The following is a 72,089-nucleotide window of genomic DNA, read 5'->3' as shown; positions in this document are numbered from 1 at the left end:
CTAAACCAATCTATATACATATATGATGTGCACCATAGTCAATAAATCATATCAAGGGTACACAGATCAGATAAGGTATCACACCTAGGTCCTGAACATGGTGAAGTATGGTTATATCACTACCCCTATAAGCATGTATAATCAGGGAAGCAATAACATGAGATACAAAACAAGTAATCAACCAAGCATGTAACAGGTATCGGGTAGTGACTAACCGAAACAAACAAGAAACATAATTATTGCTATTTGTTAAATTCACTACTATGCATATCAAAGACATAAAGTCAAAAGTACCCACCTCCAAATCGAAAAGGTCCAATCCGATAATCGAGATACTCGTCGAGATACCGTCTCAAATCAAAGTCCTGTAATAGCCACATTTAATTTAGCTACATATATATCACATAGCTAAAGAAATTCCTTATTTACCAAAACCCTAATTCGTTTCACTATACAATTTGATTTAGGTCTAAACCTAAATCAACTTATACTCTTCCAAATACGAACCTAACACCAAAACAAATTTATACACCTTACATCTACTCGCAACTGATGGTGATCCACAACTAGGGATAGTGCTGCCGGAATGAATGACTGCTGCTGGAGACCAAAGAGTTGCTGCCCAAACAAACACATATTAGGCTAATACACTTCCTTAATATCTCAAGATTGCCAGATAAATCAAATTGAAGCCTAACATTTCATACCCAAAACCCAAACTTCTGTTGACGCTCAACTGACCAGAAAACTCCAAAATCAGTCGGCGGTGGAACAACACCTCGAGTAGGTGGCTGAAGCTTCGTCGACAATGGCAGCAGGCTTCTTGATGGTCGGGCTAGGTCAAGCGACGGCGGCACTGTGCAGTGGTGCTCGACGTCTTTGGCAGCAGTGGGGATGGGGCTCAGGCCTCACAACGACGGCTAGGGCACAGGCGACTCGTACCGGACATAGTGGTCGGCGCTCGGCTACGCCGTCGGCTTCAAGCTAGGGCACAGCGCACAGAAGAGGGGCCGGCGTTCGGCTGGCGTCGCTGGGTTAGCCTCGTGCGGAAAGAAGGCTCGGTCGGCGGTGTGCGGCTCGAGAGAGAAGAGGAAGAAGAGAAATCGACGTCGAGGCTCGCTAGGGCACAAAAGAGGTCGCTCGGCTGCGGAGAGGGAGAAGAGAAACACCGGCTTCTCTTGGTCCCGGCCTTATGCACGCGAGGGAGAGGAGGAAAACCACCGTGGGCGGTTAGGGCTCGAGAGGGCTTCGGCGGGGAAAGGAAGAGAGACGCGCGGGGGGTTTCGGCGAGGAAAGGAAAGAAGGAAATTAAAGAAAAGAAAATAAAATAAAAGATAAAGAACTTTAAGAAAATAAACATTTCCTCGCTTAAATGGGTAGCCTAATCAGGCTTTTCCGGGCCCCATTTTTATCCCCGTTAACTCATCCATACGAGCTCCGAAAAATTCCCGAAAAATTTCCAAAAATTCCGGAAAATTCCCTTATCATTATCCGTTATTTTTCCGATATTTTACATTCTCCCCCACTAATAAAAATTTGGTCCCCAAATTGTGTTATCTACCATCAGCAAATACTAACAACAGGTAAAGCGTATAAATGCTGAACGGTAAATTAAATCACATATCTCAAGTGAAAAGATGGGGGTATCGAGCTCGGATCAAAAAAATAGATTACAACATTGTCAACAAGGACAATGAAAACTGATCCGAACAACCTAGGAATATCAAAATCATCGAGTCCATGAAAACATCTAGGGTTTTGTAAGCCTAAATGGTAAGACCTATAACTCATAATGCCCGTACAACAGGCATAGTCAACTATAAGATCCCCGACAACAAGTCTGAAATCTAATCACCAACAATATAAATCACCAAAGAATAAATCCTCCAGTGTGATGGATGGAAATACCACATATGTGGGAGCAACGCTCTACCACAAGAAATCCTCAATATGTGGGAGCAACGCTCCACCACAACCATCCATAACATGTGGGAGCAATGCTCCACCACAACAATCCATAAATACCGCTAGAGCATTGGTAAGCCCAAATGACATTACCAAAAACACATAATGGCCGGAATGTGACCACCCTCGTCTGGCAATCAACAGTGGCATGATATGCTGACAAACAGTCCATGCCAAGAATAATATCAAAATCGATCATTTCCAATATTAAAAGATCTACCGTAAGTATCAGGTTACCAAAATCTAACGGCCAACCTTTGACCTCTTGGGTGACTTCCATAGTATCACCAGATGGTAAAGAGATGGTCAGTCGTTGCGGTCTGAAAGTAGGTAATCTACCAATCTCCCGCATAAAAGTACGGGATATAAAAGAATGCGAGCTACCAGTATCTATGAGCATGTGACTATGGCTCTTTAATATTTAACCAACTTTAGATAAAGATCAATCTTAGGCCTAGAGATGTAGATCTTTAGGATGTGAGTTCAGTCAGCGTGAGGATGATATAAGACAATATGTGGATCTCTACATACTAGGCACATACTATTCTAGTCTAAAGCATCTAGAATCAAAACACATCCAGAATCAATCTATTCTCAAGTAGCATATCCTTAATAAATAGATCTACTAACTCACCATCAATTCAATAAATCTAAACTTGGATCTAGAATCACCTAAATGTGTATATCGCTCCATATCTGTTAAGTTATATCACAGATATTACTACCAGTATAACAATCATAAACTAAACATCATACCTATTTGCTGTCTGGAGATGTTCCGTTGTTGTCTAGTCCCTAATTTGACTTCAAAATTCCGAACGAGAAAATCGCCGGAAATCCATATAAATCCGAAACGGAAGTCCGAAACATAACCATAACGGAAATCCGTACAAACCGAAATAGATATCCAAATATCTAGAACACCAAAAGCAGGTATCATAACCCGCTCTAATACCAATAAATTGGTATCAGATAAATCTCGAAATCCGTAACATGAAAATCAAACAAGTATCGCCAACCTGGCGCTCTGATACCAAATAAATTGGTATCAGGTTATCTCAAATATCCAAAATAGGAAAACAAAGGTCGTATAACTGTGCTCTGATACCAAATAAATTGGTATCAGATAAATCTCGAAAATCCAGAACACATAGCAAGTATCGTATACCTGCTCTAATACCACTAAATTGTCACGCCCCGGAGGAGTCCCTGTCCGAAGAACCGACAGCATCTCCCCTATACGGCGGACAATCTGAAACTTACTACATCACCATATACCTCAGCCACATGTGGCTGGAATAATAACAATAATAAACAAACCACAACACATAGACATTCACGCAGTTTAATAAGCAATCAAACTGAACAGTAGTACGATGACTCGAAAACAACCCTACTCCACTACACCCATAAAACACAAATCCGACGATAAGATCCACTTACCTCTTCTGCGGTCTAGGCAAGTATGTAGTAAAACATATCGAATAAAAATCCATCGACAAGTACAATCCATACAGGATCCAAAGTATTCAAAACATAACAAGTTCAAAACATAGTCTAGTACATAAAGCCAAAAGACAAATAACAGCCTCGTGGGCTGCAGGGGACTAGCAATTGGAACTCTCTCCTGATAGCATCAACCTGAAATAGCAACGGAGGAGGGTGTGAGTCCAACACTCAGCAGGTACAACTGATATACATAGTAAGGAAATAACAACTAACACTAATCATGCGTACAGTTTTCTGACGTAATGAAGGTAAATGGAAACTGAAATAACCAAGAGAATACTGTACTAACCAGGACCTGGTACAAGGATAAACAGTCCGAGAGGTATAGAAATCCTGTATACATGTCAAGCATGGGCATCTAACCAATATGCAGCAAATAAATGCAGCAAACACAATCACAAGAAATAAATGCATCAATGCGTATGATACCAATGCAGTCATGGTCACCCCTGACGCCAGTCAGCCATCTCACACACAATGGTGGGACCGAGTGGGTAGGGCTGTGACAACCGTGCACTCTAACGTCACTACTCCTGATGAGTGACCGAGTGGACGGGATGCTGTCGGAGTACACACATACTCCTACCCCAAATCATAAATGGGGGAGCGCAATGCTCTCATCTCCCGGTACACCATGACGGGGTGGGATCCCTGACGTGCTTCTACGATGCGTGACACTACCCATGAGCGGACCAACGGAGCACCGAACAGAGCAAACTGACGTGCTACCACGCTGCGTCACGCTACCCATGAGCGTCACAACGGAGCACCGAACAGTGATGAAACTGGCGATGTGCTCGACAATAATGGAGCAATCTATCACACAGCATGCAATCATGCGAATGGTGCATGACACTAAGCATGGTAATATACTGAACCAATCTACATACATATATGATGTGCACCATAGTCAATAAATCATATCAAGGGTACACAGATCATATAAGGTATCACACCTAGGTCCTGAACATGGTGAAGTATGGTTATATCACTACCCCTATAAGCATGTATAATTAGGTAAGCAATAACATGAGATACAAAACAAGCAATCAACCAAGCATGTAACAGGTATCGGGTAGTGACTAACCGAAACAAACAAGAAACATAATTATTGATATTTGTTAAATTCACTACTATGCATATCAAAGACATAAAGTCAAAAGTACCCGCCTCCAAATCGAAAAGGTTCAATCCGATAATCAAGATACTCATCGAGATACCGTCTCAAATCAAAGTCCTGTAATAGCCACATTTAATTTAGCTACATATATATCACATAGCTAAAGAAATTCCTTATTTACCAAAACCCTAATTCGTTTCACTATACAATTTGATTTAGGTCTAAACCTAAATCAACTTGAACTCTTCCAAATACGAACCTAATACCAAAACAAATTTATACTCCTTACCTCTACTCGCAACCGATGTTGATCCACAACTAGGGATAGTGCTGCCGGAATGAATGACTGCTGTTGGAGACCAAAGAGTTGCTGCCCAAACAAACACATATTAGGCTAATACACTTCCTCAATATCTCAAGATTGCCAGATAAATCAAATTGAAGCCTAACATTTCATACCCAAAACCCAAACTTCTGTTGACGCTCAACTGACCAGAAAACTCCAAAATCAGTCGGCGGTGGAACAACACTCGAGTAGGTGGCTGAAGCTTCGTCGACAATGGCAGCAGGCTTCTTGATGGTCGGGCTAGGTCAAGCGACGGCGGCACTGTGCAGTGGTGCTCGACGTCTTTGGCGGCAGTGGGGATGGGGCTCAGACCTCACAACGACGGCTAGGGCACAGGCGACTGGTACCGGACTGAGTGGTCGGTGCTCGGCTACACCGTCGGCTTCAAGCTAGGGCACAGCGCACAGAAGAGGGGCCGGCGATCGACTGGCGTCGCTGGGCTAGCCTCGTGCGAAAAGAAGGCTCGGTCGGCGGTGTGCGGCTCAGGAGAGAAGAGGAAGAAGAGAAATCGACGTCGGGGCTCGCTAGGGCACAAAGGAGGTCGCTCAGCTGCGAAGAGGGAGAAGAGAAACACCGGCTTCTCTTGGTCCCGGCCTTATGCACGCGAGGGAGAGGAGGAAAACCGTCGTGGGCGGTTAAGGCTCGAGAGGGCTTCGACGGGGAAAGGAAGATAGACGCGCAGGGGGTTTCGGCGAGGAAAGGAAAGAAGGAAATTAAAGAAAAGAAAATAAAATAAAAGATAAAGAACTTTAAGAAAATAAACATTTCCTCGCTTAAATGGGTAGCCTAATCAGGCTTTTCCGGACCCCATTTTTATCCCCGTTAACTCGTCCATATGAGCTCCGAAAAATTCCCGAAAAATTTCTAAAAATTTCGAAAATTTCCCTTATTATTATCCGTCATTTTTCCGGTATTTTACATATAAAATGAAGACATCTACACATTTCCTTATACTAGTAAAGAACAAGCTACACAGAACCAGAACCGTCATAGCACTCTTAAAAGTCCTAGGACAATGTGTCGAGGCACCATCCCACCTCCTCAACTACACCGTGTGTAAGCCCTCCATATAACCCTGAGAGGTGTCTCCCTCACCTGCATAGTTAATAATGAGTCTATAGACCCAGTGAGAACATCCCAATATGAAAGTATGATATCCATAAGAAGAAAGGTTAATAACTAGGACAGGGAACATAAATTTAAATAGCATATAAAAGAAAGCACTGCAGACAAAAAGATTCTACACCACTAATTAAAATGAGTATGTCACACATATGGTAACTGTTGTTTGAACCAACCATACAGTCCATAATTATGACCCTAGAGGTAGTTCCTAGAGCACATGCAGTCATATAGCTGAAGCTAACATAAATTAAATTATAAGTCAAGTTTGGAAGGGTCCTCCTCGGAGCTCATCCTGAGGCACCCATCCCTACTGTCACCTCATGTGTGCATACACATTTCATTATATTTACATCATTAGCACATTTCATTCATTCTATATTCATATCTTCTTTAAAATAAATAACCGAAACATTGGTAGCAAAAGGCGAATACGCTTTCCCCTAGTGCCCCCGTCAACCCGTCCCAGGGCCAACACGGAGGAGGTAAATCACGGGCGACTACTAGCCTTTGGAATAGTGACTAGCACATAAGGGAGATATTTACCTCGGCTTTACCGAGATTGTAACCCCAGACCTCATTGATGGCAACAGCTCATATGCTAGCCACTAGACCCATCCAAGATGGCAATAAATAACCAAAACATGCTGCAAAAAGGTTGGAACCGCCAACCTAGCGGCCCCCTCAACCCGGCCCCACAAGTATGAGAGGGAGTAAATCACGGTGAATACGGGCCCAGCTATGACATGGTGGTCTCAGGTGTTTAGCACGGACAGATATTGATGTTATCGCATTTGCTGCCGCAGACCCTCGACCTCTCGACTCATGCTGCAAGAATCCATGTCATAACCAGTTGATCCCGTCCGTGGGGGCAATAAATGCATACACAAAAGGAGGATAATCCATATTCACTACCTAACCTACTTGCAAACAATTTCCAAACTGGCATCTAAGTATCCACAGAGGGAATAGAAACACCACCAAAATAAAATCACCACCATACTGCCTATCCAACAGCAAGCTCCGAAGCCAACCCCAAGAAGCAAAACTGTATTGAACTCTATTACAACCTACTTGATCATTCCACGAAATCACAATTAGCTCGAAGAAATTCAAGAGCACCACAATCTAACTTATCGTCTCGATAACTATTTATCAGAAAACCAGAGAATCCAAAACTAACACAAGGAGTAAGATCAGATGCATCCACGAGACGTGACTATCTCGAATGAAAACCAAGGTCACCAACTAAATTCCCCAAGTTCCACGACTAAGAAAAAAAGCCAAACATCTTCAAATTAAATCCATGAAGAATCCAGAGCTTCTCAGGAAACAAAACACCATCGAATTAAATCTACACCTTCCTAATCTGTTCAATATTTCAGTAGTAATAGAAATATCCTCGATCAAGGCTTAAACTCCCACAACACATCGTCCCCGGATTTGAAAGAGAAATGATAACATCCCCATTCAAACCCGGAGCTGAGCACAACTATCCCCAAAATCTCCGAAGGCATGAGGAAGATCCGAACATCAAAGCCCAACCGACTTCACAAAGAATTGGGTCTAAGAACTCGATTCAACCAAAAAGAAAACCTGAACCCTACCAAATCCAATTGTGAAACCCAGACAACATCGCAAGATAAAGCAAGAACCTCACGGAGACTTCAAATCTAAGCCCATTCAAACAATCAAGTTTCACAGAAGAGCATATCAACCCTTTCTAGGTACCAGTCGTGAAAACCAGAAAACAACTCAAGATAAAGCAAGAACCTCATGGAGACTTCGAATCCAAACCCATTCAAATAATCGAGTTTCACAGGCGAGCATATCAAGGGCTTAGGTGAAGGTAAAGGGAAGAGGATAGGGAGAAGAATTAGGGAAAATGCAACTTAGGTTTAATTTATATACATAGGGTTATTTTAATTAAACATTATGTTGATTAAATCAATCAACTCTCATTTAAGGGATATTCCAAATAAGCTTTCCCCAAGCTCAATAAATCTATCCTCTTAAAACATATCATTCGACCTCCGTTAAATCTCGAAAAATTTCTAAACATTTTTAGAAAATTCTACATTTCCAATAACACATATTATTTATTTACCATATCTTGCATCATCAATCTTGTGAGACTAGCACGGGTTATATTCCTTGGTCAAACTAAATAGCTGTTACTCATTAGCTGGAGACATTGAGATGTCGAGAATTAAATGTGGATGTTAGTTATGGTAACTAGTTCATTAGAGTGACCTCTGTAAGACTTCATATGGTTCTCTACATATATGGATATATATGTAAAGTTCTTACTGCACTTAAGTACAAGTTTCCTTAGACTTAAGGTATTCAAGTCACATTGGCCATAGAAACTTATACTTTGATATCTTAAGCAAAGCATCTCAGAGATGTGGACCAGATATGATTAGGTATAAGTCCAAGTGAGTATTTAGATAGTCCATAGAGGATTCATCGCTCCCTACAGGGAGATGTATACCCTTTAGCCACTTGTCAGAATTATTACTCAAAGTCTTTACAAATCATCACATGTTAAGAGTATAAGACTCTTAGACACATGTAGGAGTAATTTAAATTCGTAGGACGAGGAAGTATTACTTGGGCTAGATGTGACGTAATCAGTCTAGTGGGGATAGACATATAGATTATATCTTGAACTAAGTGAGTATAAGATGAGTAAAAGGAACGAGGCACTACTCACTATAGCTGTTGAAGGTTCCGAACTTGTTTTGAAATCAACTGTAATTTTTTGGTTAATTAAAGATTATCATGTACGTCTAGGTTCCACTTATGATTGAGTCATAATTAAATAGTTAATTATAGACAACTAAGATAAACTGGAAACATATTGGGTGACAATACTATGAGTATATAAAAGATGTAAAATAAATTTGAAATTTTGATTCTTAGATTAAAAGATAAGATGCTTGGTTGTACCAAAAAAAAACAAATATAGAAAGATATTTGTTGAAATGGAAGTGCGGATAAGCCATGACTATTGTAGAAGATATGATTTCATAATGGTTTGATAATAAACCAAAAGAAGTTTGGTTTAGTTATGAAACAACTTAGTTTAATAATAAACCAAATAGATGTCGTTTAATTCTAAACTAAGATGGGTTGGTTTTGAACCAAACTTATTCTTAATGGTAATAGATCAGTTTGGTTTTGTTTATTGGATTAAGGAGATGACTTGCTCTCTAAGTCACATGGAGGCTTATAAATACTCCTCATAAGGAGAGAAATATAGAGATAGATTCATTGATTTAGGTTTTTGGAAAACCCTAGCCACCCTCTCTCTCCTCTCCCTCTCCTTGTCGTCAGCCACTAAGAAGCCAAGGGAGATTTTTTCTTTCAAAGCTTCTCCGCTTCTTCTCCTCCTCTTGGATTGCATCGCCTCAACACTTGGCTAGTACTAATCAGAGGTAAACCTTGTTTCTCACCAGAGTTGTCATGAAGATCTCAGTGTGGATACGAATAGAGGCAAGGTTTATGAATGTCGCTAAAGTTGATGCCCTTTTTCCTTCGCATCATCTGTAAGTTACGCCTAGAATAATTGTTATTCTTTTATTTCGTAAAATTTTATTTTATACTTCTGGCTTCACATGTTGTATCTTGTATACATGGGTGTGTGCTGTAATAAATTAGAAATTTATTATATTTTTATTTTTCCACTGCGCACGTTTTATGAAAATATCTAAAGCACGCATTCGCATCGGACTCATAACCAGTTTTTCCAACGATAGACACTTACCTGCCACACGCTTGGTTCATCCATCCCAATCTACCCTAGGTCTCAAAGGCGTGCTTGATATCAAGAGAAACTTAGCATTTATTTCTCCAGTAACCTAACTCGGTCCCAAAAGGGTAAATTGATAGGTTCCACTTGCGAAACTATTTTTTATATCCCTTATTCAATTCAACTCTTTATTTTTGTGCTTCAAATGTAGCACTTACAAATGCAAATGGGTGTAAAATATAGGGCTATTTCAATTTTTCTAAGCAAGCTTACATGATTCGAACCTCATCTAGTAATCTAGATATAGTTTAGGAGATCACCATGGTATAAAGTACTTACAAATTCTATGAATCATAATTATTTTCAAACTTTTCAACTATCTAAACTTAGACAATGTGAGATGAGATCCATAAGTTAGACCATTCCTTAAATCTGTATCAATATAAAGTAATGTTCATTTCATGCTACTAGAGATAGAAAAAAATAGCTGACTAAACATTCTTGCACTTACAAAACACAACATCATAGTCTAGAAAATGAATATGCTAGAAATTTTTGTTATAGAATAAGTTAACAGTAAAGCAAGATTGATGTACGTGTGTACACTATATGATGTATACATAACAAATCATAAGCATCTTCCAATGGTACACACTATACACGTGCATACACTACATGATATGCATCACATAGCATAAGTATCTTCCTATTGTACACACCATACACGTGTGCACACTACATGATATGCATCACATAACATAAACATCTTCCTATGGTACACACCATATATATGCATACACTACATGATATGCATCACATAACATAAGCATCTTACTATTGTACACATCACACATGTGTGCACACTATAATATGCATCACATAACATAAGCATCTTCCTATTGTACATGTTATACACGTATGCACACTACATGATATGAATAGCTACATGTCAAGCATCCTACGTACACACCACATGTGTGTACAACTATAAGATATAAAAATAAAATGAGACTACATGGATACAAACTGATCAACTCAAAGATCAAGCAAACAAATATCAAAGTCATGAAAAAATATGAATAGAGTCAAGGTAAATACAGCTACCAATCAAATGAATAAGTCATGCACTCAGATCAATAAACTATAGAAGTCAAGGAAAAATATTCATCTCAAATGTAGCTCGTGCTAAATGTCTTCACATCCAAGAGTTCGCTTCAAATCAAAATTAAAATCCTACAAAATAGAATACATATTATAGGAACATTCTACCATAAATCAAGTAACGAAACTAAATCCTAAACTACATATTTAATTCATAGACACTCAATCCACTAATCATCATTTCATAAATCTCATTAATCACTCAACTTAATTCCAGGATTCATCAACTAGCTAATCAAGTTTTAATTGTCCAAATTAATCCAATTTTATTGATTTGTATATACCTGTTAATTTATCCATACATCAGATCATTAACTTGATTAATAAATCCCTTAATTAGAATTTAGAATTCGATTAATCCAATCTAAATTAACAATCAAACTTACTGTTACCACCTCCCTTCTTCTTCTCCTACTTCTATGAAGGCAACAATGACCGACGATCGATGGTGGTGACGCAGCAGCAACCACGATAACAATTTGTGCTCGCGGTAGCTGTTCGATGGCCAACCTCGACGACTTGCGTGGATGGTGGCTTGTGAAAAGGATAGTCGCCAGTGAGAGAAATCGTGGCTAACCGAGCGGCGAGCAGCAGCTTACGTGTTCACTAATAGAGGAGGGAACAATGGTGCCGCCAGATCCTAACGGTTGGGCAGTGTCGATCCCTCTCACGACGGATCAATTTCATCGTGCATGTGAGTGGAAGAAGAGACGTAGAGGGATGAGTGACGACATGGATCAGGATTAGGGTAGTCATGACTTCTTGCTTGTGGTTGGAGAGGGCCAACAATAGGGGAGATCATCGTCGCCTTGCTCGTGGTGATCAGGAGAAAGGGAGTGGCAAGAAGGTGATGGCGACGCCGAAGAGAAGGGCATAAGTGGAGGAAAGAATTGGGAGAATAGGGTTCAGACGGTTAGGTATTTATAAGGTTAATAAATTTAAAATCTTATATTAATTAAATCAATCAACTTCCACTTAATTGATATTCTAAACGAGCTTCCTCAAAGCCTAATTGATATCCCCTTAAACATCTCATACAAATTCAATTTAAATCCCAATTGAAAAAAATAAAATAAAAAATTCTATAAAGTTCTTTCTTAAATAACACTTATTATTTAATTGGCGTATGTTGGGATTTTCGGGCCGCAAAAACTGCTTTTTCACGTCGCGGAAACCCCGAAACTCCCTAGCCAACGGATCCGTGCAAAGAAAAATTTTCGGAAAAACTACGAGTACGAGTTTACCTAGATCTACACTTAGATCTATATGGAGAAAATCTTATACCTTCGATGTGTGCCCTTCGCGAGTCCCGCTTGTCCAAGGAGATGTCGGATCTCTAGTTGTCAAAGTAGACAACTCTCTAGAAGTATCCACACGAACAAGATGTGTTCTCTAACACATAAGGATGGAGAAGAGAATACCACAAGTGTGCTAGCACTTCTTGATGTTCTCGGATGGGATTGTAAGAAGAAGAAAGGAAAAGAAGAGAACACACTCCTCTAAAATCTCTATGTGACTTTCACTAACCTTTCTTCTTGGATTAGATTCACTCTCCTTTCTTCTCCCTTGCTTGAAACCCATGACCAAGAGAAGAGAAGGAGCAAGAAGAGAGCTTAGGAGGAGGAAGATCACTTGAATGAGAGTTACTCACCAAAAGAAAAACTTCTCTTTTTCCATCAAGTGGTGTAACCCCCTTCACATTAATCACAATTAATGTGGAGGCCATTAAAGAGAATAGTTGTAACCTCCATGAGGTGGCACATCATCATTAGTTCTCCTAATGCCAAGTCACAAATGATGTGGCATAAAGTCAAGTCAAACTTGACTCTTCCTCTTCCTCCCAAGTCAAGTCAAACTTGACTTAATCTCTTTCATGGTTGATCTAATCCAACCATTTAATTCAAGCCAATTTAATATAATGAATCTAATTCATTTAATTAAAATGATTCAATGAGTCATAATCTAAATTAGACTCATTGAACACATGAATCAACTTGAGTCCAACTCAATTAGCCCAATTAGGATTACTCTTAATCCAATTTGATTCATCACATGAATCTAATCCTCTTGGTTCATCATATGAACCTAATCTCCATCCACTTGTTCTTTGTGTGTGACCCAATAGGTTCTTGTAACGTTGGCAATGCCCCTAAACTCATTTAGAAGCATAAGTAATGAGCGGTATCTAGCAATACATCATTACTACCCAAGTTACAAGAATGTTGAGATCCAACATCACCTTGTGACTACTAATTGTGACTCCTCACAATATATGACAAGTGTCCTTCTATCCTAGACATCTAGATTAATTAATGTGAGGCATAGACTGTGTCATCCTCTGACCAATCTAAATCTTGAACTCCAAGTAGACTCACTCGATCAAATGAGCTCAATATCTCATATTGACTCATTTGGACATGGTCATGCACTTCGTGGTCTCACTCTATCAAGAATATCGATGTCACTCCCGTCATATAGGAGGGATAGATCTCATTTACATCACTCACATCCCTCTGCATAATCTGTTACATACCCAGTAATCGCCTTTATAGTCCACCCAGTTATGGGTGACGTTTGACGAAACCAAAGTACATAACTCCTTATGTAGGGAACCATAGTGACTTCAGGTCTAAGGACTAATAGTCATACTAATAGCCACATGAGAAAATATATGACACTCATATAACGATCCATGATACTTTCTCATGGCGGGTCATTCAGTATACATTCTCCAATGCATACCCATGTGTCAACTTGATATCTCTATATCCATGACTTGTGAGATCAAGTCATCGAGTTGACCTACATGCTAGTCTTATTGCATTAACATTATCCCTAAATGTTAATACTCGACTAAGAATGATTTAGAGTAGTGTTCCCTATATCATCTCACTATCGATTCAACCAATCGATTAATATAGGTAAGAACCTTCTACTCAAGGACGCTATTATACTTAGTTTATTTGACACCAATACAAGTAAGTATAATAACTAAAAACCAAATGTCTTTATTTATATAGAATATGATACAACAAGTCCATAATACAATCATCAAATGATTGGCTCTAGGGCTCTAGCTAACAATCTCCCACTAGCACTAGTGTCAATCAGTGTAGGCTCTAAGCCCCAATGACCTAGTGTGACCATCATGCTTCCTCTGTGCCAAAGTCTTGGTCAAGGGATCTGCGATGTTAGCCTCTATGGGTACTCTGCAAATCTTCACATCTCCTCTCTCGATAATCTCTCGAATGAGATGTAGGCGCCGTAGTATGTGTTTGGTCCGCTGGTGTGAGCGAGGTTCCTTCGCCTGTGCTATAGCTCCATTGTTGTCACAATAAAGCTCAATAGGGTCAGCGATGCTAGGAACCACCCCAAGTTCAGTGATGAACTTGCGGATCCAAACTGCCTCCTTTGCTGCCTCTGATGCAGCAATGTACTCGGCTTCTGTTGTAGAATCAGCTACTGTGTCCTGCTTCGAACTCTTCCAGCTCACATCACCACCATTAATGCAAAACACGAACCCTGACTGCGATCGATAATCATCCTGATCGGTCTTGAAGCTAGCATCACTGTAACCCTTTACAGCTAGCTCATCATCGCCTCCATATATCAAGAAATATTCTTTAGTCCTTCTTAAGTACTTAAGAATATTCTTGACCGCTATCCAGTGACTTTCACCTGGATCTGACTGGTATCTGCTCGTCATGCTTAAAGCATACGAGACATTAGGTCGAGTACATAGCATGGCGTACATGATAGATCCTATGGCTGAGGCATAAGGGATCTGATCCATGCGGTCTCTCTCCTCTTTAGAAGAGGGACCTTGAGTCTTCGAAAGACTCACGCCACGTGACATCGGCAGAAACCCCTTCTTGGAGTTCTGCATGGCAAACCGAAGGAGTACCATGTCAATGTATGCACTCTGACTTAGGCTAAGCAATCTCTTAGATCTATCTCTATAGATCTGTATCCCTAGAATGCGGGATACCTCACCTAAGTCTTTCATTGAGAAACATGTCCCTAGCCAAGTCTTGACAGACTGTAGCAAAGGGATGTCTTTCCCAATGAGTAGTATGTCATCCACATACAATATGAGGAAGACAACTATGTCCCCTACAACCTTCTTGTAGACACAAGGTTCATCTTCGTTCTTGATGAAACCAAACTGTTTGATTGCATCATCGAATCGAAGATTCCAGCTCCGAGAAGCTTGCTTTAGTCCATAAATGGACCTATACAGTTTGCATACTCTACTAGTATGCTTTGGATCTACAAAACCCTCAGGTTGTGTCATGTACACATCCTCGAGTATGTTTTCATTCAGAAATACGGTTTTGACATCCATCTGCCAGATCTCGTAATCGTGGTAAGCTGCAATAGCAAGCATAATCCGAATGGACTTAAACATCGCTACTGGAGAAAAGGTTTCATCATAGTCAGTACCATGAATCTGCTTGAAACCTTTAGCTACCAAGTGACCCTTATAGATAAGTCCATCCATGTCAGTCTTTCTCTTAAAGACCCACTTACACCCTATGGGTTTTACCCCTTCAGGTGGATCAACCAAAGTCCATACTTGGTTGGTGTACATAGATTCCATCTCGGATCTCATGGCCTCTAGCCATTTCTTGGAATCTGGTCTCATCACAGCTTCCTGATAGGTGGTAGGCTCATCCTCTATGAACACAACGTCATCATGGTCAGACAAGAGAAATGAGTATCTCTCAGGCTGACGACGTACCCTATCAGACCTGCGAAGAGGTATGTCTACTTGAACTGGTTGTTGTTCCTCAACTCCTTGTGGAACAACATCATCCACAACACTTTGTGGTTCCAGTTCAACTTCCATCGAGGCTTCAGTGCTATTGTTCGCATCTTGAACTTCTTCAAGATCGAACGTACTCCCACTAGTCTTTCTAGAAACAAAGTCCCTTTCTAGAAAGACTCCAGTCTTTGCCACAACTACCTTGTGCTGACTGGGAATGTAGAAGTAATATCCCTTAGTTTCCTTGGGATATCCAATGAAATAGCACTTGTCGGATTTGGGTCCTAATTTGTCTGAGACTTGACGTCTAACGTTGGCCTCACATCCCCAAATCCTCATGAAAGACACTTGGGCATCTCTCCCAGTCCATATCCTATATGGCGTCTTTATCACGACCTTGGATGGAACTCGGTTGAGTATAAAAGCTGCCGTGTCTAGAGCATAGCCCCAAAGGTATGTCGGAAGATCTGTGTGACTCATCATAGATCATACCATATCTAATAGGGTACGATTCCTCCTTTCAGATACACTATTCACTGTGGTATTCCAGGAGGAGTGAGTTGAGATAGAATCCCACACTTAGCTAGATAGTCACGAAACTCATGGCTAAGGTATTCTCCACCTCGATCTGATCGAAGTATCTTAATACTCTTGCCAAGCTGGTTCTGTACTTCATTCTTGAATTCTTTGAACTTTTCAAAGGATTCAGATTTATGTGTCATCAAGTACACATAACCATATCTACTGAAGCAATCAGTAAATGTGATGAAGTACCTATAACCGCCTCTAGCAGCGACATTGAAAAGGCCACATACATCACTATGTATGAGTTCTAACAAATCAGTCACTCTTTCGCTATGCCCACTAAAGGGAGTCTTGGTCATCTTGCCTAGTAGGCATGACTCGCACGTCTCATAAGATTCAAAATCAAATGAGTCCAGCAAACCATCCTTATGGAGCTGGGATAAGCGCTTGTCATTTATATAACCTAAGCGACAGTGCCAGAGATAGGTTTGGTTCAGGTCATTTGACTTGAACCACTTGGTATTTATGTTATAGATAGGGCTTTCAAGATCTAGAATGTAGAGTCCATTCATCAGAGGTGCACTACAATAGAACATATCGTTTAAATAGATGGAACAACATTTGTTCTTTATTGTAAACGAGAAACCTTTCTTGTCCAAACAAGAAACTAATATAATGTTCTTAGTTAATGCAGGCACATAACAACAATCATCTAATTCTAGTACAAGCCCAGAGGGCAGAGATAGATGATAAGTTCCTACAGCAACAGCAGCAACCCGTGCTCCATTGCCTACTCGTAGGTCTATCTCACCCTTCGTTGATGCCCTGCTATTTCTCAACGCTTGTACATTAGTACAAATGTGCGAAGCACATCCGGTATCTAATACCCACGATGAAGAAATAGAGAGGTTGACTTCTATAACATGTATACCTGAAGTAGAAATCTTATTTCTCTTCTTCTTAAGATCTTCCAGGTATTCTTTGGAGTTCCTCTTGTTAGAGTGTATACTGAAAGCCTAAGCTTTTGTAAATATTTATTTTGAATAAAGAATCATATTTGGTTAAATTGCCTACATTTAGTTGTAGTTGTTTAATTAATTTATATTGTAGATAACATAGTATGTGGTGCCACATACAGAAGAGGATGTTATCAGTACCTTATAAATTATAAACAGTAGCTCACGACTAAAATGGAAAGGAACAAACCATTGGAAGGTCATAGTGTAATTAGAAATTAGTTTATCTTAACTATATAATTACACTAGTACACTTAGAGTGTATTGAGTAGGACCATTTGAGGTTGTTTCTTTTATACTGACTTTATAAAAGAACAAATACCTCAGTTATTATGGAAGTGTGTGCTCTTAATCCTAATATAATAACAAGCACATATATTTAATATTTATTTCTTTAATTTATCAATGGGTGAGATTTAGTTCGATGAATCAATAAGTCCGATAAGTTGGGAAATGATATCACTTATAGTGTGTGTTGTTGATTATAGAAGGAAACTGTGTCCTAATAATCTAGGTTGATAATGTCCCCAAGATGAGCTCATAAAGATTATCATGTTAAACCCTACAGGTGGACTTAGTCCGACATAACGATAAGGTTGAGTGGTACTATTCTTAGATTAAGATATTAATTAAATGAGTTGTCAGTAACTCACTTAATTAGTGGACATTCGACATCTTAAACACAGGGAGACTAACACACTCATAATAAGAAGGAGCCCAAAAATGTAATTTGGGATTGGTGCAGTAGTTCAATAATAGTTCTCTAGTGGAATGAATTATTATTGATAAAATTAAGTTGTGTGTTCGGGGCGAACACAGGATGCTTAATTTTATCGGGAGACCCAAACCAATTCCTCCTCTCGGTCCCTATCATAGCCTCTTATTTATAGAGTACTATACCCACCTATACCCACCTTCATACCCATGATAAGGAGGCCGGCCAAGCAAGCTTATGGTTCAAGCTAGGGTCGGCCAAGCCTTGGTTCATGGGTGGCCGGCCCTAGCTTGAACCCAAGCTTAGGTGGCCGTCCCCCATTAAATTTAAAAGATTTTAAATTTTAAATTTTTCTTATGTGGAAGATATAATTTATTGAAGAGAATTAAAATTAAAATATCTCTTCTACAAAAGATTAAGAAAAGAGATTAGATCTCTTTCCTTATTTGTAGATAGGAAAGATATTTTATTTTTTCTCTTTGAAAATTATTCACATGTTGAAAAATTAAAATTATAGAAATTTCTTTTTATCAACCATGAAGGGATTTTAAAGGAAAATTTTATTTTTTAAAATTTCCGAAGACAAATAAGGAATTTTTAATTGTTGATTGAAAATTGTCTTGTTTGCTCTCCATGAGGTGGCCGGCCATTACAAGTTTAATTGGGAAAATTTATTTTATTTTTCTCAATTAATTCATGTCAAGGAAAGTTAAGGAAATTTTATTATAATTAAATTTCCTTATTTACCAAAGCTAAGGAATATAAAAGAGGAGGTTGGGGTGCCTTCATGAGACAACAACCTCTATTATTCTCTCCCTCTTTTCCTTGGTGTTGTGGCCGGCCATCCTCTCTCCATCTCTTCCTCTTTATGGTGGCCGAAACCCTCTCTTGCTTGGAACTCTTTGTGGTGGCCGGATACTACTTGGAGAAGAAGAAGAAGGAGAGAAAGCTTTCATCCCTTGGAGTTTGGTTGGTGTTTTTCTTCATCCTTGGTGAAGCTTTTGATTTGGCCGAACCTAGCAAGGAGGAGAAGAAGGTGTTTTGGTGGTCCTCATCTTGGAAGATCGTTGCCCACACAACGTCCGAGGTTAGAAGAGGAATACGGTAGAAGATCAAGAGGTCTTTCTAGAAGGTATAACTAGTATTTTTTCCTTTCCGCATCATACTAGTTATTTTTGGAAATAATACCAAATACAAGAGGCATACGATTTTAGTGTTTTGAATTTGTTTTCGATGTAATGTTCTTTTATTTTTTTTTCCTTGTGATTTGATTGTTCTTTTCGGTTGACCTAAAGTTATTTTAGGAAATTAAATATTAGTTTTCCTTAAAAGGTTTTGTCTAGTCGGTGGTGGTTGCTCCCATATCCAAGAAGGTCATGTGCCTCGCCACGTCAGCACTGGAAACCAATTTTGGAAATTAATATTTAATGGAATTAATAACCTAGGTGATTTGGATCGAACGTGTTAAGTTCCGCAGGAGATCCAAGTCAAAACCTAAAAGAACAAATAGATTAAATTTTGATCAAACGTGTTAAGTTCCGCAGGCGATCCAAGTTTAATTTAAAAGAACACATGGTAGCTAGGAAAAAGGTTCAAACCTTTGTACAAAACTTTTGTACAGTGGAACCTTTAGGTTTTCCTAGTAGCAACCAACAATTGGTATCCGAGCTAGGGTTTTGCCTCTGTGTATTTGGTATTAGTTTAATTATGCACATGTCATACATAATTTAGGCAGGTTAATAGTAGGATGTGCTAACTTTGTGAATGCAGGATCCAACTATTATGGCTTATAGTTTTCTTTATGTGTGTGATTGGACCCTTGGACATGTCAAGGGCAATTATATGTGTGTGCATGATTGTATTATAAAATACAGCAGGAGCTGTATTTAGTTTTTATTAGGATTTTATTTTTGATCTAGTTACATGTACATTCCTTCGAGGAATATAGAATCGAAAAATGTAAAATTCTATTTATGTCGCGGATCGAATCTTGCAAGGCGTGGAACCTTTTGAGGACCAGAGGCGCAGTGGAACAAGGAGCAAGATGGATGCGACATCTAGACCCGGTGGCGGTGGCCAAATATGGCAGCAGCTTGGGATGACAACACACGGAGGACAACCATAGATAAAAGTCATAATAGTTGAAAATTTGTCCCCAGGGCGTAGCACAAATGGGGAGTGCATGGTTCTGTGGTTGAAAGGTCCAAGGGTCGATCCCCGGGGTGTCACTGCCTGGGGTTAACGTCTCCGCTATGCACTTTCCACCTGTGTACCTGCATTTACCTCCTTCCATATCCGTGGGACCGGCTCTAGGGGGGCCGCTGATGTGGCGGTTCCACATAATAGTTGAAAATTAGATTTTCTATTTATTGCTTTTATATTATGCTGTGTGTGTATGTTAGTATACAGTTTTAGTAGGCTAGCATAGTTAAAATTCCTCATTTATAAATAACTAAATGGGAGAGAGATTTTAAATAAATTCCACGGTCTCCATTACTGGTTTGTAAGTAATGCAAACAAGCTTGCGTGTTGGCTCTGAGTGACTTCCTCCATATCGGATGAGCTTGTTTGTGAATCACTAGAACAAACTTCCATTTTGGATGACTATAGGAAGTTAATTAAGAGCGTGTGATCTTGCCCATCGGAAGGGGCACAATCTTATTAATGGACTTAGTGTCAAATAATGGTATACACTTAGGCACGTTTAATAGTATCCTCCCCATCGGAGTCACTGCTATTATTCGTGTGACCAAAGGATACCAACTATTAATTTTATTTGTCAAAAAGTTAAGTTGACAAGATAATAAAATTAATTGGTTGAAACCCTCCTTTTACAAATGTTGAATTTGTATACGTTCACACTATCGTGGCATACAAAATTCACGGTGTTTCGAGATGTTGGTTAATTTAAAATAGTATTGTTTGAGGAATCAATATTATTCTAAATTTAGAGTTCTGACCAAAAGTTATTTGTGATTCTTAGGATGACTTTCAACCCACTGTCCATCATACTACAACAAAATAGACTTACTGGTCCTAACTACATAGATTGGAAAAGGAACCTAGACATTGTTCTTACTGCTGAAAGCTATAAGTTTGTACTGACTAAGCCTTGTCCTGATGCACCCACTGGTGAATCTACCCAAGAGGAGATTGAATATCATAGGAAATGGGTAAAGGCAGATGAGATGGCGCGGTGTTACATTTTGGCTTCAATGTCAAATGTATTGCAACATCAGCATCAAGATTTACCAACAGCTTATGATATTATGAACAATTTCAAGGAACTCTTTAGTCATCAGGATTGGGCTTCTAGACAAGAAGCCATGAGAAAGATAATGACAGCCACCATGCAAGAGGGTACTCCTGTGAGGGATCATATCCTAAAGATGATGGCTTATCTAAACGAAATACAGATTCTTGGAAGAGAAATTGATGGGGAAACCCAGATCGATATGATTCTCCAAACACTGCCTAGAAGTTTTGAGCAATTCCGCCTGAATTATAATATGAACAAAAGGGTATATTCATTGGCGGAACTACTGACAGAATTTCAGGCAGCAGAAGGTCATATTCACTATGCTGAAAATGGTTCTACTTCTAAACCGAAAGGAAAAAAGAAGAAGAAACAAGTTGGTTCAGCAAAGAAAGTGAATAAATCTCAGAGTACAGGACCTAAAGCTGAAATGAAGAAGCCGAAGGGCAAGTGCTTCATTTGCAAGCAGTCAGGGCATTGGAAGGCGGACTGTCCTCGTAGGAATCAGAACAACAAAGGTATATCTCATGCTCTAGTTGTTGAAACATGTTTAGCGGTGTTATCTACCAGCACCTGGTGTGTAGATACGGGAGCCACTGATCATGTCTGCAATTCCTTGCAGGGGTTCCAGGAAACCCGACGACTAACTGAAAGAGATATTACCGTCTACATGGGCAATGCTACTAAGGTGGCGGCTGTTGCAGTGGGAGACGTCTACTTATCTTTTAATAGAAATAGAAATTTGGTTTTAAGAAATTGTCTTTATGTACCCAGTTTTAGAAAGAATTTAATTTCAGTTTCTAAACTGTTTTTAGATGGATATTCAGTTTCCTTTAGTAACGATGTAGTTATTAAGAGAAATAAAGTGATTATCTGTTCTGGTGCATTAGTTGGCAATTTGTATACTTTAAATCCAATTTCTCCCACAAAGAAAAACAAGGAAATTTATAACTCATCTTCTAACTCTAATAAGAGAAAAGAACCTTCGGAAATGAATCAAGCATATCTTTGGCATCTAAGGCTTGGTCATATTAACTTAAGTAGGATTCAGAGGCTTATAGCCGATGGACTTTTGGGTTCATTAGAGTTGGAAAATTTTCCAACTTGTGAATCTTGCTTGGAAGGTAAAATGACCAAGAGGCCTTTTAAGGCCAAGGGGTATAGAGCCAAAGAAGTGTTAGAATTGGTTCATTCTGATTTGTGTGGTCCTATGTCTGTCCAAGCAAGAGGAGGTTTTGAATATTTTGTCTCTTTTATAGACGATTATTCAAGATATGGATACATTTACCTAATGTGCCGCAAGTCCGAGTGCTTTGATAAGTTCAAAGAGTACAAGGCTGATGTGGAGAAACGACTAGGTAAAAGTATCAAGACACTACGGTCTGATCGTGGTGGCGAATACCTCTTAGGAGAGTTTAGGAATTACTTATCAGAGGCCGGGATTCAATCCCAACTGTCTGCACCTGGTACACCCCAACAGAATGGAGTGGCAGAACGAAGGAATAGGACTCTTATAGAAATGGTTAGATCGATGATGAGTTATTCAGAATTACCAAATTCGTTTTGGGGATACGCTCTGGAAACAACAGTGTACATTCTGAACTTAGTACCTTCTAAATCAGTTTCTTCTACTCCCACAGAATTGTGGAATGGGCGAAGGCCCAGTCTAAGACATATTCGGATTTGGGGTAGTCCAGCACATGTGCTGAAACTAGATGCTAATAAGTTAGAATCTCGTACAGAAGTTAGCGTGTTTGTGGGGTATCCCAAAGGAACGAAAGGTGGTTTATTTTATAGTCCTAAAGACCAGAAGGTCATTGTTAGTACCAATGCCCAGTTTTTAGAAGAAGACTATATAATGGATCACAAGCCCAGTAGCAAAGTTGTTTTAGAAGAACTTAGAGAGGATACGTCTACTTCTGTACCAACAGTACAAGATGAAGTACCACAAGAGACTACAACACGTGTCACACATGATACACAACCACAGACGGTGCCTCGTCGTAGTGGAAGAGTTGTGAGGGAACCTGAGAGATTCATGTTTTTAGGAGAGTCTTCGGACTTGATCCCGGGTGAACATGAACCTGATCCCCGAACATATGACGAAGCACTCCAAGATATAGATGCAGCATCTTGGCAAAAGGCAATGAATTCTGAAATAGAGTCTATGTACTCTAATAAGGTCTAGGAGCTTGTCGAACCACCTGATGGTGTAAAAGCCGTTGGATGCAAGTGGATCTACAAAAAGAAAAGAGGGACAGACGGGAAGGTAGAAACCTTCAAAGCTAGGCTTGTTGCGAAAGAGTACACTCAGAAAGAGGGAATCGACTATGAGGAGACCTTTTCACCGGTAGCCATGCTTAAGTCTATCCGGATACTCTTATCCATTGCTGCTCATATGGATTATGAGATTTGGCAAATGGATGTCAAGACAGCTTTGCTTAATGGAAGTCTTGAAGAGAACATCCATATGAAGCAACCAGAAGGGTTTATTGAAAAAGGCAAAGAGCATCTAGTGTGCAAGGTCAATCAGTCCATTTATGGACTAAAGCAAGCTTCAAGGTCTTGGAACATCCGGTTTAATGAAATAATCCAGTCATATGGATTTATTCAGTGTCCGGATGAGTCTTGTGTATACAAGAAGTGTAACGGAAACGTGGTGGTATTTCTTGTACTATACGTAGATGATATTTTGTTAATTGGCAACAATGTCAAGGTATTATCGGACGTAAGGGTATGGTTGTCCAAACAATTTGATATGAAGGACTTAGGAGATTGTGCACACATTCTTGGGATCAAAGTTATAAGGGATCGCAAGAAAAGAATGTTGTGTCTGTCCCAAGCTTCATATATAGATACAATCCTTGCTCGTTTTAGCATGCAGGATTCCAAGAAAGGTTTCTTACCTTTTAGGCATGGAATAGCTCTATCTAAAGAGATGTCTCCGAAGACATCAAAGGAGATAGAGAACATGAAAGCAGTTCCTTATGCTTCGGCTGTAGGAAGCCTAATATATGCAATGTTATGTACGAGACCTGATATCTGTTTTCCCGTGGGCATGGTTAGCAGATATCAGAGTAACCCTGGATAAGGACATTGGACTACAGTAAAGCATATATTAAAGTACCTGAGAAAGACTAGAGATTATATGCTAGTTTACCAAGAAGACGATTTGCTCCCTGTGGGTTACACGGATTCATATTTCCAATCAGATAGGGACAATAGTAAGTCTACATCAGGCTATGTGTTTACTTTGGGAGGTGGAGCCATTGCATGGAGGAGTGTTAAGCAGAAATGCGTTTCGGACTTAACCATGGAAGCTGAGTATGTAGCAGCCTCTGAGGCGGCTAAAGAAGCAATATGACTCAGGAACTTTCTAATGGACTTAGATGTAATTCCTGGTTTGCCCAAAATCATCACAATTTATTGTGATAATAGCGGTGCAGTTGCAAACTCGAAGGAACCACGAGCCCATAAGGCAAGTAAACATATAGAGCGCAAGTACCACCTGATACGAGATATCGTGAAGCGAGGAGAAGTTGTCATCGCCAAGATTGCATCAGCAGATAACCTGGTAGATCCTTTCACTAAGGCCCTTCCAGCAAAAGCTTTCGATCGGCATGTGGAGGGAATGGGAATCAGATGTATGGTAGAAGATATGACAGCTTAGTCATTAGTATAAGTGGGAGATTGTTAGAGTGTATACTAAAAGCCTAAGCTTTTGTAAATATTTATTTTGAATAAAGAATCACATTTGGTCAAATTGTCTACATTTAGTTGTAGTTGTTCAATTAATTTATATTGTAGATAACATAGTATGTGGTGTCACATACAGAAGAGGATGTTATCAGTACCTTATAAATTATAAACAGTAGCTCACGACCAAAATGGAAAGGAACAAACCATTGGAAGGTCGTAGTGTAATTAGGAATTAGTTTATCTTAACTATATAATTACACTAGTACACTTAGAGTGTATTGAGTAGGACCATTTGAGGTTGTTTCTTTTATACTGACTTTATAAAAGAAAAAATACCTCAGTTATTATGGAAGTGTGTGCTCTTAATCTTAATATAATAACAAGCACATATATTTAATATTTATTTCTTTAATTTATCAATGGGTGAGATTTAGTTCGATGAATCAATAAGCCCGATAAGTTGGGAAATGATATCACTTATAGTGTGTGTTGTTGATTATAGAAGGAAACTGTATCCTAGTAATCTAGGTTGATAATGTCCCCAAGATGAGCTCATAAAGTCATGTTAAACTCTGCAGGTGGACTTAGTCCGACATTACGATAAGGTTGAGTGGTACTATTCTTGGATTAAGATATTAATTAAATGAGTTGTCAGTAACTCACTTAATTAGTGGACATTCGACATCTTAAACATAGGGAGACTAACACACTCATAATAAGAAGGAGCCCCAAAATGTAATTTGGGATTGGTGCGGTAGTTCAATAATAGTTCTTTAGTGGAATGAATTATTATTGATAAAATTAAGTTGTGTGTTCGGGGCGAACACGGGATACTTAATTTTATCTGGAGACCAAAACCAATTCCTCCTCTCGGTCCCTATCGTAGCCTCTTATTTATAGAGTACTATACCCACCTATACCCACCTTCATACTCATGATAAGGGGGTCGACCAAGCTAGCTTATGGTTCAAGCTAGGGCCGGCCAAGCCTTGGTTCATGGGTGGCCGGCCCTAGCTTAAACCCAAGCTCAGGTGGTCGGCCCCCATTAAATTTAAAAGATTTTTAATTTTAAATTTTTCTTATGTGGAAGATATAATTTATTGAAGAGAATTAAAATTAAAATATCTCTTCTACAAAAGATTAAGAAAAGAGATTAGATCTCTTTCCTTATTTGTAGATAGGAAAGATATTTTATTTTTTCTCTTTGAAAATTATTCACATGTTGAAAAATTAAAATTATAGAAATTTTTTTTTATCAACCATGAAGGGATTTTAAAGGAAAATTTTATTTTTTAAAATTTCTGATGACAAATAAGGAATTTTTAATTGTTGATTGAAAATTGTCTTGTTTGCTCTCCATGAGGTGGCCGGCCGTTACAAGTTTAATTGAGAAAATTTATTTTATTTTTCTCAATTAATTCATGTCAAGGAAAGTTAAGGAAATTTTATTATAATTAAATTTCCTTATTTACCAAAGCTAAGGAATATAAAAGAGGGGGTTGGGGTGCCTTCATGAGACAACAACCTCTATTATTCTCTCCCTCTTTTCCTTGGTGTTGTGGCCGGCCATCCTCTCTCCATCTCTTCCTCTTTGTGGTGGCCGAAACCCTCTCTTGCTTGGATCTCTTTGTGGTGGCCGGATACTACTTGGAGAAGAAGAAGAAGAAGGAGAGAAAGCTTTCATCCCTTGGAGTTTGATTGGTGTTTTTCTTCATCCTTGGTGAAGCTTTTGATTTGGCCGAACCTAGCAAGGAGGAGAAGAAGGTGTTTTGGTAATCCTCATCTTGGAAGATTGTTGCCCACACAACGTCCGAGGTTAAAAGTGGAATACGGTAGAAGATCAAGAGGTCTTTCTAGAAGGTATAACTAGTATTTTTCCTTTCCGCATCATACTAGTTATTTTTGGAAATAATACCAAATACAAGAGGCATACGATTTTAGTGTTTCGAATTTGTTTTCGATGTAATGTTCTTTTGTTTTTCTTTTCCTTGTGATTTGATTGTTCTTTTCGGTTGACCTAAAGTTATTTTAGGAAATTAAATATTAGTTTTCCTTAAAAGGTTTTGTCTAGTCGGTGGTGGTTGCTCCCATATCCAAGAAGGTCATGTGCCTCGCCACGTCAGCACTGGAAACCAATTTTGGAAATTAATATTTAATGGAATTAATAACCTAGGTGATTTGGATCGAACGTGTTAAGTTCCGCAGGAGATCCAAGTCAAAACCTAAAAGAACAAATAGATTAAATTTTGATCAAACGTGTTAAGTTCCGCAGGCGATCCAAGTTTAATTTAAAAGAACACATGGTAGCTAGGAAAAAGGTTCAGACCTTTGTACAAAATTTTTGTACAGTGGAACTTTTAAGTTTTTCGAGTAGCAACCAACACCTCTTCCAATGCCTTGCTTGTCCTTGATATAGGTGACAAAGATGTTCAACCATATCATAAGCACTCATCAACTCATGTTGCTTCTGAAGCTCAGAGTTCATGGTCGTGAGCATAAGATAGGACACATCTAATGCATCATCTTGATGTTTCTTATAAGCATCTTTGTCAGCTCGCGTGGCAGTGGTAGGAGGTGCCTCCGGAATGGGCTGCTCCAGAACGTACAGTTTACGTTCCTGAGTGAGAACTATTCTCAGATTCCTGTACCAGTCCAGGAAATTTGCTCCGTTGAGCTTGTCCTTCTTAAGGACAGAACGCAGAGAGAAGATGTTCGTGTTTGACGTCATGGAAATTCTACAACAGAAATAAATATCATATTCCTTTTAAATCATTTAATTAGGCCTTTAACTAAATGATGCTCCCACTGAATTCTATAATTCATGTGGGACAAGATCCACATCATACTAACCCTTGAGTTAGCTTTGGCTAATACGCCCAAGTTTTAGTATGATCGGTAGGTAACGATTTACCAATTACATCTCTATGCAACTCTTGTTTATAGGCTCATTATCGGCAGTTATATTAAAACTTGAGTTAGCTTTGGCTAATACACCCAAGAATTAATATAAATGTGATCTATGTCCTATCTTTCCAACCGTTGGAAGAATGTCTATAGTTGTACTCGATCCAATTGAGTTAACTAGTTACTCAATCTAATTGAGTTGTACTCACGCATGCGTTGATAGGCGGGACTAAGATTGTCCCTCCGTACCCTACCAAGATAATATGTGTTGCTCTGCTTTGGCAGATTCAACAACACATGTGATCGAGGTAGTGATAGGTATCACGACACGGTAGGCATTAGAGTTGACGTGATTTAGATCTAATCTAAACGTTGATGTTGTATCATGTACTCGATATAGATCTAATCTAATCGATATGGTGCATCTTGTACACGATGTAGATCTAATCTAATCGTAAGGGTGCATCTTGTGCACGATTTAGATCTAATCTTAATCGTTAGGCACTAATTAATTACTTAATTAAACATGCATCACATACACAAGTAATTAACTAAATTTTGTGATTATGTCATGGCCCTACTACGATCTTCTCAAACCAATGAGAAGATCGGATGGTCAACCTAAGGTCAACAGCTTCTCAAGCTCCTTCCTTTGACCACCTCGTGTTGCTCGCGCCCTCCTCGTAACTCCGTCTCGAGTGGACCTTCCACCGCTTCAAAATTTACATTACAATTTTTGAAACTCGAGTTACATTCGAGTCTAAATCTAATTTACAACCAGAATATAAATAGGGAGGCACGACGCGCAGGTCGCGTATCAAATACAGCACACACAAACACATGACGGCACGCAGGCCGTATTATAAATTACAACACAAATCCAATCATATTGGGTCTTTTTGGGCCATGACTATCACAAAAATAATATATAATTCTAAATTATATATTTTCCATATTTTTCTGTAATTTTTCATAATTTTTACAATTTTATGAGTAAATTTTTCCCGGCGGTCCCGATTAGCGATTTCGGGCGCAATCACGGAGCAAATCCCCTTGCGGGGTTAGGGGCAGTACCCCTACCTGCGATCTAACCATCGCAAGTTGCTCCTAAGCGAACCTACAGTGCCTTAGCCCGCTGTCCCAAAAGGTTTTGGGTCGAAACATTGTCGTAACGGGAAAATCTTCTCGGTAGTCGAAGCCTACAAGTGTCTAAACACTTGTGCTTCGCTTCTACGAGAAAAATACCCTTTAAAACTATAAAAATCATGAAATTACAGAAATTCACAGAATGTTTATTTTTCATAAAAACTAAAATAAACTCGTACACACCTTCGCACGTAGCTCTGATACCACTGTTGGGTTTTTCGGGCCGCGAAAATCGCTTTTTCGCGTCGCGGAAACCCCGAAACTCCCTAGCCAACGGATCCGTGCAAAGAAAAATTTTCGGAAAAACTATGAGTACAAGTTTACCTACCCTTCGCGAGTCCCGCTTGTCCAAGGAGATGTCGGATCTCTAGTTGTCAAAGTAGACAATTCTCTAGAAGTATCCACACGAACAAGATGTGTTCTCTAACACACAAGGATGGAGAAGAGAACACCACAAGTGTACTAGCACTTCTTGATGCTCTCGGATAGGATTGGAAGAAGAAGAAAGGAAAAGAAGAGAACACACTCCTCTAAAATCTCTATGTGACTTTCACTAACCTTTCTTCTTGGATTAGATTCACTCTCCTTTCTTCTCCCTTACTTGAAACCCACCACCAAGAGAAGAGAAGGAGCAAGAAGAGAGCTTAGGAGGAGGAAGATCACTTGAATGAGAGTTACTCACCAAAAGAAAAACTTCTCTTTTTCCATCAAGTGGTGTAACCCCCTTCACATTAATCACAATTAATGTGGAGGCCATTAAAGAGAATAGTTGCAACCTCCATGAGGTGGTACATGTGATGATGTGACACATCATCATTAGTTCTCCTAATGCCAAGTCACAAATGATGTGGCATAAAGTCAAGTCAAACTTGACTCTTCCTCTTCCTCTCAAGTCAAGTCAAACTTGACTTAATCTCTTTCATGGTTGATCTAATCCAACCATTTAATTCAAGCCAATTTAATATAATGAATCTAATTCATTTAATTAAATTGATTCAATGAGTCATAATCTAAATTAGACTCATTGAACGCATGAATCAACTTGAGTCCAACTCAATTAGCCCAATTAGGATTACTCTTAATCCAATTTGATTCATCACATAAATTTAATCCTCTTGGTTCATCATATGAACCTAATCTCCATCCACTTGTTCTTTGTGTGCGATCCAATAGGTTTTTGTAACGTTGACAATGCCCCTAAACTCATTTAGAAGCATAAGTAATGAGCGGTATCTAGCAATACATCATTACTACCCAAGTTACAAGAATGTTGAGATCCAACATCACCTTGTGACTACTAATTGTGACTCCTCACAATATATGACAAGTGTCCTTCTATCCTAGACATCTAGATTGATCAATGTGAGGCATAGATCGTGTCATCCTCTGACCAATCTAAATCTTGAACTCCAAGTAGACTCACTCGATCAAATGAGCTCAATATCTCATATTAACTCATTTGGGCATGGTCATGCACTTCGTGGTCTCACTCTATCAAGAATATCGATGTCACTCCCGTCATATAGGAGGGATAGATCTCATCTACATCACTCACATCCCTCTGCATAATTTGTTACATACCCAGTAATCGCCTTTATAGTCCACCCAGTTACGGGTGACGTTTGACGAAACCAAAGTACATAACTCCTTATGTAGGGAACCATGATGACTTCAGGTCTAAGGACTAATATTCATACTAATAGTCACATGAGAAAGTATATGACACTCATATAACGATCCATGATACTTTCTCATGGCGGGTCATCATTGAGTATACATTCTCCAATGTATACCCATGTGTCAACTTGATATCTCTATATCCATGACTTGTGAGATCAAGTCATCGAGTTAACCTACATACTAGTCTTATTGCATTAACATTGTCCCTGAATGTTAATACTCGACTAGGAATGCTTTAGAGTAGTGTTCCCTATATCATCTCACTATCGATTCATCCAATCGATTGATATAGGTAATAAACTTCTACTCAATGACGCTATTATACTTAGTTTATTTGACACCAATACAAGTAAGTATAATGACCAAAAATTAAATGCCTTTATTTATATAGAATATGATACAACAAGTCCATAATACAATCATCAAATGATTGGCTCTAGGGCTCTAGCTAACAGCGTATCTCACACTTTACACCTAAGGGTCATTGTCTTAGGATCAAGCTACACTTCTATAAGTTTACCCGACCTACTAGGCTTTTTGCTTGGACTTCCTCCAAAACTTCACCACGTAAGGATCACTCCCTTTAGATTTTCCTTTGCCAAGTATCTGGTCATCCTTGACCTTCTTTGACTTGCCCTCTCAAGATATTCAGTTCTATAGACTTGCTTGGACTTTGCCTCGCCTAACCTTCAATTAGAACTTTTTCTTGCATAATCTCCCTAGTTAGGATTTTCTCTTGCTAAGCATCCGGTCACCCTTTAACCTACTTAGACTTTTTTTTACTAGTCATCCAGTCAACCTTTAACTGACTAGACTTTTTGTTGCTAGTCATTTAGTTAAACTTGACCTAACTAGACTTTTACTTCCAAACATTAGGTCTTATTTGGATAACCCTTGGTCAAATCTGACCAGACATTGATATATTGTCAAATATTGAAACTCTAAAAGTTGAATACACTAACAAATCCTACATTGAAAGTGGAGATACCTCTTACATATTCAATTCTACCTTATCTTGTAGGTGCGTGAAAGAGCAGCAAAGAATGAAAAATAACTTATATATTAATTAATTATGAGCAAGAACAAGAGGCTAATTGCAGATGAAAGATGTGTTTTATTTTTAAACAAGTAGATTTGTAGTCTTTTATCCATGACATTATCAATAGATTGTTTGAGCTTCAGTCAAGTGTAATATGACTAATATTTAATATTTTTTTCAAAATAACCACCAATCATCTTAGATTGGAGACACTCGTCTATTGTGCCTCATATAATCGCCTTCTAAGGTTGACTGAAGTGGTAAAAAGGTGATTCATTTGTCCCTAGTATTCTCGTCAATTTATTCCTAGACTAATACGGAAGAGGTAAATCACGGGTGGCTACTAGCCATTAGTGCAAATGGCCAAGACATGAGGAAGATTATGTTTGGTCACGTCAAATTTCGACCCTAAGATCTCATATGATAATATCCCATATTTTAATTATCGTACCGTCCCAAAAGACCTTCTAAGGTTGACTAAGAACCTTATGTTCGATTCATTTATACTTTATTCAATTGCCAAGGTCAACTAAAGAACTTTCTATTTACTTCAAAAACTTCTTTATTTGACTTTGCAAGTCAAGTCAACTTACAAACTTTTTGTTTGCTCTGATTTCACAATAGTCGACTTTATTAGTCGATTGACAACTCACTATTTACTTCCTTCTAAAATCCATAATAATTCAAATAACTGTTTCATTTTGTTCCATCTTAAACTATTCATAGAACCATGAAATCGTGCTAGCACTTAAGGTATCCTCAATTTCCTATTATGAATTCTTTAGTCAACTGAATCCATTTCACAAATTTAGACTCACTTGACTTTGGGGTTTCTCACTTCTCCACGTGTAATAATCTGTTGGTGCAGCGGAGACCGGCAAAAAGGGGGTGAATTACTTACAAAATTAAACTATACTCTCCTCAAAACTTTCAACTCAAAAATACAATAACAATAATAAAATTAAAACAGAAATAAAAGAGAAGACCGAAGTTTAACTTGGTTACAACCAAAACGGTTGTTAATCCAAGGCAGTCGAAGATCGCACTAGTAAAGTCTCCTTCACTGTAGGCAGAGAAGCCTTTTTACACACTTAGAATGCTCACTAATTGCTAGAATTGATTACAGAGTTAAATACTGAGTTCATTTCTAATTCCTAACTCTATGGGCCTTTATATAGCTCCTGGAAAGTCTATCCCGAGGGTCCAAGGCACCTCCAATGAGGTTCAAGACGCCTCCAACTCGGTGAGTGGATAGAATTCTATCCGGTACTCGAACGGTCATTTTGACCAGCTTGGAGGCGCCTCCAACAGTGTTGAAGGCACCTTCAACATTTGTTGAAGGCGCCTCCAAGATGGAGGACTGCGCAGGCGCCTCCAGCACTTCCTTTAAAGCGCCTACAGCTAGCTCTTTAGCTCCTTTTGACTTTGTTTCAGCTTCCGATGCTCCGATAACTTGGGTGATTGCGGCCAACCGGACTAGGGCTCACCCGAACCCAATTTCCAGTCTTCTCCTCGAGCAGCCTTCCTCCCTGGTTTAACGTCCCTCGAACGTCGCGCACGTTCTTCTCACCCACCGGTGTACTCTTCCGCAGCTCTCTCGTCCTTCGGACGCACAGAGCCCGCCGGCTCCCTTCCCGTGTCGTCCTTCTCAGTAGCTGCGTCTTCCGCTCGACTTCCTGCACTCCTAAGCTCCTGCACACTCAGACACAGGAATCAAACACAAAGCAGGACCTAACCAACTTGGTTGATCACATCAAAACAATCACGGGGTTCAACTCAATCGACTATTACTAATATATTAGTCAACAATTGCACTATGACTTAACCATCCTCATGATCAAGTTCGCCTAGCTCCAAGTTCTATCCTCATCCTAGGGTTACAATCAAGGACTCTTATTCTCTTAGGGTGTGCATTTATTTTAAGTTATCATGTAACCTTGATTATATAATTACTTGATAATTATCAGATAATGACATAACCAAAATTATAAAAATAAAATATAATCTAATGTTATTTCGTTCAACCTTTAGAATACTCATTTTGGAAAAAATAAATTACATAAAATCTAACACTTCTAAGGTAATCACATTTTGAATTATATCCCCATCTGCTGACATGACGGATATGCTCTATTACGTAAGAATCACTCATTATTTAAATCAAATAAAATTAAAATAATATAATTTTAGATAGACAATCAAGATTATCAATAATAATTTTTAGTCAAACACGCTCATAGAATCTTACCTTTTGCTATATAACTTCCGTACCTTTTAAACTTTCATGCTCGGAATCTCCTTATCTTCAATGGCTTCATTGTCTAGTATCTAGACTCCCTAACATGTTGAGACTTTCTTTTACCAAGAACCCTTTTGACTTTCATACTTAGCATCTTGCCTCCCTAACTTGTACTTCCTTCTGCCAATAGTCTTCTTTGTTTAGTATGCTTGTCAAGGTGCTTGCATTTACATGTTTACTACATAATATAAGCTCATAGTAAATACCTAACTTAAATAATGGTCTAAACATCCAAACTCATGCAATACCACATACTTGGAATATGATCGCACTAACAATTATTGCTAAGTAATACCACTAATTTCATAGAAATCTCTCTTCTTGTAGTTGTTGTAATTGGTTTTTTTTTAATTATCAATTTAGATACAAGACAAATTGATTAAGAAAACTAAATATAATATTTTTTTTATACAAGATTGAATAAAAAAGTTTCTTCTAGGGTTATAAATGAATCGAACGTCTATGAGTAAGTTTGATATTTGATTTAGTAATAACTTATTTATGTTAAATTAAATATACATACGTTCAATCAAATAAATAAGTTTGAACAACTTATTAAATTAAATGAATAAAGTTGAACATATAAGTGTTCAACTTTAATGAATCATGAATAATATTCATGAATAAAATTTTGATAATTATATTCATCAATAAAAATGTTATCAATGTGATAACTAAACAAACAAGTTCTCATAATTCAAGCTCACTAATCAACTAAACAAATTTAAAATATAAAAATTATAAATAGTCAAATAAGGTTGATTTGATAATATCCAAGCGTGAACCAACCTCATCTCGTAAAAAAAACTAATCCAAGCTTTAACAACAACCATTGTTTGACACGTTTACAACCCCAATTGCTTCATCTTTTTTCATTTCGACTCAACTAGTTTGCTAGCTCATCGGATAACATGGAGTTTGATTCTTAATTTGGCAAGGATTAAATTTGATTCAACTCTTTAGCTAACCTTGATATTTTCTACACTAATGCATGACTCTATAAACTATTGTTTTGGTTGTGAGAGCCATGGACAAGGCTACAGATGTCAAACGGGACTACTTATGGTGGAGTGAGCTAGCACATGGCGGGGTGGGCCAGTTGACCATTTGGCGGAGCAGGGTGGAATGACTTATCATCTTAATGGATTGGAAAATTTTCAACCAAACCAAACTCAAGACGAATTGCAGGTTAGGTGAGCTAACTCATGAGCACACTAAAAAAAATTAAAAACTATATAGAAAATATTAAAATCAAGTTAATGTAAATCTAACTAAAAATGTTGGAATAAAAATTTTGTTTTCCTATGCATATCTTTCTATTTAAGCTACTCTTGAATTTCTACACTAGTTATACTGATTATTCAATTTTATAGGCGACTTTGGTTTGGAAGGTGAAAATTGGTCAAGTATTTGTTGCTTTATTTTAACTTTCTATTATAAATGTTCACTTACTCTATAATTTGTATTTGTTAAGTTAGTTGCCAACTTGAACTTTTTTCCCCATGATTTTACTAGGGAGCCCAACGGTTGCATGCATATGACACGTTTCATAAAATGTGTAGCGGAAACAAAATAATAAATATAATTTATTATATCACACGCAACATATGCATACATGATACAATGCAAGACATAATCGTATAATAAAATTTTATGAAACTAAATTATACTTGACGAATCATGTGGAGTGGAAATGACATCAACCAGCGACACTAGGAAGCCTTGCCTCTATTTGTATCCATACTGAGTAATCGTCAAGATGGCTTCACAAAGACACGAGTTTTCATTTCCGATCAATACTAGACAAGAATAGAGACGAAGCGATCCAAGAGAGGACTTGAGCGCTACTTAATGTCTGACGGCATAAGGCAACCCGATGACACAAGAGAGGTGGCCGGCAGCCAACTTGCTATTGTCAAACGGTGATGGAAGGTGCTACAGTGACTATGGCTGATGACAGATGGATGTCTGACAACTAGGGCTGGAGGTAGCCTAAGGACAACAAACTTGCTTGTTGCTCGATGGCACAAGGGAGCTGATTGGCAATCTCACTTATTGTTAGGCTAGCAAGGGTCGACTAGTGAGGTTCGACAGTTGGAGGGCTACCAGCAGTGGATTCTATAGGTGTAGGTTGCACTAATAATTAGGTTTTAATGTATGACAAATAGGTTAAAGTCAGATATGGTGTTTGTCTAACCTCTTTACCAAGTGTGCAAGAGTTAACGGGTCTGAAAGACCTGACACTAGGCTGAAATTCAGGTAGGTCTGTGGAACCCGATAGTTGTTGCGAAGCTCAGATAGGTCAAAGGGATGACTTGATATCTAGTAGGAAGTTCAGTTAGGTCCACGGGGCATGACAGTTGGCCAAAAACTAGTTGGGTCTACGAACCTAACAACTTACATGAATACCTAGTGGGTCAAGAGGCTAGTTAACCAACTGCCTGCTATTTTCTTTGTACTCGATTTTCTCTTTCAGCGGTTTTGAAAGAGATATTTTAGTAGATTACCAATCAATAGGTCCGCGAGACTTGGGTCTTGGAGTATGAGTCATCGAAGGCTCCGAACCAAGTAAAACTGACTAAGTTTTCCTTGTGTTTTGTTTTTATTTAATCCTTCCGCTATGTAACTCCGTTTAACTAACAAGTTTTTACAAACGTGATTCAACCCCCCTCCCCTCCCTCATGATCCAACAAATAGTATCAGAGTTAGGCCACTCTGAATTGGTGAAACCATTAATTGAGCAGAGGATTCCTTTTTTGAAAGAAAAAATTATATATCATTTTTTATTGGAAACTATTCTTACGCGTTTCATTTTGTTCCCCTCCAAATTTTTTCTTCATTGAAAAATTCTCATTTTTTCATTTTTAAAATTTTCATCTTTGGTCAGAACTAATAAAATATCTCATTTGGTAAAATTTGTCATAATATTTTTTATTATTTTATTATTATTTTTTTAAATTTGTGAAACATCCTTATTTCCTTTTCTTCCACACTACTTACCCCAAGACCAAGTCTTGCCCATATTTCAAAGTTTTTCTTTCAGAAAGTGTTACGCAACTGCAAGTGCACGGTTTCGTCATCAGTAATAAAAAGATATCGATCCCACGGGGACTAGTTATAAGCATAAGAGATGTCTCACGTAGAATTAGCTAAACAATCAACAAGGCAAGAGAAATGAACTAAGTAGCAACTAGAAATGAAACTAGAAAAGTAAATGAAGTATAAGGCTTGGTGAGTGTTCTAGGAATTCAATTTCATTGTGATATTCATTGATGTAGCATGGTTCTCCAATTCATATCCTCAATTGAAATGCATTTATAGGAAGTTACTAGTTTTCTCCTGCAGAAGAAAACTGGCAAGGGACTTCGATCTACACTTCTAGTTGTTAAATGGTTATGATCCCTATGAAGTTCGTTAGCGGGGCAGCCTATCACCAACGCCCCTCGGTCATACGACATAGAAACACAACACCACTCAATTCACATAAAAGTGCAGGAACTAAATGCATTCAATTATCCCACCACCTTGTAGAGACTAGGTTCACCTCTCAAAGAGATCTCCTAGACGCCCGTTAGCGGGGTAGCCTGTCATAAATGCCCCTCGGTCATACAATCTAGGGTATCCCTCTACAGGATCCAAAAGCCTCACAAACATTCAATTAAATATGGTAATGAGATTCAAACATAAACATCTACACAAGATCAAATAAATACAAAACACATCAACATCATCTAAATAGGAAATTGGCATATTCATGAGATTCATACATTAAATCACATTATAATTACTCCCTTAATCCTAGAATAATGAATCTACTCCATAATACAAAGATAGAGATCTGAAGATAAAGAGATTATAAACATTCCAATCCCCAATGAAAAGAGAGAATAGAAATGTTTATCTAGAGACAATGAGTGATTTTCGAAACCAATCATTAGCTTCTGGAGTCGATGCGGAGGGGAAGATGGCTTAGGATCGCTAGAACAAAGCTGGAGAGGATGAAGAACAGTCCCAAGTTGAATCTCCCCAAAAGGAAGAGCCTCCTCTCTTTTAAAGGGGAAGAACCCCCCCCCCCCTTATATAGAGAAGGGCACGGGCACCACACGGCCCGTGCCACGACTGTGTGGCTCTCACACGACCCGTGCCACGATCGTGTGGCTCTCACACGGCCTCACAAGTCCTGCTCTTGGCCAAAGTGACACAACCATGTAGATATGCACGGTTGTGTGCTGCTGTAACTCTAGATGGCTTACACGGTCGTGTGGCTCACACAACCAAGCCATTCTTGGCTTCTGGAAACCTTGCACGACCATGTGGCACACACTACCTGAGCTCGCTTGTACTCTGGAGTCACTATACGGCCGTGTAGATCTACACAGTTGTGTGCTAGAAAAGCTGCTAGGATGGTACGGCTGTGTGGATCCACACAGCCATGTCATCCTCCTCTTCTGGTGAAGCTACATGACTTATCTGCACCACACGACCTAGGTCATTTTCCTCCTTGCTCCTTTGGCATGGTTGTGTGGCTCACACGACCAGTGTTGTCCTCCTTCCTTTGTTGACAGGATTGACCATGAGCATCGTTTCCTCTCCACATTTGACTCCTATAAGCACAAAATACACAAGAGCAGATCTCCGAACAAAGAAGAGTAATTATGCTGAAAGTAAGACTAAGAGTATGAAAGTGCATAGACAAAACATGTGTAAAATATATGAATGTGCGTTAAACATGTTAAATAAGTGTACATAATCTACGCATATCACACCCCAGACTTAAACCTTTGTCTGTCCTCATGCAAAATACCACAATCTAAACTCATGTGTTCTAACCCTAGTGCACTTTTCTAACTCTATCTACAAGTTTCATTGATAAGCATGATCTTGGAAATAACTCAAGTATGGCCTAAGCATAAGTTTCTTGTGCACAGTGTAATAAGTGACCCAAACTAAAACTTCAAGTTTGGATCGTTGTCCAAGTCAAGTCGTCATCCAATCGAGTTCCTAATATTCCCGATGATAGGCACTTACCTATCACATACTTGGTTCATATTTCTCAATCAACCCAAGGTCTCAAAGGCGTGCTCGATATCAAGAGAAACATAGAAGTCATTTCCACAATAACATAACTCGGTCTCAAAGGGGTAACTTGCTTATTTCCACTCACAACAACTGTTCTTTATATCCCTTATTCATCATTTTTTTCTTTTTCTTTATTTAGTCATTGCAAGATGCAACACTTGAACATAAATGCATATAAGTGAAAATGTTGGGATATTTTGATTTTTTCAAATGAGCATACATGACTGAGTATCATCTAGTAACCAAGATGAAGTTTGACAAATCACCATAGGAACTAAGTACTAAACAAATAGGATGAATCATGACTATTTCAATGATATCAACTATTCAAGCTCAAGTAAAATGATAATAGAATCCTTAAGGTTAAGTCAAAACTCGAATTTGTTTCCGTACAATACTTAGCTCATATCATGCTATTTAAAATAGAGAAAAGAGGTACACTAAACATACTAGCATTATATCCAAAACATCATGAATCAAGATATAAATATGCAAACAATTTTACTTGTAGACAAGTCAGCAGAAGTGAGGAATGATGTTCTCAATATGTCACATGTTTCAAAAGACTGTCAAGTGACAATCAAAACCAAATCTAGCAAACAAAGCAAGGAAAAATGCAAGACATAAGCAAAAACTGAATGCAAGCAAAGTAAAAAAGAAAAACTAAAAATGTAAAAATTTCATGTTGCAAATACCCCCCCCCCCCAACTTAAAGTTTTCATCATCCCGATAAAATCATTATCATGGTGGTGGAGGGGGAGGGCAGGGAAATGGAGGTCAACGCGGTCAGCCAGCAGGAAAACTAGGAGTCTCGCTTAGGATCATATGATATTCATAGAGGTCGTCAACTTGTTGACGCGTATCAGTCATGCCCTCTATGAACTCTCTCATTCTAGCTTAATCCATATCATAATCCTGGATAAATTTAGCCACCTGACCCTGAAAGTTCTCGTGAACTGAAAATGATCTTGTACCTCTCTATACTGGTCATCAGACAAGGTGAAGCGGCCCTCCAACATTACTCATTGGGCTTTTAACTTCTCGTGAAGCGAGTCTAGAGAGACACAAAAATCTGAAAAATCAAATCTGGAGTGACCCGTACCATAGGCAAAAGAGTGCCTAGCAAGTTCCGGATGTCCAGACAGGTGCGGGTGTCCAGATGACGAGAGCTCAAGGTGGAGCTCGGTGTCTCTGGACAAGGAAGGGGCATTCTCAGGATCTAAATCAGTGATCACCCAATTAGCAGAGTTGCGAACAGAGGTCCACCCGGGATAAGGAAGGGGTAAAGGATCCTCATCCTTCTTAGGAAAGGCAAAACCATTCTCATCCCGGTAAACCATCTTCATGTCAAGACATGCATCGATATCGATCATGTCATTGCCATGAACGACTTCTAACTCGTCCAGATCACAATCTAGATTTATAACTATTTGAGTAATCAATCCACCAAAGATAATCAATCCCAAGAATGTGTTCCCGGCTCTCACTAGGTTTTGCAAAAAATAGAAATCAAAATCAAAGTCAACCTTATGTAACATAGCCTATAGAGCATAAAGTTTCACTTTCCTAACGATTCCATCACTTTCCCCTCTACCAAAAATAGTTTTACTCATAACTCGATGTAAGTATCTAAAGATGAGGTTTTGCATATGGGAAGCTTTAGCTCTAGAAGGCTCATAAGGTTGATCCAATCTAGTTATTGAATTTCAAAAACTATTCCTATTAAATCTAGGGGCAAACCTGCAAGAACCGCCAGTAGACAAACCAAAACAACTGTTGAAATCACTAAATGTCCACTAAATTTCTTAAGCCCAACTAAGTCGACGGGTCGACCGGATAGTTGACACGAAGCCCAGCTAGGTCGACAGGCCGACCGGATAGCTGACACGAAGCCCAGTTAGGTCGACGGCCAACCAAACAGTTGGCACGAAGTCCATCTAGGTCGACGAGCCGACTGGATAGCTGGCACGAAACCTAGCTAGGTCGACAGGCTGACCGGATAGTTAACACGAAGTCCAGGCAAATCAACGGGCTAATCGAATGTTTGGCAGGTAAGTTAAGGTAAGTCACTGGAGGGGAGTGACTTGGTGAGGGCGTGTTCCCCATTCGAGGGAACAGTAGGCGTCGATTCAACTTAGAACAATTTCGAGAATCTAAGTTGAGATCGTGATTAAATTCTGGTCTCGGTGAGATAGAATCTAATTACTACCATTTTTTTAATATAATTGTACTAACACTTTGTTTTGTAGGGTAGTATAATTTGCATTTACCTCGGACTAACATTTTTTTACAAGAAATTGAGTTGCTGGAAAATGGTGGTCCGGGCGCCCGAAAGGAATCCGGGCGCCTGGAAGGGATCCAGGCGCCCGAAATGCAAATTGTATCCTGACACAACATGGAGTGCGCTGATTAGCTGGGTCGACGTCACGCTCCAAGTGCCCGAAAGGGATCCGGACGCCCGGAGCTTCCTATATAAGGAGGCCACCACCTGCAGCAAATAACAACAACTCTCTTCTATGATTGCTCTCGTGCGCATTGCTTCCAAGACGCTCTTGCTATGTTACGAAGCTTCTCCGATAACCAACGAATTAGTCTTTACTTTCTTATTGTCGGTAATTTCATTTTGCAAATTCTTGTACTCATTTTGTAAACATCTTTTCGAATTATTAGTTATTGCCCAACGAAAGTACTCAATGAGTGCGGACCTTGGAGTAGGAGTTGACGAAGGCTCCGAACCAAGTAAAATTGGTTTGTGTTAGCATTGTGTCTTTCGTATTTCCGCTGCATGCTCAACTCGATTTAATTACAAATTTTTCAAATACTATTCACTCCCCTCCTCTAGCATCACGATCCAACAATTAGGACTAGGTTAAAAAAAGACAAAAGTTTAACCTAACAAACAACACTAGAGAAGTTTTGGATGGTAATAGGTTAAGGAAACTCTGTCTATGCATGTCTAAGAAGATATGACTTTTACGTGGTATATTTATCTTAGTGGAACTAACTGAAACTACCCCTTACTAATCCTAGTCGATTAGAACAAAGTTTTATACTAAGGACTATTTGAAAAATTTTGAATGCGTGGTTACTCTAATGATATCCAGGTAACTCACCACAATGTAGAAGTTCATCCAAAAAATGTTTATTTGTTGAACCCAAAGCTGAACTTGAGTCTAACACAAAGTTAAACCAAACTCTGAAATTCAACTTAACTCACCTCACAAAATTATAAGATTCCCTGATTAAAAATATTGATCGGGTAAGATGACTAAGAATTTAATTAAATTCAAATCATAAATTAAATTAGGTACCAATATTAATTTAATTAAAACTTAAAATAAAAATTGAATTAAATATATGTTAATTAACATATTACAAATAACTTATTCTAAAAATCTTTTAAAAATTATTTTAAAAAAATATTTTAAAAAATATTTTTTAAAAATTCATTTAAAACTTATTTTAAAAAATTATTTATTCATTTAAAAAATTATTTTTAAATTCTTTTATAAATCTTTTAAAAAATCTTTTAAAAATTATTTTTTAAATTATTTTAAAAGACTTTAAAAATTCTTTTTAACATTTTTCAAAAAATTATTTTAAAAGCCTTTTAAACTTAGACACTTAACTTAAAACATAAATCTTAATTAATAAATAACTAAATCAATTAAAATTTAATTAACTTAATCTTTAAACTAAATTAAATAATTAATAAGTATTAATTAAAACTTAATTAAATTAAAAATACAAAATATTAATCTAAACTTAATTTTAGTCTAATTTTAATTAAAAACTAAGGTCAACATTAATTTGTCTAAAGATTTAACTTAACTTGATTAGTACCTTAATTTAACCTAATTAAAATATTAACTTTACTCTAATTCACTTTAAATTAAACTTGAATTTACATTAAAAGGTTAATTAAAATTTAACCTTAATTTAACTCAATCAATTTTAATTTCAACGTTAATCAAAATCTTAACTTTACTTTAATTAAATTATAATTTATCTTAATTAAATATTGACTCAAATTGAACTTTAACTTTACTTAACTTTGTTTAATAACTTCGAAAATTTTAACTCTAAATTAATACTGACTCTAAACTTAGTTAATCCTAATTTAACATAACTTAGGTTAAATCTAATCAAAACTTAATGATGAAGTAAATGAAAAATTAAATTATAACTAATACTTTCATTAATCAATTAACTCAATCAATTAATATGAAATTTAAGTTGTTAAGTATTAAATTATTAATTCAGCTAGTAACAAACTCAGTTAATAATTGATTAATGATTTTATTTTAATCAAATTTAAATGAACAATTATACTAAGTATATAGAAATACTTATGTAAATAATATACTTGTTGAACATAAGTGTTACTAACACTAAATCCCCTAAACACTTAGGTAGAACTTCTTATAGCTAATAAAAATAATCAGAAGATGATAGGTTAAGGGAGAGGAGGAACCTAAAAAATATGTTACAAAATTTAACATAACTAAACCTTAGTACGACTTAAGAGAGAGTGTTAACTTAAGGGGGAGAAAGGGTTCAACTATTTTGAATTTCTTTGAAACATTGACTTGATTTTCTTTTTTTAATTTGCAACTTACCTTCAACACATCTTAAAAAACTTATTTTTTTTGAGAAAGTTTTTGAAAAATCAAATCATTTTTAACTTCAAAAAATTATTTCTTACTTAAAATTTTTTTAACATTTTTTTAAGAGAATTTTTCTTCCAATTTAAAAATCTTTCTTAAAACTTTCCTGTAAAATTACTTTGAAACTTACATTAAAAATCTTTCTTAAAAAATCCTTCTTTAAAATTACTTTGAAAATATTTATTAGAAATTTTCCTTTGCAAATATTTACTTAGATTTTTTTAAAGGTTTATTTAGAACTTTATGAAATAATTTATTCTGATACTTTTGAAAAAGTTCACTTAAGAATTTTTTTTCTCTACTTTGAAAAATTGACTTAGAAATTTTTTTTGAAAAGAGATTCCTCAACGATTATGAAGAAATTTTTTTGAAAGTTTTTTTACAAAGTTTTACATGGAAACAACTTTACTAAAATCAAATGTTTTTAAATAATTATGCATTCACACATGTTTTTTTTACACTTACTGAAAACTTCCTTGAAAATATCTCAAAATCCTCTTGAACAATATTTGAATTTTCTTCGCTCTTTGAACATTATTTGAAAATCTTTGACTTACATGTAAAATTGACTTGCAAAATATTTGAAAATGCTTTATAAAATTCAGTTTTGCAAAATATTTTGCAAAACTCAATTTTCATTATTTGAAAATCTTTTGAAAATTTTGAGAAGATTACTTTCAAATTACCTTAATTTTTTATCTACTCCTCCCTATAATAAATCGAGTTTTTTTTCTTAATAAAAACTTCACCTTTGTTTACTTGAAAATATTACTTGCAAAAATTATTTTAAAAAGATATTTGTAATGGTTGTTTCAAAATTTAAGAACTTAAAATCACTATTTGAAAACAGGTTTGAAAAACTTAGGGTGTATTTGGTACGCGCGTTTTTCATTTTTATTTTCTGAAAAACACGTATTTTCTAGAAAACAGAAAATGACTTTTTGTCATTCTATATTTTTCTAGAAAACGCTATCTATTTTTTTGGAAAACAGACACGAAAAACGCAAACCAAACACCATTTTTCAAAAAATACACTTTTTCAAAAAATAAAAATGAAAAACGTGCGTACTAAACACACCCTTAGTTTGAAAAATTTATTCATTTTGCTAAAACTTCACTTAAGTTGTTCAAAAATTTCCAAACATTAGTCAAACAATTGGTTGAAATATTTGCAACTTTTGTTTAAACTTTTATGAAAAAATAGAAATTTGTACTTAATGAGTTGTATATGTTGGATCGAGTTGCATGTGAGAGGGGGGGGGGGTGAATCACGTGGTTTTGAAAAATAAATATTTTAAATTTTGAAAACAAAATGCACAATGGAAAACTAAGTAAAAAAGTGAAATAGAAAAGAAAGTAAAAGAGTATGCATTCGGTTTTACTTGGTTCGGAGCCTTCGGTGATTCCTACTCCAAGACCCAAGTCTCGCGGACCTATCGATGGATAATCAACTAAAATACCTTTTCCGATATCTCCGGGAGAGGGAATCGAGTACAAAAGCATTCAGAATAAGTACAACACATTGCACTTGTCCTTTTATAGTAATTAAGTATACAAATGAAAAGATTACCAAACACTCTTTCAATATGGTCGGCTTAAGCTCGGTGTTTGGGCGGTTTCTTAGTAGTAGACGAGTGTAGCAGTGTCGTAGTAGAGTTGTAGCAGGAAGCCTAAGCGTTTGGAAGTTCGATCGAAAGAAAATGTTCGTATAAGTGTTGTCTTTGATAGCTTGGACGAGCACCCCTTATATTGAGCATGGAAGGAACCTTCAAAGGCCTTGAAGGCACCTCTAATGTGGTAAGTATGAACCCGAATAACTCGATCCTTATCTTTGATGAATTCTGAACTTTATCTTATGGAAGGCGCCTTCCATGCACTGAAGGTGCATTCTATGAATAGTGCTAAGGTGCCTTCAGTGCTTGAAGGAGCCTTCCATCCCCTAAAAGGCGTCTCAGGTACTGTTCACCCGAGGCTTTTTATGTTCTTCTTACCCTGCAAAGTGTGTTAGTTCAATAAACTAAATAATAGCCTACAAGACAAGTGTTAACACAATAATTGTAAGATATCATAAATTAAATAATAAGGTTATTTAAGAAATAATTTTATTAGATTTTTCGAGAATTTTTAGAAATTTTTCTGAATTTAAACAGAGTCCGTATAACATGTTTAAGGGGATGAATCGATTGGGTTAGAGAAAGTCTGTTAGGAATATCCAAATTAGATGGGAGTTGATTGAGGAACGTACTTAGGATTTGATTAAGCAAACCTAAGTATATAAAACCTATTATTACGGTGCCCTAACCTCACCTCTTCTCCTTAACCCCGATTCTTTTCTCCTCTTTTTCTCTCTCGCGCAGGCGACTCGACACCGACGGAGGGCAAGTTTTTCCCAGCGATCTCATTCTTTCCGTATCGCCTGAGGTACGTCGTCGGATCTCGACGGTGCCGGCCATCTCCGACTGAGAGGTCGTCTTCTCGGTGGTTTCTTACTCGCGGTCGGCAATAACTTGGCGCCTAGGGCACACGGTGGATTCTTCTGGTGTCATTCCCAGCCGATCGAGTTCTTTTCGATTCTCCTCTTCGATCTGCCCATTGGAGGGTGAACCGAATCATTATCAGCTGAAGCGGATCAGGCGACACCATCTGGAGGAGACAAATCGAGGTAAGGCATCGTCGGGAATCCGGTAGATTCAAGGATCTCGTTTAATTAGTTCTTTTGTGATGTTCTTTCTAACCTGGATTAGAGGGAAGCATTGGTTTAGCCTAGTGATGGATTTCCCCTAAGCAGATCATTGCCTTCTCCATTTCTTGCGGCAATTAGGGTCTCGGGTGAAGAAGTGGAGGTCTGTTGGAGGTGAGTAAGGTTCTGTCTGTTAGGGTTCCAGCAAATTCATTGTTGTACAATTGCTTCCTGGATTGATTCTTGAAAGAATTGGTGTAGGGATTCTTGGTAGCTGTAGGTAGGGGTCTTGTTGGCCGGGAGATTTGGAATTTGCTGTCAAAACCTCAAGGTAAACATTTGTCCCGTGTATACTTCTGGTTTTCTGATCAGTAAGCTATTTAATTAGAGTTTCTAATGGGTTGTAAGGTTTTGTTCTTGCTAGATTTATTAGTAGTAAATGGTTGTATGGATTTAACCCATATTGATACTAGATATCTAATTGATTATGGAATGTTAGGGTGCTTCCATTTTAAGCAATCATGGAAGGAGAAATGGTTAACGTTGTTTAATCTATTTAGTTATGGTTAGAGATTCATTTATGAGTTAATTTCTTTAGTTGGATTAATTCACAAGGATAGTAGTTATGAAGGAAGCATAAGATTATCAAATGAAATTAAAAGAAGTTTCCTAATCGGATTAGGATTATGTTTAACTATTTGGTTTATTAGTAGTAAATGGCTGTATGGATTTAACCCATATTGATACTAGATATCTAATTAATTATGGAATGTTAGGGTGCTTCCATTTTAAGCAATCATGGAAGGAGAAATGGTTAACGTTGTTTAATCTATTTGGTTATGGTTAGAGATTCATTTATGAGTTAATTTCTTTAGTTGGATTAATTCACAAGGATAGTAGTTATGAAGGAAGCATAAGATTATCAAATGAAATTAAAAGAAGTTTCCTAATCGGATTAGGATTATGTTTAACTATTTGGTTTATGATAAAACTTAGCTATATTGAACATATTATGATGCAGGACTTGGATTCGAGGCGAGCGTCTCGATGTAGGGTTTCTGGACACGATTTACGTAAAAAGGTGGGTTTCCCCTCTTTGTTTTTCTTCAGTACTTTGATTCTAGTGCATGAACGATGTTCAATAGTTGTTGTATTTACCTTGACTTCATTCATGTTTTCTTCTTGTGCTTGATACTTTTTCACTTGATCTTTGAGATAATCAAATTCATGTCTATACAGTCTCTCATTGGTATTCATATATATATATATATATATATAGCAAATACTAGCTATCAGATGCTAGATATTAGATATTGGATATATGAAAACTAGATAACATGTTTATTTGTTTTGAATGTTGTATGTTTACATACCTTATTGAGCATGCTGACTTCATGTAGCGTATCTGATTTCTATTTATATATGTTATGACTGCTGCATCATGCACATCATGTCATTACATGCATATAGGTGACCACGTCACCCTTGTGGGTGAGTGAGTCGTCGGGCTGCGCCGCACACTCGACCACTCATGGGTAGTGGTAGCTGGAGAAGATACTGCTTGTCCTGTTGTGTCGCACTTGGGCACTCATGGGTAGTGGTAGCTGAAGTTGCAAGCAGCAGGGACCCTTTTCGCTTTGTAGCTAGATAACTACTTAGCTCCTGTCCATTCTGTCACTCGAGAGTAGTGGCGGCCTTTGAGTGATACGGTTGTCATCGATCCGGCCTCTCGACCACACAGGGGTCATGGTGCAGAAAGGTGGGCAGAGTGACCATCCGTGCATACGTTGTTAATATTATACTGCTGATGTTGTTGCTTACTTATGCCGTTGTTGCATATTTATACTAATATGTTATATATATATATATATATATATATATATATATATATATATATATATATATATATATATATATATATATATGTGTGTGTGTGTGTGTGTGTGTGTGTGTGTGTGTGTGTGTGTGTGTGTGTTTAGACTGACTTACTTATTGGTAATGTGTATATACCTCACATGTTACCCTTGTAGTTATGAGTAACTCTGTAGCAGAATTGTTCTACTTCTGATTTTACTAACCTAGGATATGGTTTCAGGTATGAATATTATTATGATATCTCTTTAGTATCTGTTATTTTCCCTATAAGACTGTATACTTTTGTATCTCTAGTTATTTATTATGCCCATGTACTATCTTTCTATTACCCGTTGAGTCTTAGTACTCACCACCTGTAAATTGATTTATTTCACAAAGTAGTAGGTAGATGATACAAGAGCGCTTGGAGGATCTTGACTGCCAACCTCTCGTCACATTCGAGTACAAACTTTTGGGTTTTATTGAGATTTTGGTTTCTCTTTGATTTCATGAACTTGATTCTGTAATAATTTTGATGTGGACTTGAAACTTAGTCTTGTGGTTTCGCGCATTTTGGTTTGTTGGTATTGTGTCAAGCTGGGTCAGCTCGCATGTGGATATTTTGTGGTCTTGTGATTTCTGTTGTTCTTTTGTTTCAGCCGACTAGGCTGTTATTAAACGTGTGGTTATGATTTCATCCAGTCGTGTAGGCTGCTATTAAACTGCATGGTTGTATTTTCATCTAGTCGTGTGGGATGTTGTATATTGCTAATGAGTATGCTTGTGTGTGTGTGTGTGTATATATATATATATATATATATATATATATATATATATGACACAGATTGTCATCGGTACAGAGGAGATGTTGTCGAAATTTTATCAGTAGGAACTCCTCTGGGGCGTGACACTAATATTGAGTAGTAATTAGACCCTGTCTCTCTGAGATCAGGATCTAGTCAAGATCTCAATTTAGGGGGTCCAAAATGGACCTAAATTGGAACAACGTCTACTGTCCCTCAATCGAGATGCGTCCTCACCGAGTCACTCTCCTCTAGTGACTTACCTTTATTTATCAATTTACAGTCGGTTGACTAGCCTCTTGATCCACCAGGTATTCATGTCAGTTGTCAGATCCACAGACTCAACTGGACTTCTATCAACTGTCAGGTCCCGTGGATCCAACCGAACTTTTTTCTAAATATCAAGTTGGTCCGTTGACCTATCTGGACTTCACACCTACTATCCAGCCCTGCGAACCTAGCTGAATTTCAGCCTTGTGTCAGGTCCTCCAGGCCCATCAATTTCTGCTACTTAGATCATAAATACACCTAACTTAACTTACTCATCATTTATCAAAATTTGAGTTAGACTGTTAGTATAAACTGCACCAACAATCTTCCCTTTTTTGATTAAATGATAATATGGGTTAAAGTTAGGAAAAATATGTAAAAAATTATAGAATGACTTAAGATAAATCTAAAGTAAGGCAGTTGATCATTTTAAAAGCTAAGTTCTCTGAATTTCTAACTTAAACTCTAACCCTCCCCCTTTGACATTCATCAAAACGTACGTAGAGAGAGAGAGAAATGTAGTCAGATTTGTACAGTAAGCTTGGAAAGAATTTGGCAAAGTAAATACAAAATTTTTAGGTTGTTAGTAAGCTGTGAAAATTTAGCTTTTGCCAAATAACTATCAAGGTTTTAAAGTTTAAGTAGCTTTTCTGATATTTCCAAAGTATTTTTTAAAATAATTGTTCAGGTTTTTAAAAGTAATCTGAGGTTTCAAAATTATCAAAATTATATATTTCTCAAGGTAAAAATACTTTTTCGATAGTCTTAACTTTAAAACATAAATTTTAGGCACAAATTTTAAACTATGAAATAATTGCAAAAATATTTTTGACTTACAAAAAGTAATTTTGAGTAGGAATTTATAAATTAGAAATATTTTCAAAAGTTTTAAATAAAAAAAATTAAGTAAAGATTACAAATCAGTTTTTAAAAAACAGTTTTTTTTAAGATTATCTAATTTTGAGCTTATACTTTAATTGAATTTTAAAACTAGAATATCATAAGACAATTTTGAAATTATGCCTTAATTGAATTTTAAAAACAAAATTTCATAATATATTTTTGAAATTATACTTTAATTGAACTTGACATTATTTTAGAAAGATATTCAAAGATCGCCGGTTTTTCAAAAATGCTTGTAAGTTGACAAAAATATTTTTAAAGGTATTCTCTCCTTAGATCTGATATATTTTAAGAAAAATAAATATCTAGAAATTATCCTTAAGTGTATAACCATTAGTTACTAGCTGACTATCATGAGATAGTAGTGTTCACTTAGTTAGTCAAGTTAAGTGCATGTATCCAGTTATTATTTGACTAAGATGGATTACCTAACTTGATTACTATAGTTTTGATATTTTTCGCTCAGACTTGTGTCGAAGCACTGATATAAGCATCATAAGTTTAGGCAATTTGCCTACACATCTCACACTATTCTATGTTTTTGAATACACAATCAAGGGAATCCTAGTTTGTCTGTGAGATGCTCAAGTCCGAGGTCTATAGGATCATGCTTTCTATGGATTTAATCTAGACTAAGGTCAAAATCAATTTTTGAAAATCTAAGGAATTGGGAAATATTTTAGAAAGTAATAAATTTTCCCTAGAATTTGTAAATTATTTGAAAAATATTTTAAAAATAACAGGCCTAGTCTATGAGACATAATCCTAGATTATCGAAATAAGATGACAAAAAGTGGACAACTATATGGATCCAATCAACCAAGTATACAAAGTATGATAGTGTACTAAGATGATCAAGTCTGGTCCTCATCAACTGGAGGGGGTGGGGACTGCTCAGGTACTTAAACAACTCGAAGAATCTGCTGAAGTCCTGTGGTCATCTCCTCCTGGAGCGAGGAGAATCTGGTGGCCATCTCTCCTCGAAGAGTGTTGAATCAGTTCGAGACTAACTGTCAGAGTTGTGCAGAAGACTCCTCAAGTCGTGCTAGTCGGTCCTCGACGGATAATGAGGTCAAGGGTTGGGTCGAGGTCGAGGGTTGGGTTGGAGTCAAAGGTTGTCCAAAGAACTCCACCTCCATGAATGTTGGCAACTCCTCCCCCTCAGTTGGAATGATTGTCACGCGCCAAAGGTAAGGTTGTCCGATGAAAATTGGACACCACCTTTCCTATAGCAGTGACAAATGAATCATGTATACAAGGTCACAAGGTCACACAAGAAATAATCAACAACCCACACAGTTGGAATGTATACAATCACGTAGTTATATGCACATCCCACATAGCTGGAACAAAAAGGACATAACCACGCAGTTGTATAATAAACAACCCACATGATTGTACTAAAAACACAACGGAAGACAAAAATAAAACATAAAAACAATACAACATAATAAACTGACTGTATGCTGACATGACTTACACCACAATAAACCCCAAATCGAGTAAAAGTTGACACAAGACTCAAAACCATAAACAAGACTACATAACACATTACCAAATCCAAATATAAAGTACCAATAGCATAATACGAAATAACATGGAAAGATTATCTCAGATGTGACGTGAGATTGACAGTTAGGATCCTCTAAGCAACTTTTTCATCATCTACCTGTTACCTGATGAAAGAAAAATTAGTACAAGGGGTGGTGAGTGCGGATCACTGAGCGGATAATAAGAACATGGTAGTGCATGGACAAAAGTGTAAGGCAATCAAAGATATACAGTATCAGTAGGGAAATAAGAGTATAATCATATATAACATGATAAACATATATACCCGTACCGGTATAACACAAATAGTATAATGATTAGTAACTAGGGATCAGTAATAAATATGCTCATAACACCTGGGTTAATATACATGACAGTATAACCATGTATAATAAAATAGTAATAAATCATCAAATGTGAGAGCATCGCTCCATCATAAATAATCCACAATATATGGGAGCAACACTTCACCACAAACAATTCTTAATATGTGGGAGCAACGCTCCACCACTAACAATCTGTAATATATGAGTGTAGCGCTCCACCATAAACAATCCGCAATATATGGGAGTCTGCAATATGTGGGAGCAACGCTCCACCATAAACAATCCACAATATGTGAGAGCAACGCTCCACCACAAACAATCTGCAATATGTGGGAGCAATGCTCCACCACAGACAATCAAAGTGACCAAGTGTCACACCCCAAAGGAGCCCTTGCCCAACAAACGGACATCTTCCCTATAACAGTGACAAATAAAACCTGTATACAATGCCACAAGGCTACTCACAAGCCAACAACAGGCCACACGACTGGATATAAACACAACCATGTAGTTTATAAGCAGCTCATACGGCTGTACTAAAAACACAATGAAAGATAAAAATAAAATATAAAAATAATATTACTTACTACAAGTAGACCCAACTTGACAGAACACGTATAGAACCAAACATAAACACATCACAAAACAATAGGCCTCATATACCACAATCAAGTTAATTATTTCCCAACCAAGTCAAAAAAAAAAATGGAACAAAAATAGCAATAAAAACAACTTGGAAAACATGATATCAAGTGTGACTGGCAGCTAGGACCTTCAAGTGACATGACACATCCTCTACCTGCTAACTTGAAAATAAAAGGGAAAGCAAGGGTAGTGAGTACAAAATACTCATCGGAAGATAGTGTATGATACTATATGCATGTAAGGAGATCAAAGGAAGTAGTCTTAGGAGAAATACTTACCATAAAAGTAAGAGTACCCATATAATCATCTGCTAAGGAAAAATATATCTCATAATATAACCTCCACTAACATGCTCAACCAGGTATCTCCATTAAATCAAGAGAACCTATAGTACGTCTAAACTCTGCACAAGCAAATGCACAAACTACAAATAACAAGTCCTGACTAGTGTAACAATATGCTACCATGAATGGTCTCGTGGACAGTCAAGGTAAGTAAAAAATCACTATCCATAGGAGAAGGCTCTACCACGGATGATCCCATGGGCGGATAGGATGAGGTAGCTATCTAACACCTCAGCTATTGACTATGGAAGAACACTCTACCTCGAATGGTCCTGTGAGTAGTCAGGGCATGTAAATAGTCACTGTCTGCAGGAGAACGCTCTACCATGGATTGTCCCGTGGGCAGACAGGATGCATAAATGGTCATGGCCTGCGGGAGAACACTCTACCATGGATGGTCCCACGGGCATATAGGGTATATACAGATACCAAACTATAATGACAAATAAGCAGCAACAATCCATCCGAGGATAATGCTCCTCAAGCTACCTAGGGTCCAAAATCAACAGTTGATAGACATGAGCCTAAATAATAACCAAGGGTCTAATAGGATACTCGATATCCTATATTATGGTATAATCTTACCAATGTGTAGACTTGAGCCTACATAACAAGTAAAGGGTCTAGTAGGATATTCAACTATTCGCTACAGTTTACATGCAATAGCTCAAGATCACTATCTAGTCTAATGGGCAATTTAAATAAATATCTATGCATTAAATAATAAGTCTAATAACATATTTAGGTACCACAACAGCAAGTACAAGAGTAACAATCTCAATCTAAAGGGATCCTAGCCATCTAGTCATAATATTCCCTCGGACTCCATGGTATCATCATACATATAATAAACAACAGGATCAAGATCAAGTAGTCCTAAATGATGATCCAAAGAGAATAGTTTAGTGGGATATGCTACCCCTAGGAAGTGATTTCTATCAAATATAAGTAAGTATGATCTCACTAACATATATGCCCTTACACAAGCATATAACTATACTACATATGATCTCAATAACCTGTAGGTAAGAGCCTACATATATAATCATATTATAATATAAATCGACAAATAAAAGCTTATAATTAGACTATAGTCTAGTAATGTCATGCATATATATATAAGCAATCCAATCATGAATAACAAACGAGATAGACTACGTAGATATCCAATAAATTAAAATATAAGGACAAACAATAAAGTATCAAACTCAAGAACCAATCTAGAGTAGAGTCAAGGTTAGTAAATTAGTACTACCAAATTTATAAATTAGATCATGCACTATAGTCAAAGATCCAAAGAAACAAGTCCAGAAGTACCCGCCTTAAATGTAGATTGCGCTAAAGCTATCCTCACTTCAGAAAGCTTGTCTCGAATCAAAGTCCTATCGTCACACAATGTACAGTTTAGCTAATTCCATCATGCATTAATTAGCTAACTTAAAACCCAAATCCAATTAGTATACACCCTTATTGAAATGATCATTAACCCTAACTATTCCATAACCTAATTAGATTAGGTTTATTCATGAATCATCTCTCAAAACTCAACCAAGTTCAATGGAATTACACTAATTAATTCTCCAAACCGATGGGTACAGTTTACCTCTCAACTACTAAATCTATATACTAAATAAATATGTAGTTGAACTATCCTCAACTAATTTATTACCAAATTTATTCCATTAATTTTCCAAACGCACAAGTAATCAATGCATGAGAATCAGAATTCTCCCAATTAGCCAAATCATTGATGTAAGTTTAATAAGAAGCAAGATTTAGTTACCCCACAACTTCTTAAGGTGGATGTTCATTGCCCTAGCAGCGGCTCACAGCAGCAGGTGGTTGGCGATGGCATTGACAGCGCAAACAGAGAAGATGAGGAATTAGGGCACAATGATCTAGCAATGTCATAGCCTTCGTTGGAGATGGTGTTGGCCAGGCAGTAGCTTCGGCGAACTGGGCTACCGGCTGACCAAAGAAAGGTTGATAGCACAAGCAAGGGTGAATGGCGAACTGGGCTACCGACTGACCAAAGAAAGGTCGACAACACAGGCGAGGACCAATGGCGACAGCTGGAAGCATTGTGGTCACGATTCTCCTTTGCATGGAGATGGGAGAATAGAGGAGTGGTTGCAATTGACTGCTAGCTTAGCACAGACGAATGACAAACAAACTCTTGCTCATGGTCAAGGGAAAAAGTTGATGACCACAAATCGCACGAATCGGGGTGGCACTGAGGTCTAGGGCAGAAACACGAGAGGATGGGGCGAGCGGCAGTGGTCGTGGGCTAGCCACGTCTAGCTGCAGGCTACTCGCGTATGGCCGAGGCGATGACGATGCGACGACGACCGATGAGGTGGTAGCGATCGATGATGGCAGCGGTGTTGGGCAAAGATGCGTGTGGGAGTGGTATCGAGGCAGAAACGACAGAGGAAGGAAAGGAATCAAGAAATAACTTACGGTTCATTAATCGAATCTTATTCTTATATACTTAGGTTGAATTAACCTAACTTAGTTAATTCTTAATCTCCCCTTATTAAGGTTATATGGGTTCGGTTTTCAACTCCAAAAATCTCTAAAATCTCCAACAATTTAGGGTTATTTCTCAAATAACTCTTATTATTTATTTACTGTATTTTACATTCTCCTCCACTAATAAAAATTTGGTCTACAAATTTATTTCTCAAACTCAAGGGATCCTTATCTAAGGGGTAACAACTAGGTAGCCTACCCATATACTACTTCATCCTAGTATCCTAAACAAATCTCCAACCGTAAGCGATTAAGGTTTCCTTATGAAATTACTTGTTGATCTACTTCTAAGCAGATAGTGATGAGCTCACTGTTGGAGCTCACTGTGTTAGCACTACTTCCACATTGTTGTCTGGTCCACTGTAAATAAATCAACTACTTCCGTAATGCATATCACACACTATTAACAGACCCCTAATGTATGTATGTTGCACTCAGACTATCTACCTGTTTCAGGGTAAAAAGTTATACTAAAATAGAGCTTCATACTCATAGTTTATTATAAACACTGCCAGGACCGTGAGTTGAATTGTGGATCTCTATCCGATATGATACTACCGATCAACAATTACTCAAATCGCATCATGTTCTTTTCGTATCCTGGGAAATCCCACAACAAAGTTCATCATAACATGCTCTTATATACTACTACCCTAGTTTCATGAACAACTTTCTAACCGTGAGGGATTTAAAGTTCTCTTATACACTACTGATCTACTTCTAAAGTAAATAATAATTATTATGTGGGTTATGAATTCATCATGTCTATGTTATTCCCACGTTGTTGTCATTTCCACATGATTGTCTAGCCAACTATAATAAGTAAAATTCATTAGAAGTAAGTGATCTTCGAGTTGCCTCCAAAATCCTTCATACATTAAGAAGATCGAAATTGACATATGCAGACCATAAAAGAATATATTGATAGAAACCTCAAAAGAAATAGACAAGATATCTTTAAATTGTTAATTCCCTCAGTCTCATTTGGTTGTGCCACATTGCATAAGAATGTTCCAGTTAATGAATGACTTTTCCAATCTAACCAGATTCATCTGGTGTGCACGATGTCTATCTTTCCTCCATCTTGTTATATAAACATCCCTTCTAAAAAATGAGATCTTCAAGATATATTGATTTATATTTCTAGTTCCAGCCCTACTACAAGGGTATACTCTGAATGTAAAATACCGAAAATAGGCGAATATTAATAAGGGAATTTTCCGGAATTTTTGGAAATTTTTCGGGAATTTTTCGGAGCTCGTATGGACGAGTTAACGGGGACAAAAAAATGGGGGCCGGAAAAGTCTGTTTAGGCTACCCATTTAAGCGAGGAATTGTTTCTTTTATAAATTCTTTTTTTTTCTTATTTCTTTTTCTTTCCTCTCATCCTCGCCGAAAACCCGCGCCCTCTTCCCTTCTTCTCCCCGACGCCGCCCGACGATCCTTGCCCTAACCGCCGGCCCGGCGGTTTCTTCCTCGCCGCCCACCCACTTCTTCTCCATCTCCTTCATTTTATTCCTCCTGAGCCGCACCCTTGGTGCCCTAGACGAGCACACCGACGCCATTGCCGATCCACCGCAAGCGCGTCTGTGCCCTAGTGCCGGCGCCATCGTCGACCACCGTGAGTCCTAGTTTTGCCGTGGAGTTCCTAGCGCCGGCCACTGGTGCCCTAGCCGTACCGCTGCCGCACGGAAGTGCCGCCGGCATTCTCTGTGCGTGTGCCCTAGCGAGCCCGACGCCACTTCCTTGCCTCTGCCGTCGCCCCTTCCTGTGGAGATCCCACATCCGACACCACTCGACTGTCGCTTCTCTGCTCTGATTGGTGTCGGACAGGAGCAAGGAGCCGAGCCCTCTTCCCATCAGCAAATCGTCGATGCTGACCAAGCTTTTGTTCCCCATCTTTTGCTCTCTTCCGGCCGAGCATCGCCATTGATTCCCTGTTCTTGAGACGTGCCCTAGATCCTAGCCAACAAGGTGAGTTGGTTGTACTGGAAACGCTTGGTTGCACACTTGATTTTCCCCCTTCTGATCTGATCCAGCAGGTGTAGGGTTTCAGTGGAGCAGTGGTCACGGCTGTGAGGGAGAGGAAGGCTCTGCCGTGAAGTGTTCCAACAGCAAACCTTGAGTTCCAGCATAAAACACGGCTATGAAATGAGGTAAAGAGTAGAGAATTGTAACCTGGTTGTGGATTTAGTGTATTTGAAAATATTTGTTGTAGATTATGTTTCGAATTGGAGGATTTGGATAGATAATCATGTGGATCTTGGTAAGGAACATGATTATAATACATGAAATTAAGGTTTTGCCCTAATTTAGGGTTAAAGCATTTATTTAGCTATTTATAGGAATTTAGCTAAATAATCGTATACCCGTTGGATGCAGGACACTGATACGAGACAAGTGTTCCGATGTGGAGACAGTTCAACTACGACCTATCATTAAAGGCGGGTACCTCTTGACTTATCTTTTATGATATTGTCATTTGGATATGCATAGTATTTTATAACTACAATCAATGAACATGTTTGCCTTTGGTATGTCACTGTTTGATATCCATAGCATGTTAGGTTTGTCGCCTGTGATGTATCCGTGGTTATATCTCGTGATTTGTTGCCATGAGTATCTTATTACCATGAGTATCTTAGTTTCTAGAGTGACATACCATGCTTTACTGAGGTTAGGATTAGACTCTGGATTTTTGTTTCTGGCATGTGTATCCAAATTATCTGATACTTAGGTTTTTATGTCATGCCTGGATTGTGTATTTCTATTAGTATATCATATATGATTCGTGTACCTAGACCTTGTGGCTTTGATTTGTGCATATTGTTGGTACATATGCTATGGAAGGGGGATAGGTTTAGGATCTAGGTTGTTATACCATAGAGGACCTGTATACCCTAGATCCGTGGATTTGACCTACTGATACTGTGGTACTCATATTATATATATATGGATTTTTCTATGCTGATCAGGATATACCATACTTGTTATGTTCAGGACATATGTTTTGATATTCTATCTGACCTGTGTACTCTAGATTTTGGTATGTGACCATCGCTTTTACAGTACCCATTTTGTATATATGGATATGGTTATGTTGATCAGTTTTTGCTATGTATAGTGACATGCATCATGATTGCATGCTGTGCGATTGTCGGCTCCACTATGGTTGAGTCCATCGCCAGTTACATGTACTGCACACACCCCCACTCATGGTTTAGTGGTATATCGTGGTGTGTGGCGATTCTCATTGGCTCCGTGGTCATATGACTCAGTGGTAGCCCAGCCGATTCCTTCTGTTTGGCTCATTGCCATTTAGTGTAGCAATAGCCGGATGGTGGACTCGCTTGGCTCCGCTTTGTCGTGACTCTGGTAGCCGGCAGAGATTTCCTCCCCGTCATCGTGTACCGGGAGATGAGAGCATTGAGCTCCCCCATTTATGATTTGGGGTCACAGGACAGGAGTACTCCGACAGCATTTCGTCCACTCGGTCACTGTTCAAGAGCAGTGATGTTAGAGTGCACGGTCATCACATGCATTGATTGTTTTTATTTGTTTGTGTTTGCTGCACTTATATGCTGCATTTTGGTGGATGCATTTGTTTGACATGCATACAGGAGACATACTGCGTATCGGTTTGATGACCCTTTAGTTCAGGATAGGAGTTCCATGAATCTCAAATGTAACGTCATAAAAATAATGTCGCCAAATCTTTATGGCAAAAATAATGGAGACTAGCTTCAGATCATGTACAGGGTAGTTCTTCTCGTGCTCCTTCAACCGACGAGAAGCATAGGAGACTACTCTATCGTGCTGCATCAAAACAACGCTCAAATCCTGAATAGATGCGTCGGTGTAGAGGACATATCTGTCCTCTCCAGAAGATAAAACCAAAACTGAAGCTGACACTAATCTCCGCTTCAGCTCCTGGAAGCTGGTCTCGTAGTCCTCGGACCACATGAACTTCATGCCTTTCCTGGTCAGGCGTGTCAGTGACATAGCTATCTGAGAGAAACACTCAACGTATCCCTGGAAATATCGAGCCAAACAAAGGAAGTTGCGAGCCTCCTCTATAGACTTCGTCTACTTCCAACGGTAACAACCTCTATCTCCTGTGAAACCACGGTATACTCCTACTGGTGACCGTGCGTCTCAAACATCTCACAGAAGACAATCAAAATACGCACTACTTGTTAGGACCGAAAAGTAGCTAGAGGGGGGTGAATAGCTTTTCGCGTGCTCGTCATCGGCGTTGCTCGTTTCTTCAAAGTGATGCGCAGCGGAATACAAAGAAACAAACTACAACAATGCTAACAATAGGATTTTACTTGGTATCCACCTCACAAGAGGTGACTAGTCCAAGGATCCACGCACACACACACACCTCCACTAATAAACACTCCTTTTCGGTAACTACCGAAGGCGGAGAAGCCCTACAAGACTCTCAATACAAGTAGAAGAAAGGGTAGTAAAGAATAAGCAAAAGCTTACAAGAGATGCAGTAAAAACCCTAGCTTCTTCTTCTTCTCGTTGCAACTCGCCTCTTGACTTGGATGAACCTCCAAGAACCTTCAAGAACTGGCGGTGAGGAGCTTAGAGAGTGCTGGGGAGGAGCTGTGATGAATCTGGAATGAATCGGTGAAGAGATACTGAAGGAACCGCATGCCAACAGCTATAAACGACGCCAACGGTCGAATCCCAATCGATTGATTGCTCTGGAAAGGGCTGGATCGATCCACGGATCGATCCGGCGCTTGCTATGGAAACACCGGATCGATCCACGGATCGATCCGGCGCTATCGCGCGGAACAGGCCCAATCGATCCACCGATCGATTGGGACCTCGATCGATCCACGGATCGATCCGGAGGGGTTCTGTTCATCACTCACCGATCGATCGGCCGATCGATCCAGATCTTCCGATCGATCCACCGATCGATCCAGATCACTGGATCAATCCACGGATCAATCCAAACTGAATCAATCCACGGATCAATCCAAATCTGCTGGATCAATCGGCTGATCAATCCAGATCTTGGTTTTTGCCCAAAACCAAGTCCAAAGCCCCCTAAACCAACATCTAGTCAACCATGACTTGTTGGTACATAAGACCTAGCATCCGATCACCCTTGACCAGCTAGGACTCTCTCACCAAGTGTCTGGTCAATCCCTTTGACCCACTTGGACTTTTCTCTTCTTGCCAAGTATCCGGTCACTCCCTAAGACCTACTTGGACTTTTCTTCCTCGTGCCAAGTATCCGGTCAATCCCTTTGACCTACTTGGACTCTCACTAGATGTCTGGTCAACCTTGACCCTTCTGGATTTCTCCTGCCTGGCTTCACTCACCAGGATTTTCCTCTTGCTTAGCTTCACTCACTAGGACTTCCCAATTGCCTAGCTTCACTCACTAGGTCTTTCACCTGACTTCACTCACCAGGATTTTCCTCCTGCCTAGCTTCACTCACTAGGACTTCCCAAGTGCCTAGCTTCACTCACTTGACTCTTCTTCAATCAACCTTGCATTGTCAAACATCGAAACCCAAACCAAGACTCAAGCTTGGTCAACCAGGTCAACCTTGACCTGAGGGATGTTGCACCAACACTACTGATCTTCACATCTAGACGTTTCCATCGAAACATCTCTAGAACTATGCGAAGATGATGTGCGTGATACCCCTCAGATCAGGAATAAAACACCACGTCGTCAATAACGATAACGAATTCTGATCCAATATCCTAGGGATACCCAAATCATCTAGTCCATGAAAACATCTAAGGCTCCGCAAGCCCTAATGGTAAAACCAAGACACATAATGTCTGTATCACAGATATTCCTAACCATAAGATCCCTGACAATAAGTCTGAAATATGATCACCAACAATATAAATCACCAAAAATAGATCCTCCAGTGTGAGAGCAACGCTCCATCACACGAAATACCACATATATGGGAGCAACGCTCTACCACAAGAAATCCTCCATATGTGGGAGTAACACTCCACTATAAATAATCCGTAACATGTATCTACAATAAATATGGGAGCAATGCTCCACTACAAGCAATCCTCAATATGTGGGAGCAACGCTCCACCATAGAACAATCTCTAAATATGTGGGAGCTACGCTCTACCACAACAATCCAGAATATGTGGGAGCTACGCTCTACCACAAACGATCCATAACATGTGGGACATAAGTTCCCCAAAGCACCTAACTATCTAGCTAGAGACCGCACTAGATCTCTCTACCACATATCACTGTGGATAGCCTAGGGTATAACCACCCTGTAAGCAAATCAAATCCATAGTCAACTCTATCATCCTCCTAGTGGGTCGGTCACCCGCTAATGGGAGAATTAGTTGACAGGGTAAAACAACCAATATCATAATGTAGACATTTAATACCATACATCTGACACACGTGCACACCAGTAGGAGTATACCGTGGTTTCACAGGAGATAGAGGTTGTTACCGTTGGAAGTAGACGAAGTCTATAGAGGAGACTCGCAACTTCCTTTGTTTGGCTCGATATTTCCGGGGATACGTTGAGGGTTTCTCTCGGATAGCTATGTCACTGACACGCCTGACCAGGAAAGGCATGAAGTTCATGTGGTCCGAGGACTACGAGACCAGCTTCCAGGAGCTGAAGCGGAGATTAGTGTCAGCTCCAGTTTTGGTTTTATCTTCTGGAGAGGACAGATATGTCCTCTACACCGACGCATCTATTCAGGATTTGAGCGTTGTTCTGATGCAGCACGATAGAGTAGTCTCCTATGCTTCTCGTCGGTTGAAGGAGAACGAGAAGAACTACCCTGTACATGATCTGAAGCTAGTCACCATTATTTTTGCCATAAAGATTTGGCGACATTATTTTTATGACGTTACATTTGAGATTCTCACTGACCAAAAGAGTCTCAAATATCTGTTTTACTTAGAAGAAACCTAATCTCCGATAGAGGAGATGGATGGAATTTCTGAAGGATTTTAATTGTACCATTAGCTATCACCCAGGGAGAGCTAATGTGGTTGCTGATGCACTTAGCAGGAAGTCCAGAGGGACTTTAGCTTGCCACTGAGTTGTGGTCACAGACTTGATTCAAGGTTTCTCCGAGTTGGGCCTTGAGGGATAAGGACAGACAGAGCAGGGTATTCTGGTTACCATGGTTGCTCAGTCGTCGATTAGGACGAGGATCCGAGAGCCCTAGGTTGCTGATCAATATTTTCAATTTATTTATAGCCAGATAGCTTCCGGGCAGCAGACCGAGTTCACACGAGACGAGGAGGGTGTTATACACTTCCGAGGCAGATTATGCGTACTTCAGTCTCATCCGGTCTTATAGGAGTTACTTCAGGAGGCTCATTGCTCTCGATTTGTGATCCATCCAAGCGGGACCCGCATATATCGGGATTTGAGGCGTTCCTATGGTGGAACGGTATGAAGAAAGACATCGCGGAATTTGTAGCTAGATGTCTTGTCTGTCAGCAGGTGATGGTAGAGCACTAGATAACTGCCGGATTATTTTAGCGGATTCCTATTCCTGAGTGGAAATGGGAACACACTACCATGGACTTTGTGGTGGGTTTGCCTATGACACGACGAGGCTATGACGCGATTTGGGTAATCGTTGATCGATTAAACAAATCCGTTTATTTCTTAGCGATCTGGAAGACTGATTCCCTGGATCGATTGTCATATGTGTATTGCCGGGAGATTATCATATTACATGGTGTTCCGTTGAGTATCATTTCGGATAGAGATCCACGGTTTACGTCACGTTTCTAGCAGAGTCTGCAGCAGGCCTTGGGTACACAGCTCCGTTTCAGTACAGCTTTCCATCCTCAGACTGATGGATAGTCACAGCGGACCATTCAGACTCTAGAGGACTTGCTGAAGTATTGTGTATTGGATTTTGAAGGCAGTTGGGAGGACCATTTGCCATTGGTAGAATTCGCCTACAACAACGGTTTGCATTTGGCTATCCAGATGACACCGTTTGAAGCGTTGTATGGTAGGCCTTGTTGGACACCCACCCTTTGGGATGAGGTTAGGGAGGCCCAATTGTTGGGACCTCATAGAGCACAACAGAACGAAGAGTTGGTCCGTATTATCAGACGGAGAATGTTAGAGGCGCAGGATCTCCAGAAGTGTTATGCTGATCGGAGACGCAGACCCCTAGCGTTCTCTATTGGTGACCATGTATTTCTACGAGTTTCACCCACGAAAGGAGTGAAGAGATTTGGCTCCGAGGTAAGCTAGCTCCGCGATACAATGGACCTTTCCAGATCTCGGAAAGGATTGGAGCAGTAGCTTACCGGTTGACACTATCATCGTCCTTGGCAGGCATTTTCGTCGTATTCCACGTATCAATGCTGCGGAGATACGTATCCGACCCGACGCATGTGCTGGCAGATATTCTAGTTCCAGTTCAGCCTGACATTATTTATGAGGAGATTCCGGTATGGATTTTGGACCGGAAAGAGCGTCAGTTGCGGAACAAGACTATCTGGCTGGTTAAAGTCGGATGGCAGCATCATTCAGACGAGGAGGCTACTTGGGAGCTTGAGGATACTATCTGAGCTCGATATCCTCATCTTTTCACTTGAGGTATGTGATTCGATTACCGTTCAACATTTATACTTTCTGTTTATTGTTAGTACTTGCTGATGGTAGATAACTGAAATTTGGGGACCAAATTTTAATTAGTGGGGGAGAATGTAAAATACCGAAAATAGGCGAATATTAATAAGGGAATTTTCCGGAATTTTTGGAAATTTTTCGGGAATTTTTCGGAGCTCGTATGGACGAGTTAACGGGGACAAAAAAATGGGGGCCGGAAAAGCCTGTTTAGGCTACCCATTTAAGCGAGGAATTGTTTCTTTTATAAATTCTTTTTTTATTCTTATTTCTTTTTCTTTCCTCTCATCCTCGCCGAAAACCCGCGCCCTCTTCCCTTCTTCTCCCCGACGCCGCCCGACGATCCTTGCCCTAACCGCCGGCCCGACGGTTTCTTCCTCGCCGCCCACCCACTTCTCCTCCATCTCCTTCATTTTATTCCTCCTGAGCCGCACCCTTGGTGCCCTAGACGAGCACACCGACGCCATTGCCGATCCACCGCAAGCGCGTCTGTGCCCTAGTGCCGGCGCCATCGTCGACCACCGTGAGTCCTAGTTTTGCCGTGGAGTTCCTAGCGCCGGCCACTGGTGCCCTAGCCGTACCGCTGCCGCACGGAAGTGCCGCCGGCATTCTCTGTGCTTGTGCCCTAGCGAGCCCGACGCCACTTCCTTGCCTCTGCCGTCGCCCCTTCCTGTGGAGATCCCACATCCGACACCACTTGACTGTCGCTTCTCTGCTCTGATTGGTGTCGGACAGGAGCAAGGAGCCGAGCCCTCTTCCCATCAGCTAATCATCGATGCTGACCAAGCTTCTGTTCCCCATCTTTTGCTCTCTTCCGGTTGAGCATCGCCATTGATTCCCTGTTCTTGAGCCGTGCCCTAGATCCTAGCCAACAAGGTGAGTTGGTTGTACTGGAAACGCTTGGTTGCACACTTGATTTTCCCCCTTCTGATCTGATCCAGCAGGTGTAGGGTTTCAGTGGAGCAGTGGTCACGGCTGTAAGGGAGAGGAAGGCTCTGCCGTGAAGTGTTCCAACAGCAAACCTTGAGTTCCAGCACAAAACACGGCTGTGAAATGAGGTAAAGAGTAGAGAATTGTAACCTGGTTGTGGATTTAGTGTATTTGAAAATATTTGTTGTAGATTATGTTTCGAATTGGAGGATTTGGATAGATAATCATGTGGATCTTGGTAAGGAACATGATTATGATACATGAAATTAAGGTTTTGCCCTAATTTAGGGTTAAAGCATTTATTTAGCTATTTATAGGAATTTAGCTAAATAATCGTATACCCGTTGGATGCAGGACACTGATACGAGACAAGTGTTCCGATGTGGAGACAGTTCAACTACGACCTATCATTAAAGGCGGGTACCTCTTGACTTATCTTTTATGATATTGTCATTTGGATATGCATAGTATTTTATAACTACAAGCAATGAACATGTTTGCCTTTGGTATGTCACTGTTTGATATCCATAGAATGTTAGGTTTGTCGTCTGTGATGTATCCGTGCTTATATCTCGTGATTTGTTGCCATGAGTATCTTATTGCCATGAGTATCTTAGTTTCTAGAGTGACATACCATGCTTTACTGAGGTTAGGATTAGGCTCTGGATTTTTGTTTCTGGCATGTGTATCCAAATTATCTGATACTTAGGTTTTTATATCATGCCTGGATTGTGTATTTCTATTAGTATATCATATATGATTCGTGTACCTAGACCTTGTGGCTTTGATTTGTGCATATTGTTGGTACATATGCTATGGAAGGGGGATATGTTTAGGATCTAGGTTGTTATACCATAGAGGACCTGTATACCCTAGATCCGTGGATTTGACCTACTGATACTGTGGTACTCATATTATATATATATGGATTTTTCTATGCTGATCAGGATATACCATACTTGTTATGTTCAGGACATATGTTTTGATATTCTATCTGACCTGTGTACTCTAGATTTTGGTATGTGACCATCGCTTTTACAGTACCCATTTTGTATATATGGATATGGTTATGTTGATCAGTTTTTGCTATGCATAGTGACATGCATCATGATTGCATGCTGTGCGATTGTCGGCTCCACTATGGTTGAGTCCATCGCCATATGTATCGCACACACCCCCACTCATGGTTTAGTGGTATATCGTGTGTGTGTGGCGATTCTCATTGCTTGGCTGGTCGTATACGACTCGGCGTGGTGGCCGTGATCCGCCTGCTCGTTTGGCTCACCGCCATTTAGTGTAGCAGCAGGATGGTGGACTCGCTAGCTCCGTTGGTCGTGACTCAGTTCGTGCAGAAGTCCTCCCATCGTACTGGGAGGAGAGCATTGAGCTCCCATTTATGATTTGGGGTCACAGACAGGAGTACTCCGACAGATTTCGTCCACTCGCTCTGCAGGAGCGGTGATGTTAGAGTGCACGGTCATCACATGCATTGATTGTTTTTATTTGTTTGTGTTTGCTGCACTTATATGCTGCATTTTGGTGGATGCATTTGTTTGACATGCATACAGGAGACATACTGCGTATCGGTTTGATGACCATTTAGTTCAGGATAGGAGTTCCTGGTGAGTACAGCTTCCTTGGTTACTTTTCAGTTTTGTATATTTCCTATATATTATTCGGAAGCTGTATTCCATGTTTATTGCTGTTAGATATATCTTACTAGGCATGTCTATTGGTATTCGCTGAGTTGTTGAACTCACCCCCGTGGACACTATCTTTTCAGGTACCAGGTTATTTATGGTGTCGCTTGGAGCATCCTGTCTGCTGGTCCCCGCGTCACATCAGAAGACATATCGCTGCCTTTCTATTGTTTTATCTTGGTGTATGAAATTTCTGTATTTCGATTTGTGTTCTGATTTTGTTTCCGGGTGTTATGTTGTTGGTTGTGTAAGCCTAGCCGGCTAGCAGTTTTGTGTTTGGTTGTATTTGGTTTCTGTCAGTTTTTGTTGTGTTTTGGTTTTGGTACAGCCGAATGGGCTGCTTTACTTTTAACTGCGTGGTTGTGTCAGCCAGAGGCTGAATTTGATATTAACTGCGTGGTGGTTGTTTTCTTTTATTGTTATGATTCCAGTCGCATGTGACTGAGGTATATTATGCCTGTAGAAGTGCTTCAGATTGTCATCCGTACAGGGGAGGTGTTGTCGAAATTTTTTCGGATAGAGACTCCCACGGGTCGTGACACTGAAACCTTGTTGACCCAAGCAAAAGTGAGCTACAAGGATACTTAGTTGTCATGTGAAGTATATGCTGACTTATTTATGCAGCCGTAAGCAACTTTGCTACAAGTTTTTGGAGTGGAATTTATATATAGATAAAGCCAAGAACCCCAGTTGCATTATTATATTTCATCAACTATACATCTACACCGAACTAATTCATGGACAAAAATCTCTCTGTCTAAAAGTTACATCAACATTCTGGTGCCATCCAGTTTGACAGATGTTCATAGCGTCCTTGTCCTCTAAAATCGTACTCATAAATGGCTCTGTAATAAATTCTAGAATTGCAATATCTCAGTATAGAAATGAATCAAGGTTTTATAAATAACACCCTTACACTTATACTACATCTTGTTATATCAAGAAAGAGGGTGCTAGATACTTACAAAAAATCAAACCATTCAATTAAAGCCTTGTTAAAATAAAGCTAGATATGCCACAGGTGAAGGATCTCATTACTAGCTTAAGCATTTTATCGTGCAATCACATTTAAATGACACATTAACAAAAACTCTAAATACCTCCCATTGAAAGTTAGTAGTTCCAATTCTTTGCTGGCGTAGTTATATTTCTTACATTATTTAATTTTATTCAAGAGAGCCTAAGCTAGAATGTCCAACAAGGATGATAAAACACTGCAATTATATACTAGATTTAGTAGAATGTGCATAAAAGCACAAACCATGTTTTGTTAACAAACTTCGTTCTCTTTTATGTGAGAAAATCTCACCATACTACTAGATGCACCATCATGGTTACCTCATTACTGACCAAGAGATATACAATTCCTTACCTCCAGGGTAGATGTGACTACATGTTTATAAAGGTGGATAGGGGAAAGGCATTTGACCACTTAAACTGGACTTTATCAATGACTCAATAGTCCTATCAAGTATCCCTACATCCCAAATTAATATCACCGTAGGTTGTATTATTCACAAAAGGACTAAGTTATGTGGAAGGATAGAAATATTTCCAACTTATCAAAAGGAATCAGACAGAATTGTCCATGCACTCTATAGATTTTCATGTTTTGAAAACCACTACAAATGATTGAAGAACCAGTTGCAACTAGATGAGGAATCGGATCATCCAAAATCATAGACGGCGAACAAATATGAAACAAATCAATCAAATGGGTAACAAATCAAAAATCATATTACACAACAAGATTGATCACCACATTGCACCTAATAATAATTAACCTTCCATTACATGCATGGGAGTAGGAACATGGCAACTTTTATTTGTCAAGCAATATGTTATCCTCATTTCCCAAAATATCCCAACGTAATTCCTAAATGCCAATAGAATCAGATGCATACACTAGCCATGAAGCAAGGCCAAGCAACAGAAGGAAAAAGAAATTAGTAATCTCAATAGTGTGAGTAATTAACACAGGTCTGTCACAAACAACTTGTATATTTTTCTTGTCTAAGAATGTCCTCTGTACGAACTATTTTTTAAAAGGCCCCTTTCAATTAACGAGTAGAAACTTGAGAGGACAACAAAATAATGCACTAATATCCATTTAGCAAAATTCTTGCTCAAGAGAAGTCTCTCGACAATGTAAATACTAGTAACAAGATCCAGCCAACATGAATCTGGCGTGATACGATGCATGATAGTGGGGTTGGACAATGAACGTGATCGGAAGTGAAGCCCACGGGGCGGTCAGAAGTCAAGCCCACGAGGCAGTCAAAAGTCAAGCTCACGTGGCGGTCAGAAGTCAAGGCTACGTGGTGGTCAAAAGTCCGGCCTACGTGGAAGTCAAAAGTCTGGACTACATGGGGTTCAAAGGGCTAGGTTACAGGATGGTCCTGGTCGGGCACAAGTGGCATTCCGGAGTTAGGCCTACATGTCAAGTAGGAACTCGGAAGGCAGGATATAGAGGTCAGGACTTATAGACTTATGGCACAGGATACGAGGACCAAGGCGTACAGGCCGGGATATGCAAACCAAGGATTACAGGTCAGGATTTATAGACTTGTGGAACAATATACGAGGACCAAAGCGTACAGGTCGGAATATGTCAACCAAGGATTAAAGGTCAGGACTTATAAACTTACGGCACAAGATACGAGGACCAAAGCGTACAGGTCGGGATATGCCAACCAAGGATTAAAGGTCAGGACTTATAAAATTGCGGCACAGGATATACGGACTAAGGCGTACAGGTCGAGATATGCAAACCAAGGATTACATATCAGAACTTATAGACTTGCGGAACAAGACACGAGGACCAAGACGTACAGGTCGGGATATGCAAATCAACGATTACAGGTTAGGACTTATAGATTTGTGGAATAGGATACACGGATCAAGACGTACAGGTCAAGACACGTAAACCAAGGCTCGCATAGCAGGATATGCAGATCAAAGACATACAGGTCAAGATATGGGGACAATGGCTTACAAGTCAGGGTAAGATACGGAACAGGGTCGGGCGTACGGGAACGATAAGCGAAGGCTTCGATTGGCAGGGCGGTAGGCGTAGGTCTGGATCTACCGAGATAGACCGAATGGCAAATGCAGGGTGGGACGTACAGATCTGGATTTACGGGACAACAAACAGGCTAGGGAATGCGCCAAGAAATACAGGTCTGTGCATATAGGTCAGTACTTGCAAGTACGAGGACCCAGTCGAAGGTTAACAGACCGGGGCGAGCCTACATTATACGACAATCAAGCTAGGGAATCGTAATAACCCATCAGAGAATAATCACTACATGTCAGGGAATATGTTAACGGTCTAAGGCTCATTGCCCACTGATCCCTCCTTAGACCTATAGGAAGATGTCATGTGTCATTCATCGCCAGACAAATCTTGACATCCGACATTCCCTGACACCCGTCAGACTCCAGAAGTACCCACGACCATATAAAAAGGGGGGTTTTATCTCTATGCAGGTACGCTCACTCATCTGTTTGCACTCGTCTTTTATTTTTCGTCCTTTCACTGTGCTTCTAGGGAAAAAGTACCTGACTTGAGCGTCGGAGGACCTGACCCGGAGACTTTTTCCCTGGTTCTTGATCTCTAACATAGAGGCAGCTTGTCTGAGTGTGTACAGAGCTCTCGCGTTGTCGTCCCCGTCATCCGCTCGTGAGAACCCTTCTAGCAGGTGCTAGATCAACCAAGCGCTTCCATGACTCTCCGTTAACACCAAGGGCAGCGCAGCTAGCCTCTGTTGACTCAGCTTCCGAACGGGATCAAATTTGGCGTCGTCTGTGGGAATCTTCTCCACCTGTTCTGGAACGTAAAGATGGAGGATTCTGGCAGAATCAATGTAACCATGGCAGCGGGAGAGTACGAACTCTTCAAAGAGGCCAAGAAGCGGGCAGCCTCTGAAAAGCAACAAACTACCGCTTCCAGACCACGAATGTTACCTGAGGTTTCTAAAGAACCGGCTCATGCCTCGGATCGAGGTTCCAAGAGAAAACAACCCATGAAATTTCCTCCTGCCTTTTATAGAGAGTCCGACCAAGGTTATTACCAGCCAGATCCTGGTTGTTATAGCCACAAGGAGCAACCGCAAGTTTCTGTGGCAGAAAGTTCTCTACCCAAGGATTCGAAAAGGGGAAAGACTACCATCCCTCGAGAAGAACGTCGGGTAGAGACGGAGGAGAAAGTGCTCTTCTCCTCCAAAATATTGGAGGAAAGGCTACCCAAATGGTACCGACCCCCAACTATCGGAGAATATGATGGTAGCAAAGATCCTGAAGACCACCTCCGCAAGTTCAGGAACGCGGCTCTGTTACACCAGTACAGCGATGCCGTTAAATGTCGGGTATTCCTAAATACCTTATCGGGCTCTGCCCAGAAGTGGTTCGATGGACTGCCGCATGGGTCCATCACCTGCTTCTCCGGTTTCAAGATCGCATTCCTGCGCCACTTCGCCAGTAGCAGGAAGTATCAAAAGACGGACCACTGCTTGTTTGCTCTCAAGCAAGGGCCCTCCGAGCCGTTAAGAAGCTATATTAAACGCTTCAATCAAGTGGCTCAGGACGTTCCCTCGGCCACATCAGAAATACTCATGAGCGCCTTCTCTCATGTGCTGACAGAAGGAAAGTTCTTTAGGGATCTCATCAGAAATCCCGTAAAGAATTTTGATGAGATGCTGGAGAAGGCGGACAGCTACATCAATGTGGAGGAAGCGCAGACGGCGCGAAGAAAGACAGACAAACCTCCTCCCGTAAATAAGCCTGAGAGAAGAGTACCCCAACCTCCTGCTCAACCTCTCCCACGCGCTCGGGACGCCTGACCTACTTTCCACCCCTGGTTAGGATGTTCGGTCGATCCCGCGCGTTGCTGCAGTTCATGTCGCCCGACCTGGGCCTTGGGGGTCGCGTTATTGCACTTATCATCGATTACACACACATGCCACCAGCGATTGTTTTCAATTCGCTTGTGACTCTCGTCGTGCTGCTGAGCTGGGCGTACCCCCCCCCCCCCCCCCCGAGCTAACTCCTCAGGTCCAAAGAATGATGGAGGAGCGACGCAATGCAGCGGGATAGGTCAGCCGACCCCGGGCAGATCAGGGGGGGCCAAGCATGCAACAACAAGGA

General features: G+C 39.2%; 2 long non-coding RNA genes across 5 annotated transcripts; one reads left to right on the top strand and one right to left on the bottom strand.

Annotated features, from left to right (window-relative positions):
• Positions 1-5,801: 5,801 nt before the first annotated feature.
• Positions 5,802-7,940, bottom strand: LOC122025461. The gene is made up of 2 exons (XR_006123721.1): positions 7,836-7,940; positions 5,802-6,035 (listed from the first exon to the last, which is right to left on the bottom strand). It is a non-coding gene; the product is annotated as an uncharacterized LOC122025461 (long non-coding RNA).
• A 38,125-nt stretch (positions 7,941-46,065) lies between these two features.
• On the top strand, positions 46,066-67,253 carry LOC122025450. 4 transcript variants are annotated; one of them, XR_006123718.1, is made up of 5 exons: positions 46,066-46,429; positions 46,512-46,621; positions 46,709-46,778; positions 47,469-47,528; positions 67,028-67,253. It is a non-coding gene; the product is annotated as an uncharacterized LOC122025450 (long non-coding RNA). The 4 variants fall into 4 exon arrangements; XR_006123719.1 differs by lacking the exon at positions 67,028-67,253 and adding an exon at positions 58,058-58,138; XR_006123717.1 differs by lacking the exon at positions 67,028-67,253 and adding an exon at positions 48,704-49,064.
• Positions 67,254-72,089: the final 4,836 nt, after the last annotated feature.

Source organism: Zingiber officinale, chromosome 1A (genome assembly GCF_018446385.1).
Source record: "Zingiber officinale cultivar Zhangliang chromosome 1A, Zo_v1.1, whole genome shotgun sequence".
NCBI classification, from domain to species: Eukaryota; Viridiplantae; Streptophyta; class Magnoliopsida; order Zingiberales; family Zingiberaceae; genus Zingiber; species Zingiber officinale.
Note: the sequence above shows the minus strand (reverse complement) of the source record. Positions and strands in the feature narration are given on the sequence as shown.